Source organism: Mus musculus, chromosome 19 (genome assembly GCF_000001635.26).
Source record: "Mus musculus strain C57BL/6J chromosome 19, GRCm38.p6 C57BL/6J".
Lineage (NCBI taxonomy): Eukaryota > Metazoa > Chordata > Mammalia > Rodentia > Muridae > Mus > Mus musculus.
This window is the reverse complement of record NC_000085.6, coordinates 13,555,435-13,627,523: the sequence shown is the minus strand read 5'-3', so window position 1 is coordinate 13,627,523 and position 72,089 is coordinate 13,555,435. Positions and strand designations below refer to the sequence as shown.

Below are 72,089 nucleotides of genomic sequence, written 5' to 3'. Positions count from 1 at the left end.
GCAGCCTTATTTATAATAGCCAGAAGCTGGAAAGAACCCAGGTGCCCCTCAACAGAGGAATGGATGCAGAAAATGTGGTACCTTTACACAATGGAGTACTACTCAGCTATTAAAAAGAATCCATTTATGAAATTCCTAAGCAAATGGATGGACCTAGAGGGTATCATCCTGAGTGAGGTAACCCAATCACAAAAGAACACACATGATATGTATTCACTGATAAGTGGATTTTAGCTCAGAAAGTTAGAATACCCAAGATACAAGATACAATTTGCAAAACACGTGAAACTCATGAAGAATGAAGACCAAAGTTTGGGCACTTTGCCACTTCTTAGCATTGGGATCAAAACACCCATGAAAGGAGTTACAGAGACAAAGTTTGGAGCTGAGATGAAAGGATGCACCATCTAGAGACTGCCACAATTGGGGTCCATCCCATAATCAGCCTCCAAACCCTGACACCATTGCATATGCCAGCAAGATTTTGCTGAAAGGACCCTGATATAGTTTTCTCTTGTGAGGCTATGCCGGTGCCTGGCAAACAACAAGTGAATGCTCACAGTCAGCTATTGGATGGAACACTGGGTCCACAAAGAAGGAGCTAGAGAAAGTACCCAATGAGCTAATGGGGTCTGCAACGCTATAAGTGGAACAACAATTTGAACTAACCAGTACCCCCAGAGCTCGTGTCTCTAGCTGCATATGTAGCAGAAGATGGCCTAGTTGGACATCATTGGGAAGAGAGGCCCCTTGGTCTTGCAAACTGTATATGCCTCAGTACAGGGTCAAGAAATGGGAGTGGGTGGGTAGGGGAAGGGGGGGTATGGGGGACTTTTGGGATAGCATTTGAAATGTAAATGAAGAAAATACCTAATTAAAAAAAATAGAAATTACATCCAGCAGATAGTCCTGGCCCCTAGTTGAGGGATGGGATTGCCCACCCATTTCAAATCTTTACCAGAGAATTGTCAATGGAAATGTAGAGACAACAAATGGAGCATATACTGAAGTAAAGCCATCCAGAAACTGCCCTACCTGGAGACCCATCCCAGAAACCACACCCTGGCACTATTTCTGATTCCAGGAAATGCTTGCTCATAGGAGCTTGGTATAGAAGTCCTCTGAGAGACTGTACCAGCATCTTACTATTACAGATGCAGATACAGCGAGCCATAGGACTGAGCCCAGGTCCCCAATAGAGGAGTTAGGGGAAGGGCTAAAAGAGCTTAAGGGTATTTAGAACCACTTAGGAAGAACAATATTAGCTAACCACATCCTCCAGAGTTCCTAGGGATAAAATCACCAATCAGAGAGGATACATGGATGGGTCCATCCCTTCAGCTACATATGTAAAAAAGGACTGCCTTATCTACCATCAGTGTGAGGGAAGGCCTTTGGTCCTGTTTAGGCTTGATGCCCCTACATAGAGCCATGCTAAAAAGGTGAGGTGGGATTGGGTGGGTGGGTAGAGGATCACCCTCTTAGGGGCAGAGTGGGGGAGGAATGACATGGGGCATTTGTGGAAGGGAGACTGGGAAGGAGAACAACATTTGAAATGTAAATAAATAAAATAACCAATAAAAATATTTACTAAAATGACAAATATAGTCTAACAATAATATATGCTAATTTTATGGGAATATATATATGTATATATACTTATCATTTTAGCATAGCATTTATCTTTGACAGATGTCTACTGAAGTTACAGTAAAAATAATTAAACCTTTAAAAACAGATTCTCAGAGTGCAGAGGCCGTCTATCTGTAATCATCCCAAGGTTCCCAATCAGAGTGTTGAAATAAATGACAGTGAAAATGATAAATATTGGCATCTGACATTCTGAGGCACCTGTGAAGTTCACAAGAAAAACTCAATTGCCTCTGAAATATTCTCCATCAATGTAACTTAGAAATCATGAAACATTCCAAAGAGAAGATTAAGAAATGAGAAGATATGCTAGTTCAACACTACCATGAAATCTTAGCCATGAATATAGTCTCTTATTCATGTGTCAATGTTTTGTTTAATATGAAAGAACATCAACTGAATTCAAGGTGGGAGAATGGTTGGTAAGATATAGGTGAGCAGCAGAACTTCATTGCTAACCACAACTGGAAAAGCATGAGCTATTTATGACTTATTCCAGATTTCTAGTTCTATCATAAATATTATTAAAACAATCCACCTAGGACTGTTTCATCCTACTTAAAATAACTGATTGGCACTTTAAATTTTCATTGAATATATAATCATTAGAAGGTTCGGTGGAACATGCAGTCATATTTCCACATATATTACAGGCAAAACCTATCAGTGCATTTCATATATTAATAAAACCCTGTCAACATATTATTACATTTTCTTCCCTTTTTCTGCTATTATTTTTGCTGAGATCAAGCTTGGGGTGTTGGGTATGTTTTGTAAGTCCTGTGTCACTGACCTATAACACCAGCTTTCCTTTTTATTACTTTGTGTATATTGATAATGATTTGGTCTCTTTTTAGAATCTCATTTTGAGGGTTTCTAACTATACTCTTCCTTTTAAGCACTGGTCAGTTGAAATGTATGTACACTCTTTTGAGCATATTCTTATTGATAACTTAATGCCATTTAGAACCCCAAAGAACATACACAAAAAGGAAATTTCAAACAGTTGCAGTAAAGATTCAGCTGTTTACACTTCATGTCACAACCATCATATTTCATATAGTGTCCTATTCTATGGATGGGGATGTAAGAATAGGAGAAGGAGGAATAGACACCGTTGTAGTTACCTGAGATTTTGTAGTCTCAATTAGAATATATTTACAGTGTATACTTTTGCAATTCCCTCAGATGCCATACCCTCTGCCAGACTATATTTCAAAGTGTATATTCTTGAACTCTATATAGATAGAATGAGCTGTAACGAAATTCCTGTGGTTGAATTAGGAATAGGGCCTTTCAATCTGAGAGAGATTCTGGGTTTAGAATGTTGAACATCAAATCTTGAGGATTTTTCATTTCTCTGAACTAGGCTTCCTTCATATTCAATGTGAAAAATGATGTTCTATTTCTCTTAAATAAGAATAAGAAATAGAACAAAATCATCACCTACCTTATTAGGCTATATATAGGCTATATAAATCTTGAGGATTTTTCATTTCTCTGAACTAGGCTCCCTTCATATTCAATGTGAAAAATGATGTTCTATTTCTCTTAAATAAGAATAAGAAATAGAACAAAATCATCACCTACCTTATTAGGCTATTCCTGTTAACATGTGGCCAAAAATATAAATGCTTAAAGAATGTAGAAAAGGCTAATATTTCAAAATCAAACCATTAGTTCCATTTATGTCTATTTAATATTTTATCTCCTTATGGCTACCAACTAACATTTATTTTAAGGTTTTAGTGTAAACTATTCATAAATAAAGTGGCCTAACAGTTAACATGTCAATTGGATATCAATAGTGCTATGTCCTAGAATCTTCAGAATTACTAATTTTTTTTCAGAGCTAGGCTCCATTCACATTTAACGTGAAAGATGTTGGACCCCATAGTTAAACAATATTCAAGGTTAAAATTCAAAGAGGTGATAGTAATTCTAATTCCATAAAACATTCTCTCCAAACTTTGGTCGTGCTTCTTCTTGAGCATCGTATGGCCTGTGAGTTGTATTGTGGATATTCCAAGCTTTTTGCTTAATATCCACTTACCAGTGAGTACATAACATGTATGTTCTTTTGTGACTGGGCTATCTCACTCAGAATGATATTTTTCACCGCCATATGAAGAAGAGCAATATCAACCAACCAGACCCCAGAACTCTCAGGGACTAAACCACTGTCCAAATAGTACATGTGGAGTGACTCATGGATCCAGCTGCATATGTAGCACAGGATTGTCTTACCTGACATCAATGGGAGGGGAGGCCCTTGTTCCTGTGGAGGCTCTATGTCCTAGTGTAGGGAAATTCTAGGGCAGTGAGGTAGAATTCGGTAAGTGGGTGGGTGGGGTACTCCCTAATAGAAGCAGTGGGGAGGGGGGAGAAAATAGGGTGGCTACAGAGAGGAAACTAGGAAGGGTGATAACTTTTGAAATGTAAATAAAGAAAATAGCCAATAAAAAGAAAATAAAAGTAAAAATAAATAAATAAATAAATAAATAAATTTATAGAAAAAATTATACACTTTATAGGTAAATGAACAAACATGACTACAAGAAGAAAAAAAACAGGAAGAATCATGATACAACTAGAAGATTGTGATAAATGCTTCAAGGACCTTCTATATGAAATATAAAGAATCTGCAGTTTTTATTGCTCTAATTATTGTATATTTTATTACAGTAAGATAATGCTGAATTATTACTTACTAGTGAGCTAAAATTTTCAGTTACAATTGTTATATAAATTAAAAATTAGAAATGGAAATTGCAGGTGTGGGAAGAATAAATTTTCTCCTGGTTAAATCCAACTAGTAGATTGTCTAATCTCAAGAAATCATGCTTAAATATATGTAAATAGAGGAAAGACTAAATGAGCACAATACTTCATGCATATATATATATACATATATATATGCACATATCTACATATATGTATATATATCAGTGTATATGTATATGTGCAAGTGATATAATTAAAGTACTTATGCATAAAATTTTCAAACAAATAAATTAAAAATGAAATGTACTCATATTTGACAAAAATTATCATCCACTTGAAAAGAGCAAGAAACACAGCACAATCAGGTTGACTACACTGCTCTCTCTCTCTCCTCTCTTCTACTTCAGTATCTCTGGTATGGCAGCTGATTGCCATGGAGTGTCCCCTTTGTTCAGTCTGCTGGCACTCATTTGAAACTCACCTGATCTCAACACCAACTGCTTACAGTGATACTGTAGCCACATGTGTCCTTCTGTTCTCCCTCCTTTCTCCTTCCATACCACTAGCTTAAGCCATATTCATCCTCCAAGCCTTGGACAGAACCTATATCTGAAATGTAGACTGATCAGTCTCCTTTACCCCAGATTACCTGCAGTATATCCTAACACCTGCCTAGGCTTAGTTTTCCATCTGTATGCATACACAACTTGTATGTCTCTGAAAACTTACCTGCTCAGGCCATGCCAACCTTCAGATTGTGGCCAGGCAACACAACAAAGGCAACCTAGAATCTCAAATCAGACAGAGCTAAGAAGAAAACTCAACATGTTTAGAACTCATCATAGCCAATCTCTGTGTCTCTCTCTGTGTTTCTGTGTCTTCTGTCTGTCTCTGTCTCTGTGTGTCTCTCTCTGTCTCTCTCTGTGTGTCTCTCTCTCTCTGTCTCTGTCTCTGTCTCTGTCTCTCTCTCTCTCTCTCTCTCTCTCACACACACACACACACACACACACACATATGCACACACACATACATGCACAAATTTATACAATGTGTATGGCCAAAACTGTACATTTCCCCTAAAATGCAAGGTTCAAAAAATTGTCTAGAAATAACCTAGATGAACCCCAGTACACAGAACTTGAAATAATAATAATTAACTTTATCAAAAGATTAAAGATATTGCCTTAAAACATGAACAATTAGCTCAGTAAACTTAATGTGATTAGTAATAAATACCTTAGTGATGCCCAAGAAAAAAAATGTATGGCTGAGTAAACTGAAAAAAAGAGATTATAGAATTTGAAAATGGTTTCAATATAGAGATGCATCTATTGAAGTGAATGAAGTGAAAATGAAGGTGGGATTCAAAATCTTATTAACAAACTGGAAACTTCAGAAACCACTATCAATAAAGGTATTACCAGTCAATAGCTGCTGGGATAAGTGAAGCATTTTTTTTGTTTGGTTGGAATTTTGATTGTTGTTATTATTGATTTTTTAACAGTATAACCACTGTTAGGTTGACCATACTTCCATAGAAGATCATACATCAAAGATCATTTGAGAATCATAAATTTGATCTTAATCAGAGAAAACAAATATACTTAAAAGTAGATGGGTATAAATGGAGGGAATGTTAATTGAAAGGGGGTGAATATTGCAAAATATTGTTTGGAGCTTTCAAGAAACAAATAAAATGTAAAAAATTACACTATAACTCTGGTATCTGTTGATCTATTTATCTACCTAGTCATAGTTTGCTATAAAAGTCGCTGTTTTGTGAATAAGATGTACAGAAATGTCTAGTCAACCTAGAGAGCATGCCAACAACATAGAGATAAAACAATTTGATGCAAGTCTCTCTTGCTGAAACAATAAGTTTTGTCATGGTTATGACATGGTATGGGTAAGGAGCTACGTGTAAGAAAATGAGTATATCTGAGAGAGAGAGATGCATTGTTAGAAAGTCCATCCAGAATGGGTGGCTACTCAGGAAAAATATGAATTGCTATATCCCAATAAGCAATGTTCAGGAAGTGTGGTTTGAGAGACTCCTCTCTGGCATTAGTGTGCTATTATGGTTCTATGGACTAGCCTATGTGACTCTTATAAAGTTCTGAGCTCAGGAACCTAGTAAGTTTCATTGGCATCCTGAATCTTAAATTTTTGACACGTCTGAGCATTGTAATTTTATTTACATCTTTAGTCTTATAATCTCCTGAATCTCTCAAGCATACAATATCACAATTCAGAGGAAATATTTACTAAACAGCAGATAACACATGAAGTGCAGGGCAGTATTGGGTATTCTAATATCTAGGATTACAGTATATATTTTTAAAATAAAGTCCCCAATTTCTTTTTTGTTTGTTTGTTTGTTTGTTTGAGAAAACATCTTTAATATTAATGATTTAGCATCTGATTTTACACTGACCAGGCATTTGCTGAAATAAATCGAGTGCAAAATTGCAGGTTCTTTTAATTTATGAAATGCTAGTGTTAGCAGAATGTGTGGCACAGCTACTACACAATCTTAGAAGAACATCTTTAACATTAGATTTTTTTTCTATGTGATTAAAGACTATTGTGTATCAGTAACGTAAAACCACTCTCCTGTCCTATTTTGAATCCTTGATGTTAGGTTATGATGTTTGAAACCAGCCATGGAGATGCAGAGAACACAGTGGTTCTTAAATTCCCTCCTGAACAGTTATAGTGCAGTGGGAGGCTGGAGATGATGCTCCACTTCTTAATAAAGTGTCATCTCTAGATTCTATGCAGTAACAAAAATGTTTTATATGAATACTCCTTTCTGGGGACTAGCCTGGACACTGGTATTATAGGCAAACCTGAAATTTTCTTTTTTTTTTAAATACTTTTTATTAGGTATTTTCCTCATTTACATTTCCAATGCTATCCCCAATTTCTATGTCCCCAATTTCCATGATCCAACATTAGCTGTATATTGTCTGAATCCAAAAGGAATACACAGAAAATACATATAAAGAATATTCCCAGAACTACAATAGACTTTACAGTTAATTGACTAATCCCAGTGAAAGCACTGCTTTTCCAGCAACCTTCTTGAATGCATTCTTGACTTCTTTATTTCTCAGGCTATATACAAGAGGGTTCAGCATGGGAATGACCATGGTGTAGAAAACAGATGCCATCTTGTCAGTATCCATGGAGTGATTGGAGCTGGGCTGTAAGTACATGAAGATAATTGTGCCATAGAAGATGGAAACAGTGGTAAGGTGGGATGCACAGGTGGAAATGGCCTTCTTCCTGCTCTCAGCAGAGCGCATTCTCAGAATTGCAACAAAAATTAGTAAGTAAGAGGACAATATAACTAATAGAGTAAAAGCAACATTGAATGCTGCCAACATAAAGAGTATAATTTCATTTGTGTGAATACTGGAGCAAGAAAGGGCTAATAGTGGTGGGATATCACAGAAAAAGTGATTGACTACATTAGAATGGCAGAAGGAGAGTTGAAATGTGAAGGAAACATGAATGGAAGATTGTAAGAGTCCACTGACATAAGATCCAGCAAGAAGCAGGACACATATCGTAGTTGTCATAGTAGTGGAGTAATGCAAGGGTTTGCACACTGCTGCATGACGGTCATAGGCCATTGAGGCCAGCATGAAACTTTCAACAGTAGCAAAGGCTGCAAAGAAGAACATCTGGGCAGCACATGCATTGTAGGATATGATCTTATTTCCTGTGAGAAACCCTTCCATCACCTTGGGAGTGACAGCTGAGGCATAAACACAGTCCACCAGAGAGAGGTTACTGAGGAAAAAGTACATGGGAGTGTGGAGTCTGGAGTCCAGCAGAATCAGCAAAATCATCCCAAGATTCCCAAACAATGTTGTCAAATAAATGAGAGTAAAGATGATAAATAAAGGAATTTGCAGGAATGGTGCATCTGTTAACCCAACAAGAATAAATTCAGACAATTCTGAAATATTCTGAATCATTTTTATATGGAAATTATAACAGACTCCTAGGATAAAATAAAAAATATATAGTATTTGGACATCAGCAAGTGATTTTAAGTACGTTCACATTCTCGTATTCGTGTGTCAGCATCCTTTCTGGTGTGAAATGATCTAAACTTAATTCTGGGTGGAAATGACCTAAAGGGAGTTATTTACCTGGTAGTGAGTCAAATTGAAACTGTTACTTTATTGGTGCCAATATGTATCTCTATTATAGATATAGGTCTTATTTCAGTTTTTTTTTTTTTTTGGTAAATGAAAATAGTTCTTTTTAGTAACACACAAAGGACTGATTTGTTTCTATTTCAAAAATCTTACAAGTGTATTTTCTGAGATGAGCCTCAGCATCTTTGAAACAAGTGTAATATAGGTACATGCAATTATTCTTTGCCTTTTGTTCTTAACAAACCCTATCTATTGTGTTTCCCATCTCTAATACTTCCATTAGGTTTAACACACTAGTTGTGCCAATGCAGTAATTTTAGGTGCCACAGCATGAGTACTCAGTTTTATATCTAATTTGCTAAGATCTTTCATTAATTTTTTCTTTTTAACTTTGAACTAAATGATAACTTCCTGATGTATGAAACATGTTCATTATAAAGTTTAAATATATCACAGTTATCATTTGTTTGACAAACTAAGGTCATAATTTTTGAAATGTTAGATTATTTTTAAATGCTTTCATTACATCTAATAGGCTTTATTTTATTTTACATGTGCTCCTATTTTCTATTACTGCAACACAAGTTTGCTATATTTGTGTAAACACTAAAGTATAGCTATTTTTGCTCTTTCTACACAATGTGTAACCTCAAATATAGTATATTACAAGGTGCATCTTGTTGTGCCATTACTGTGGTGGATCATGTGACACCTGAAAATGCAACTATAATTTCATATGAGGCTCCTTAATAGAGAGCTACTTCCAATTTGAAAATCTTAGGCATACTTATTTCTCCACGTTAATAACCTCTTATATTCAAGGCATGAGATAATATAACCTTATTCATTTAAATAAACAATAGGCAAATCATCCTTTCTCTTCATGGGATATACCTGTAGTTATATTGCAATGAATGTGTAATCTTTTGCAAGTAAGTAGGGTGGTAACTGTGCAAAATCATGTAAGTCATAGCCATTACCTTTCCAATGTTTGCTTAGCTTTTCCTGGTGTCTTCTGAATGGCAGCTCATAATATTTCTGTCTAAAAGTTGATACTCTCAGGAAAAGGAACCTAGTAAATGATATAGTTAAATAGATATGGAAAGTTCTACAACTTTCTGAAATTAAAAGTGAGATGAGGTTCTCTGATCCTGTAGAATATTTTAAACATTAGAAAATTAGAACATGGTCTCCCTCTAGAATTAAACCATCACACCAGGATCAAAAGTCTTTAGAGTGGAATTCTGGCTGTTCTAATACATCATTGTTGTAAGAAGAGCTATGGGACACGAGTGAGAAGATTATAAATAATAATGGCTCTCTGGCCCTGATTCTTAACTTTTAGATATTAGCTTCACTCTTTTTTGTTTGCACCTATGAACCAAAACAAACATAACATCGTATGTTATATCCACTTACAGTTCTGCCTACCTATATTTATGTATTTTTAATACTTACTGTTGTCCTAGGAAAAGAAAAATAGGAGTAAAAAGGAAGGCTGTGAGATATTTCATATCGAGAGCACTGACCTAGCATACATAACTAGGAAAGCGTCTTGTTCTCCTCCTCCACAGCTAGAGCTCTCCTGAGAAATGGATTTTTGTCTTATAATATTGCCAATATAATAATATAACCAGGAGCTATACATGTATCTCAGGGGTCAAAATACACATGAGTAGGTGTCTCTAGAGCATAATGAACTCACATTGGCTTTTAGCCTAACCTTGATGGAGATTGCAGAAGATAGTGTTTGCATATTGTTTAACAGTACTTAAGAAGACTTTGGGGAATATATACTTATATGAAAAAGCCTCCAATTATCAAACACAGGTGTCCACATCCATGTTGAACAGAGAAACAACAAACAAACAAGAAAACAACTCAAAAGTCCATTAATTTTTTTCCTTAAACAACTTTAGCAACTTATATAAGCATTCTGATATCTATTTCCATCAAGAGTTCAGAGTTAGGATTTTTATTCTTTCATTTTAAGCATTATAAAGACAATACTCACATTATTCTTATCACATAAAACCTTATTTGGATATATGTGTTTCTCTATTTTTTTTAAATTTAATTTATTTTTCTTTTAATTATTCAGATTATATCATGCGCATTGACCCCTCTTTGACCCAACTTCTTACAATCCTTCCCCTACACCTCCTCCCATTCTCTTCTGAGCAGGTGGTGACCCTGGGGTATCCTCCACCCTGGCCTTTCAAATCTCAGTGAAGCTAGACTTTTCCTCTCCCACAGAGGAGAGTCAATAAAGCCCAGCTAGAAAAGCACATCCTACATACAGGCAAGATCTGTTGGGATAGTTCATGTTCCTGTTGATTAGACCCACATGGAGTCCAAGCTCTACATATGCTACATATGTGTAGAGAAGGCTAGGCCCATCCCAGCCCTGTTTGTTTGTTTGTTTGTTTGTTTGTTTTGGTTATTGTTTCATACTCTGAGAGCCCACAGGGTCCAGGTTAGTTGATTCTATTAATCTTCCTATGAAATTCCTATTGCCTTATGGACTGCAATCCTTCCTCCTATTCTTCCATAAGAGTCACCAAGCTCCTTGAGAATCCCTTCATTCTTCTCCAGGGTTGGCCTGGTGACTTTTCCTAACAGGCCTATTCACATATTCTCTAAAAACATCTACAACTTGCTTGAGTCCCACCCACCCAGTGTCCTAGGCAAGTGTGGCTATCCATCCTCCCAGAGGATTCTGCTACATCATATCTGAATTCCTCCGAGTTATATGGAACCCCATATTCTAGACATTGACAAGAAAGCAAATCATGAACACCATCTCAATCCCTTCTGTCCATGTGACTTTACTTCACCCAATCCATTTCCAATTTCCAGGCAAAACCTATTGGATTCTTTCTGCCATTCCCTCCACTATATTTCCTGGGCCTCAGAGAGAGTATATGAGTGTATTTTTTTTAGGATGCATGCTCTGAAGTACTGTTGTCCTTGAAAGTGACATAGAGGAGGAAACGCTGCAAATATGTGGTATGGACCTATACAACTTTCACATCAACAGCACCTATATCCAAGGAAACATTTTCTTATGGCGAGAATCTTCTTTCACATCTGTGGAACTCTGCTGTGGAACATAATCCAATCTTGTGCTTTACATTCTAAATTTAGAGGTGAAAAGATTTGCAAATATCTCATTGGGAGCAATGACATGGGAGTTGCTTTCTTTAGAGTTTCATGATCCTACACCAGCCATCCAAACTAACACTTCAGAAGCCTGTTCACATTTTGTCTGGGAGGGTTGATGTGTATGTTCAAGAAGAGAATTTCAGGGAATAGAGCCTGAAATTATCAAACCTGTTGTGCTACAGAAAACTTAAGCAGAAAAATAACATCAAACAATTAAAATATCATAATATATAACAGCATACTTTTTGCAATTATTATTATTATATATTTATTACATAAAATATAAACTTTAATTATATTTAATCATATTCTCCCTCTTTAAAGATATAGGTGTCACATAAGAGCTTTTGTATGACCTAAGCATAAAATTTTCTTTTATGTTTTTTCATGTAAATTTCTTTTATTAATTTATTTTTTATTAATATTTTTATTATATATTTCCTTTATTTACATTTCAAGAATTATCCCCTTTCCTAGATTCAACTCTGAAAATCACCTATCACCTGCCCCTTACCCCTGCTCCCCAACCCACGCAGTCCCTTTCCTGGTCCGGGTATTCTCCTATATTGGGGTATAGAGCTTTCATAGGAGTAAGGCCCTCTCCTCCCATTGATGACCAACAAGGCCATCCTCTGCTACAAATATAGCTAGAGCCACAAGTTACACCATGTGTTTTATTTGATTGTTGGTGTAGTTTCAAAGAGCTCTGAGGGTACTGGTTTGTTCATATATGTTCCTGCTAAGGGGCTTCAGTCCCCTTCAGCTCCCTGGGTTTTTCTCTGGCTCCTTCACTGGGAACCTTGTGCTCCATCCAATGGATGAATGTGAGCATCTACTTCAGTGTTCGCCAGCCACTGGCAGAGCCTCGCAGAATACAGCTATATGAGGATCCTGTCAGCAGGTTCTTCTTGGCATCTGCCTAGTGTATGGGATTGGTGGTTGTTTATTGGGTGGATCCCCAAGTGGGGCAGTCTATGGATCGTCATTCCTTCAGGCTCTGTGCCAAACTTTGTTTTTGTAACTCCTTCGGGTATTTGGTTCCCCATTCTAAGAAGGAACAAGTGTCCACACTTTAATCTTTCTTCTTCTTAAATTTCATGTGTTTTGCAAATTGTATCTTGGTTATTCTAAATTTTGGGGCTAATATCCACTTATCAGTGAGTGCCTATCATGTGTGTTCTTTTGTCATTGGGTTACTTCACTCAGAATGATAGCCACAAGATATGTCCATTTGAGTAAGAATTTCATAAATTCATTGTTTTTAATAGCTGAGTAGTACTCCATTGTGTAAATGTACCACATATTTTGAATCCATTCTTCTGTTGAGGGACATCTTGGTTCTTTCCAACTTCTGGCTATTATAAATTAGGCTGCTATGAACATGTTGGAGCATGTGTCCTTATTACAAGTTGGAACATCTTCTGGGTATATGCCCAGGAGAGATTTTGCTGAATCTTCAGGTAGTACTATGTCCAATTTTCTGAGGAATAGCCAGTCTGATTTCCAGAGTGGTTGTACCTGCTTGCAATCCCACCATCAATGGAAGAGTGTTACTCTTTCTCCATATCATCACCAGCATCTGCTGTCATGTGAATTTTGGATCCTAGCCATTCTGACTAGTGTGAGTTGGAATCTCAGGGTTGTTTTGATTTGCATTTTCCTGATGATTAAGGATGTTGAACATTTTTTCAGGTGCTTCTCATCCATTTGGTATTTCTCAGTTGAGAATTCTTTGTTAAGCTCTGTACCCCATTTTTTTAATGTGGATATTTGATTTTCTGGAGTCCAGCTTCTTGAGTTCTTTATATATATTAAATATTAGTCCCCTATCAGATTTAGGATTGGTAAGATACCTTCCCAATCTATTGGTTGCCTTTTTGTCATATTGCCATTGTCTTTTACCTTACAGAATCTTTGCAATTTTATGAGGTTCCATTTATCTATTATAAATCTTACAGCACATGCCATTGGTGTTCTGTTCAGGAATTTTTCCCCTGTGTCCATATCGTTGAGGCTTTTCACCCACTTCCTCTTCTATAAACTTCAGAGTCTCTGGTTTTATATGGAGTTTCTTGATCCACTTATACTTGAGCTTTGATTTTTTTTTTGTTAAAAAAATAAGATCAACTTTTGTTTTTACAACCACAACCAGTCTGCTTTAATTTTTTTCTTAGTGGCCAGCCTCATGACACCTTACAAGTGAACTCAGAGGAAGGTCCCACAGTCCCCAGAGACATCTCCACACAGCAGGCACCCTAGCACACCAATGATCTTGGGATCACTGGTAAGTGGACCACAACATCTGTTCCAAAACAACCCTGAGGAGCTTGTGTCAGCAGAAACAGGGACACTGGAAACCCGGCAGACCATCAGCTGGCATTTATTCTGGTCAGCATTCGCCTAGGCCACCTTGGGCACAAACTAGGAAGATGGTTCCAAGGTCCCCAGAGGACTCTCCACACTTCAGGTGCCCTAGAACACCCATGATTGTGGGATCACTGCTGAGTGGAATAAAACATCTGTTTCAAAAAAAAAAAAAAAAAAAAAAAACCAAGGGGTTTATGTCAGCAGGAACACTTACATGGGAAACCAAACCTACCAGCAGCTGGAGTTCATTCTGGTCAAAACCAGCCTTGGCCACTTGGGCACAAATTTAGCAGACAGGCTCACTGTCCTCACAGGACTCTCCACACCACAGCCACACTAGCACACTCAGGATCTTAAAATCCCTGAGGAGATTCAGCCTCCAGAGAGGGCTCTCACCCAGGGCCTCAGGTGAGAGTGCCATCTTGTATCACAGGTCTCTCAGAGACCAGTCTGCACAGAAGAGCACATGGGCCGCAGAAGCAACAGAGATTCTTGGATAGGGTCCCTTCGGGCCTTAAAACTCAGCCAGGAGGTAGATATGAGCACAAGACCTCTGTGTGCCTTCCCTGAAAGAGGAGAGCTTGCCTTCAGAGAGTTTTCTAAGCACTGGGACTCAGGAGAGATTTGGACTCACCGGAGTGCTGATAGAGGCTAACAGAATTATAGGAGGAACAAGCTCCAGCCAGAGATAGCTAGAACATCTAACACCAGAGTTTAACAGATGGCAAAAGGCAAACATAAGAATCTTTCTAACAGAAACCAAGACCACTTGGCATCATCAGAACACAGTATGCAAACCACACCAAATCCTGGATACCCCAACACACCTGAAAAGCAAGATTCAGATTTTAAAAATTATATCTCATGACGCTGGAAGAGAATTTTAAGAAGGGTATTAATAACTCACTTAAATAAGTACAGGAGAACACTGCTAAACAGGTAGAAGTCCTTAAAGAGGAAGTACAAATATCCCTCAAAGAAATACAGGAAAAACCGGCAAAACAGGAACAAGTCCTTAAAGAGGAAACACAAAAGTCCTTTAAAAAATTACAGGAAAACACAACCAAGCAGATGATGGAATTGAACAAAACCATCCAAGATATAAAAATTGAAGTAGAAACAATAAAGAAAACCCAAAGGGAGACAACTCTGGGTATAGAAATCCTATTAAAGAAATCAGGAACCATAGATGTGAGCATCATCAACAAAATACAAGAGGTGGAATCTTACACGCGTTCTCGCGACCGGCCAGGAAGAACGCAACAAACCGGAATCTTCTGCGGCAAAAGCTTTATTGCTTACATCTTCAGGAGCCAGAGAGCCAGAGAGCAAGAGAGAGAAAGAAAAAGAACAAGAAAGCAAGAGAGAGAAAAAGCAAGAACAAGAGAGAGAAAAAGAACAAGAAAGCAAGAGAGAGAAAACAAGAAAAAGAACAAGAACAAGAAAGCAAGAGAAAGAAAGCAAGAGAAAGAATGGCAAAACCCTGTCCCTTTTAAGGAGAATTATCCTCCGCCTAGGACGTATTACTCCCTGATTGGTTGCAGCCCATCGGCCCAGTTGTCATCACGGGAAAGGCAGAACACATGGCGGGAAAACTGCCCCTGCACGTGTGCAGATTATGTTTACCACTTAGAACACAGCTGTCAGCGCCATCTTATAATGGCAAATGTGAGGGCGGCTCCCAACATCTCCCCCTTTTCTTTTAATAAGAGCAATAGGCCACCCATATTAATGAGAGTGGAGATAGAGGTCAAATCCCCAGTGTGCAGGTAAAGGAGCCATGTACAGGATTAGCTCTTAGGCTCACAGGCTTTTACCCAGAGCAACCCTGACCTGCTCCCGTGTCGTTTTACCTGGGGAGAAGGACACTTGGACACTCAACCTTCTTGAAAGATGACATGTCTCCCTAGAATAGGCTCATATATGCCGCAGAGCCCTTCTACTGCAGTGCTTAGCCGTGCAACTCTCTTGGGCTGCTGAAGCACACTCACTCTATCCCGTGCAATGAGACTAGCCTCGTGGGGTGCAAGAGCTGAATGGCCAGCGACCTATTGCTTAAGCATAGATAACCATATATCAGGGGAAGCACCATGTTCTAGAGCTGCAAGTGCCTGGGCAATAACCACCTTGTCTCTCCTAGTTTGGGCCTTAAGCTTACAGACCAACCAAAGAAGCAACACTAATCCACAGCAAAGTGTATCTCCAAATAATCTCGATCCCACCCATACCCATTCTTTAAAGAAGGAAAATGCTGAGGAGATCCAATTGGGTAATCCTTTGGTCAGGGACAGGTCCAAGTGCGTGGAGTTGACCTGAATGATGGCAATTCTCAATTCCCGAAGTGTCTGTTCAAATTCAGCCGTCCAATTCTGTAACATATACTGAGAAAGACTTTTTGACAAATTAGCTGCCCTAGTAAATTTCTCATACTGAATGGAAGTAACGCATAATGAGGGGTCCCCCAAGCTCCCGACAAACCCTGAGCCAGTCTTGTAAACCTTTGTTCTTTCTTGGGGCTATGGCCGCTCTGCATTCCTGCGTGGCTTGCTCATAAATAAGCTATTCTACCAGAGGTGCGGCTTGCTCTGAATCTCCAAAAATACGCTCTGCTGCCTCTGTCATTCTGGCCACAAAATCTAAGAATGATTCCTGAGGTCTCTGGACGATCTTTGTTAGTTGTCCAGTGGCTTCACCTGCTCGGGAGAGCGCCTTCCAGGCCCTAATAGCCTTTTCATCTGATTCAGAACTATTAAGAACTGGCTCCTTGAGCTCATCTAGTGATGAGTATAGGCTCCTTCTCCTAGAAACCTCCACTAATTGATCTTTTTTCTTTTCTTTCCTTCTAATCTCTCCCCAGGTATTCTTACCTGACCTAAACTTTTCCTCAGGTTCAAGACCCGTGGAAAGGCCTGTATACTTATTTTGTGCGCCATATTTCCTCTTTGCTCCTACTCTCTCTCCCCGCTTTACTTCTGATAGATTGCCCTGAATTTCATCCAGAATTTTCAGCCCTGCCTTAACCACTTGATAACATGTGAAAAGGAACAAAAGGGCTTCTAACACTAGAGAAAGTTCAAGGCCAAACATACCTTGTAAAGCTATTTCCCACTTTACTTCTGATAGACTGTCTTGAATTTCGTTAGAAAGTTCAAGGCCAGACGTACCTTGTAAAGCTATTTCCCACTTTACTTCTGATAGACTGTCTTGAATTTCGTTAGAAAGTTCAAGGCCAGACCAACCTTGTAAAGCTATTTCCCACTTTACTTCTGATAGACTGTCTTGAATTTCGTTAGAAAGTTCAAGACCAGACTTACCTTGTAAAGCTATACTTACGGGTACCCTGTTCCCCAGCTGAAGAGTTCTGAATTCACGCAGTTGAATCCTTCTCAACAGTCTGTGTTGTGGGAACACTTTATTACCACCGTTCCCCAGCTGAAGAGTTCTGAATTCACGCAGTTGAATCCTTCTCAACAGTCTGTGTTGCGGGAACACTTCATTACCACCGTTCCCCAGCTGAAGAGTTCTGAATCCACGCTGGATCCTTCTCAACAGTCTGTTTTACGGGAACACTTCATTACCATGACCCGCAGTTCTGGTTCCGGAATGAGGGATCTTCCTTGCGCCGGTGATGGTAACCGTCCCAGGTTTTCTTGTCCCAGGTTTTCTCGTCCCAGGTCTTCTCGTCCCGTCCCGGGTTTTCTCGTCCCAGGATTTCTCGTCCCGGGTTTCTCGTCCCAGGTCTTCTCGTCCCGTCTTCTCGTCCCAGGTCTTCTCGAGGGCAGTTAATCTCAAGGGCAGAAGATTCTTTAGAAAACATGCACACAACAATCAAAGAAATTGCAAAATGCAAAAAGATCCTAACTCACAACATCCAGGAAATTCAGGACACAAAGAGAAAACCAAACCTAAGGATAATAGATATAGATGAGAATGATGAGTTTCAACTTAAAGTGCCAGTAAATACCTTCAACAATATTATAGAAGAAAACTTCCCTAACCTAAAGAAAGATGCCCATGAACATACAAAAAAAAATCCACAGATTCCAAATAGACTGGAACAGAAAAGAAATTCCAGAAACACATAATAATCAAAACAACAAATGCACTAAATAAAAATAGATTATTAAAAGCAGAAGGGAAAATATGTCAAGTAACTTATAAAGGCAGACGTATTAGAATTACACCAGACTTCTCACCAGAGTCTATGAAAGCCAGAAGATCCTGGACAGTTGTAATACAGACCTAAGAGAGCACAAATGCCAGTCCAGGATACCCAGCAAAACTCTCAATCACCAAAGATGGAGAAACCAAGGTATTCCATGACAAAACCAAATTCACACAATATCTTTCTATGAATCCAGCACTTCAAAGGATAATAAAGGGAAGGATCCTATGCTCTAAAAAGCAAGAAAGTAATCCTTCAACAAACCTAAAAGAAGAGAGCTGCAATAACAGAATCCCAACTTTAACAACAAAAATTATAGGAAGCTACAATTACTTTCCCTTAGTATCTCTTAATATCGATGGACTCAATGCCCCAACAAAAAAACCATAGACTAACAGACTGGCTACATAAACAAGACCCAACATTTTGCTGTATACAGTAAACTCACCTTAGGGAAAAAGACAGGAACTACCTCAGAGTAAAAGGCTGGAAAACAATTTTCCAAGCAAACGGTCTAAAGAAACAAGCTAGAGTAGTCATTCTAATAATGGGATAAAATCAACTTCCAACCCAAAGTTATCAAAAAAGACAAGGAGAGGCACTTCATACTCATGAAAGATAAAATCTGCCAAAATAAACTCTCAATTCTGAATATACATGCTCTACATGAAGGGTATTCACATTCAGTAAGGTAACTTTAGTGTAAAGCTCAAAGCACACTTTGCATAGCATACAATAATAGTGGGAGAGTTCAACACCCCACTCTCATCAATGGACAGATCCTGGAAACAGTAATTAAACAGAGACACATTGAAACTAACAGAAGGTATGACCAAATGGATTTAACAGATATTTACAGAACATTTTATCCTAAAACAAAAGGATATACCTTCTTCTCAGCACCTCTTGGTAGGTCCTCCAAAATTGACCATATAATCAGTAATAAAACAGGTCTCAACAGATAAAAAATATTGAAATTATCCCAGGCATCCTATCATATCACCACAGACTAAGGGTGATCTTCAATAACAACATAAATAAAAAAAGCCAACATTCACATGGAAGCTGAACAAAACTCTACTCAATAATAACTTGGTCAATGAAAAAATAAAGAAAGAGATTAAAGACTTTTTAGCACTTAATGAAAATGATGCCACAACATACCCAAAATTGTGGGACACAATGAAAGTATTCATAAGAAGTAAAATCATAGCTCTGAGTACCGCCAAAAAGAAACTAGAGAGAGTATACACTAGCAGCTTGACAGCAGACCTAAAAGCTCTAGAAGAAAAGGAAGCAAATTCAAACAAGAGGAGTAGATGGAAGGAATTATTCAAACTTAGGGCTGAAAACAACCAATGGTAAATGAAAAGAACTAGACAAAGAATCAACCAAATGAGGAGCTGGTTCTTTGAGAAAACAAAAAAGATAGGTAAACCACTAGCCACACTATCTAGAGGGCACAGGGACAGTATGCTAATTAACAAAATCTGAAATGAAAAAGGAGACTAACAACAAAACATGAGGAAATCCAAAACATCCTAAGATCCTACGACAAAAGGCTATACTCAGCAAAACTGGAAAACCTGGATGAAATGGACAATTTCCTAGACAGATACCAGGTACCAAAGTTAAATCAGAGTCAGATTAACAATCTAAAAAGTCCCACTTCCCCTAAAGAAATAGAAGCAGTCATTGTCTCCCAACCAAAAAAATCTCAGGACCAGATGGGTTTAGTGCAGAGTTCTATCAGACCTTCAAAGAAGACCTAATTCCAGTTCTTTTCAAAGTATTCCACAAAATAGAAACAGAAGGTACTCTACCCAATTCATTCTATGAAGTCACAATTACTCTGATACCTATACCACATTAAAACCCAACAAAGAAAGAACACTTCACACCAATTTTCTTTATGAATAATACTCAATAAAATTCTTGCAAAACTAATACAAGAACACATCAAAACGATCATCCATCATGATCAAGTTGGCTTCATCCCAGGGATGCAGGGATAATTTAATATACAGAAATCCATCAACTTAATATACTATATAAACAAATCATAATTTAGCCAGTTAGAGAAATAGAAACATTCCTTCATTTTTTTTTAGGATGGCAAGCTTGTACAACACTCTGGAAATCAGTCTGGCGGTTCCTCAGAAAACTGGCTATAGTACTACTGGAGGATCCCACAATACCTCCCCTGGGCATATATCCAGAAGATGTTCCAACCAGCAAAAAGGACACATGCTTCACTAAGTTCATAGCAGCCTTATTTATAACAGCCAGAAGCTGGAAAGAACCCAGATGTCTCTCAGCAGAAGAATGGATACAGAAAATGTGGTACATTTACACAATGGAGTACTACTCAGGTATTAAAAAGAATGAATTTATGAAATTCCTAGGCAAGTGGACGGACCTGGAGGGCATCATCCTGAGTGAAGTAACCCAATCACAAAAGAACTCACACAATATGTACTCACTGATAAGTGGATATTAGTCCAGAAACATAGAATACCCAAGATATAAGATACAATTTGCAAAATACAGGAAACGCAAGAAGAATGAAGACAAAAGTGTGGACACTTTGCCCCTTCATAGAATTGGGAACAAAACACCCATGGAAAGAGTTACAGAGACAAAGTTTGGAGCTGAGACGAAAGGATGGACCATCTAGACACTGCCATATCCGGGGATCTATCCCATAATCAGCTTTCAAATGCTGACACCTTTGCATACACTAGCAAGATTTTACTGAAAGGACTCAGATATAGCTGTCTCTTGTGAGACTATGCTGGGGCATAGCAAACACAGAAGTGAATGCTCACAGTCAGCTATTCGATGGATCACAGGGCCCACAATGGAGGAGCTAGAGTAAGTAACCAAGGAGCTAAGGGGATCTGTAACTCTATAGGTGGAACAACAATATGAACTAACCAGTATCCCCTGGAGCTCGTGTCTCTAGCTGCATATGTATCAGAAGATGGCCTAGTCAGCCATCAGTGGAAAGAGAGGCCCATTGGTCGTGCAAATTTTATATGCCTCAGTACAGGGGAATGCCAGGGCCAAGAAGTGGGAGTGGGTGGGTAGGTGAGTGGGTGCGGGAGTGTGTGGGGGACTTTTGGGATAGCATTTAAAATGTAAATGAAATAAATACCTAATTAGAAAAATCAAATCATAAGACAAAAAACACATGATCATCTCATTAGATGCTTGAAAGCATTTGACAAAATACAACACCCATTCATGATAATACTCTTGGAAAAATAAGGAATCCAAGACCCATAATAAAAGCAATATACAGCAAGCCAGTAACCAACATCAAACTCAATGGAGAGAAACTTGAAAGAGTCCCACTAAAATCAGAGAGTAGACAAGGCTGTCCATTCTTTCCCTACCTATTCAATATAGTATTTAAAGTCGTAGCCAAAGCAATTACACAACAAAAGGAGATCAAGGGGATACAATTTGGAAAGGAAGAAGTCAAAATATCCCTATTTGCAGATGATATGATAATATATATGACTGACCCTAAAAATTTAAGCAGAGAGCTCCGAAAGCTGATTAACAGCTTCAGTGCAGTAGCTGGATATAAAGTTAACTCAAAACAAACCAATGGCCTTTCTCTACACAAAGGAAAAACAGGCTGAGAAAGAAATTAGGGAAACAATAGTCATAAATAGTCACAATAGTCATAAATAATAAAAAAAATAGTTTGGTGTGACTCTAACTAAGGAAGTGAAAGATCTGTATGAAAAGAATTTCAAGTTTCTGAAGAAAGAAGTCGAAGAATATGTCAGAAGACAGAAAGGTCTCCCATGCTCATGGATTGGCAGGATTAATATAGTAAAAATGGCTATCTTTCTGAAAGCAATCTACATATTCAGTGCAATCTCCATCAAAATTCCAACTCAATTCTTCACTGAGTTAGAAAGGGCAATTTGCAAATTGATCTGGAATAACAAATAATATCCCGTCCCACAGGATTCAGTTATTCTTGGGTGCAAGGGGGACCACAAACCTGGAAGGAAATGGGAGGAAGAGAAAGAGAAACAGGAGACCAAGAAGATTGCACCTATCAAGGTCTCCATTATTAGGCTGAGGTGCCTTGATTTTAAAGCATACATCGCGGGGAATAGGAGAGGTGTCGAGGGGGAATTTTACAAAGAGCAAAGAAGTGGGCATCTGCTGACATGGGGGCCGAAGTCAGGCGCCAGGCAGGGGCACTCTGCATCTTATCTCCGGAACATAGATCCTCCTTCACAGCCTTGGGTGTCAGGCTTGGCTCAGGCATAACTCATGTCTTTGGATGGCATGGGAGTTCAGGAAGAGATAAGGAAGAGGGGACTATAATTCAGCTTTTACAGCCTCAGGTGCCAGGAAGGGAATAGGGAGGAAGAGGGTAATAACCAGCTCCTAGCACGAGGCCATTTTGCCTGTTAGTGAGATTGTGAAGGGCTCACTTTCTCACAGGATGGTCTCTGACATCTCCCCATTCTGAATTATATTTAATAAGGCCACACTTAACTGAGGTGATCAAATAATCTTCTCATCCTTGGATGAGTGGGCATTACCATGGCTGGGGGGACATTGACCCGATTCCTCCCATGGTTGCTGTCACAGACCCACACTTGTGGCTCTTGGTATCTTTTGGGGAGGGGAGGCAGAGCCTTAGAAAAATTTTTCACTTGCAACTGAAACTAGATACCAACCTCCATCTAAACTGGGTTTGTCTCTCAGGGAACTCAGAAATGGTCTACATGGACCTTCCCCTGCAATACTTAGTTTGCACCCATGCTGGGCCCATACCTGATTCGTATTATCATGGGGCAGCATGCACAGTTCTGAGTTTTGTGCAGCTCCTAAAGGATAATTGTCAACCTCAGACTCAGTAAGGCCTCTACAAGAATTATGCCAACTGTAACACCACAATTTGTGGCTCTTGAGCTATAGTAGGAGCTGGAGGTCACCCGTTCTTGTCCCTATTGTCTCCAAAGCCTGAGGAACCACGGGGACCCTGCATTAGCAGCAAGGGTGGAAAACTGGAGATGAGTCACTGTTTATGCCTCGGTGGGAGGAGGATCTTCTTCGTCTGAGTCCTGGATATCCAGCTGATGGTAGTATACTGCAACTGGCTTATTTAAAGCAGCTTCAATCTGTGACTTAACAAAATTGGTTAATATTCTAAAGGTCCAGGGGCCAAAAGACAAAAGCAGCAAAATATCCATGAAAGGTCCCAAAAGACTGGGAAGTAAGGTGGTGACCCAAGGAGAAGTAGAAAACCAATTTTTTTTTTACCAATATTCTTGTTTCTCTCTGTTGCATTTTCTCTCTTCTAAACTAGCTCTAACTTTGTCTGTGCTATCTTGAACTAAGCCAGTCTTGTCAGAATAAAAACAACATTCTTTTAATATCTGAAATTTCTATTTTTGTAGCCTTAATATTTGTTATATCCTGCTTATTGTTGAGACCACTACTTCTAAGACATTAACCTTTGCCTCCGATTTTTTATCTACAATAAGTTGCTAATATTCTTATGTATATCATTAACAAAATGACCAGTATGCAGCTGTTGATCTAAAGCTGTGTTAGATATTGAAGTTAAAATTACAATTAAAGCAGTAAATCTTAAAATTGCTCATTTGATCTTTTCTATGTTTGCATTATCGAATTTTTTAAACCAAGGATCATTTCTTAACTCTAACAGGAAGCAAAACATAAGCAGGTCTCTATAACAAAATCATAACAGTAGATTCCTTATCTAAATTAGGAACTACACAATTAGTTAATTGACAACAATTACAATGAATATGAAAAGGCTTGTCAAGATTGGTGATCTTAACTCTTAAAATTATCTAACAATAGAGCATATAGGTAAGGTACAAAAGATTTCACAGCTATAGGGGAGTTGGTCTGAATGGCCCAAAGCAGTGTCTCTGATGAAATCTTGTGAAATACACTGCTGCAGTCTCTTCACCTCATGGGTCATCATTTATAGTTGTCCTCAAATTGACACTAGGGGGGCTCTCCTTGCTGTAGCCCATGGCGAAGATAGGAAGTCTCTTCATCTTATTTGCAACTGTCTGCTCTCCCTGATTCCTCTTCCTCTGTGCACTCAACACAGCTTTCTTGTCATCACTGCCAGGGCACTCATGAACTCACAGGTCAGTCTTTCACACGAATCATTTTGGAAGTTAGCATGCTTTTGTAGCATTCTGTGGAAAAAAACAAAAACACTGCCCCCCCTTTTTCCCCATAATAACTTTCTGTTCAGGATCATGCCATGTGTCAATGAGTGGATCATTTTCATCTCACCTAGACATGATTATGTCTAGTTTTAAGATACTATAAGGCATTTATTGAGCTCTTTGACATCTAAATTTCAAGATTCTTAAAAATAAAAGTATGATTTAAATAATGTGCATGGGGGTATAATTTCTCCCCTTTTTTATTTTTAAGAAGATAGAGTTATGAGCCGGGCATGGTGGCACATGTCTTTAATCCCAGCACTTGGGAGGAAGAGGCAGGTGAATTTCTGAGTTTGAGGCCTGCCTGGTCTACAGAGTGAGTTCCAGGACAGCCAAGGCTATACAGAGAAACCCTGTCTTGAGAAACAACAACAAAAGAAGAAGAAGAAGAAGAAGAAGAAGAAGAAGAAGAAGAAGAAGAAGAAGAAGAAGAAGAAGAAGAAGAAGAAGAAGAAGAAGAAGAAAAAGAAGGAGAAGAAGAAGAAGGAGAAGAAGAAGAAGAAGAAGAAGAAGAAGAAGAAGAAGAAGAAGAAGAAGAAGAAGAAGAAGAAGAAGAAGAAGAAAGAAGAAGAAGAAGAAGAAGAAGAAGAAGAAGGAGATAGAGTTTTAAAGTTCTATAATGCCTTGTCTTTGAGAATTATAAAATTGTTGACAAAACCACTTAAATACTGGACTGTTATAGTCAGCTTTAATATAATATGGACAGTGACTAATTACACTTTCAATTGTTTCTCTTGAAGAGCAGTTGCAACTAGAATGCTTGAAAAGTTATTATAGTCACATGTGTATAATTTATTTATTTATTAATCAGAAATAAGAGAAAGTCCTTAAATTGTCTCTGTGGAATTCCCCAATTCTCTAGGGAAAAACAGCTTGATTAGTAAGTCTAAAACCCAAATAATTATAAGAATCCTTAGTTTGTATGTTTTCAGGAGCTATCTGTAACCTTTATCAGCTAAAGCTTTATGTAAACCTCTATAACACAAAAGCAAATCTTGGGGGTCTTTTCCAGGCAACTCAGGACAATTTCTTAACTGTCCAAAAACAGTCTTCTTAAAGGAACAGTATTTTTTCTTATAAGTTGCAAAAGCAATTGCAAGCTTGAGAATTAATAGCATCTAAGGGATGAACAATTTTTAAGCAATGTAAGCTCTGAGATATAATATTGACTACTAATATACAACTTAAAGTTTGATTGTTCAACATTTTTAAACACCATCTAGAGCACACAATTGAATTATCTGTGCTGAAGAAGGAGAAAAACTCAAAAGAATTAGTGTGTGATTCAATTTACATATACTTTTCTCCCATAGAAGGGCTGTTTTTAAAACACAGTAAATGGGATGCATGAATGCATGTATTTATAGAAGATATAGGAGCATGCATAAAAACAATTTTTTAACTTATCGAAAGATAATGACTATCAATTTTATTTAAAATGATGGTATGCAATAGATCAAACATCAGTATTCTGTAATAACCAAATTAATGGCTGTTTGGAATAAGGAACAGACACACACACACACACACACACACACACACACACACACACACACACACATATATATATATATATAAGCAAACTCTGTACACTATTATTTTTATAAAGTAGACAAGTCAAATCGTAAAGTCTTGATAAATTTCCCAGCCTGATTGACCTTTTATAAACTTTGAATTTAAACTTTATTTAGAACAACATCTGGCTAGGTCTGTAACAAGGCTCTTTCAGCTAAAGAAAAGGGAGGGAGAGCTGGAGTCCCATGGAATTCTCTAGTCATGGTTTGCGAAACAAAAGAAATGCCACACAAGCCTCGCTGAGGCTGCTCCTCTCTGAGCTTAGTCAACCCAAACGCAAACTTTTACTCAATCTGAACACTCTGCCAGAGTCCTGGCCCAAAGATTATCTCTATTTTGATGTATCTTTAAAGACCTGTTTTCCTGGGTTCATGTTGTCTAGAATGACTCCAACCCCGATCTCCCAATTTTAAACTAACTTTCTGTTACAAGCAAAAGGCTGCCTGCCCCTTTAAGAGCTCTGTTTGCAATCAGCTCTGAGCAGGGCTTTTCCAGCTGTACTTGACTCCCAGCCACAGTGCAGCATAACTTATCAGTATCTGCTGTGCAAATTGAAACTGCTTTTTAAACAAGTTAAACTAAATCAAAGGATGGACAGCCAGCAGATAAAGTTTTAACCATTTTTTCCACATGAAACACAGAACAACAATCATCCAAACAACAAAACAAAGGCAAACATAAATAGACAGATATATGGACAATTTGGTGCACCAAAAACAGACAACAGACAGAGAGGGAATAGAACTTGATGTCTCAAAGGGACCCAGATATCCTAACCAGAACTAAGAATATCTCCATAGGAGCCAGAAAGGAAGCAGGACATCTCCCATTTTCCTTCTGTCCCTAGGAGAACTCTGAAATAGCTTATTTTTATTTTCCCTCTTTTTTGCTAAAAGATCCCAAACAGGGGATACTGCTTTTCTGAAACTTATTTTCTCTCTCTCATGTTCAGACTCTAATTCTTTATCTCCTTCCTCTGGGAATTCTGCCAGAGAAGGAAGAGGCAGCACAGTGGCTGCTTGTGATAGTTACACCTCAATAAGGACAGATGGTGGCAGGGACCGCATTGGGACAGAAAAGACAGTTGCAGGGACCGCATCGGGACCCTCATTAGCTAGTTTATCATTTAAATCTCTACCTAACTTTCACCATTTTTTAAACAATGTATCTCTGCTTCATCTATAATAAACCATGGACATACCTAGTCTATGAAAATGAAAAGTCTATCAACTCTTTCTTTTTAACTCGTACTCGTCTTTCCCTGAGAACCATCTTTCAGCCTTTGATGAAGGCTGCCTCTTTAGATAGCTTATTTCCCATAACCTGAAGTGGAAATGACTCAACTCACCACGGACTTCTCACTCTTCCATGACTGGCAGAAGGGGTCCTTCACTACTTCTAAATTCTTGGGTTCTCAACGAACTTCTTGGGAACCACCACCGGTAGGAATTATGATCGGGACCTCGCCCCACGTCGGGCGCCACTTATCCCGTCCCGCAGGATTCAGTTATTTTTGGGTGCGAGGGGGACCACAAACCTGGAAGGAAATGGGAGGAAGAGAAAGAGAAACAGGAGACCAAGAAGATTGCACCTATCAAGGTTTCCTTTATTAGGCTGAGGTGCCTTGATTTTAAAGCATACATCGCGGGGACTAGGAGAAGGGTCGAGGGGGAATTTTACAAAGAACAAAGAAGTGGGCATCTGCTGACATGGGGGCCGAAGTCAGGCGCCAGGCAGGGGCATTCTGCATCTTATCTCCGGAACATAGATCCTCCTTCACAGCCTTGGGTGTCAGGCTTGGCTCAGGCATAACTCATGTCCTTGGATGGCATGGGAGTTCAGAAAGAGATAAGGAAGAGGGGACTATAATTCAGCTTTTACAGCCTCAGGTGCCAGAAAGGGAATAGGGAGAAAGGGGGTGATAACCAGCTCCTAGCACGAGGCCATTTTGCCTGTTAGTGAGATTGTGAAGGGCTCACTTTCTCACAGGATGGTCTCTGACAAAAAAACAAACAACAACAAAACAAAAAACAACAACAACAACAAAAAAACTAGTATAGCAAAAACTATTTTCAACAATAAAAGAACCCCTGGGGGAATCAACATGCCTGTCCTCAACATGTTCTACAGAATAATTATGATTAAAAAAAGAAAGGCACAGTACTGGTACTGTGACAGACAGGTAGACCAATGGAAAAGAATTGAAGACCCAGAAATGAAACAACACAAAGTATCTAAAGCTATCCAGTGGTACAAAGAAAGCATTTTCAACAAATGGTGTTGTCTCAACTGGTGGTTACCATGTAAACGAATGAGAATTGATCCATTCTTATCTCCTTGTACAAAACTCAAGTCTAAGTGAATCAAGGAACTCCACATAAAACCAGAGACACTAAAACTTATAGAGGAGAAAGTGGGAAAAGCCTCAAAGATATAGACACAGGGGAGAAACTCCTGACCACAACAGCAATGACATCTGCTGTAAGATCAAAAATCAACAAATGGAACCTCATAAAATTGCAAGGCCTCTGTGCTGCAAAAAACATTGTCAATAAGACAAAAGGACCACCAACCAATTGGGAAAGGATTTTTACCAAACCTAAATCTGATTGGAAACTAATATCCAATATATACAAAGAACTCAAGAAGCTGGACTCCAGAAAATCAAATAACCCGTTAAAAATGGGGTACAGAGCTAAAAAAAGAATTCTCAATTGAAGAGTACTGAATCGATAAGAAGCACCTGAAAAAAATGTACAATATCCTTAATCATCAGGGAATTACAAATCAAAACAACCATGAGATCCCACCTCACACAAGTCAGAATGGCTAAGATCAAAAATTCAGGCCGGGTAGTGTTGGTACATGCCTTTAATCCCAACACTCAGGAGGCAGAGATAGGCGATTTTTGAGTTTGAGGCCATCCTGGTCTACAGAGTGAGTTCCAGGACAGCCATGAATACACAGAGAAACCCTGTCTCAAACAAACAAACAAACAAACAAACAAACAAAAACCAACAAACAAACAAAAACAAACAAAAAACAAAGAAACAAAAAAAAAATTCAGGTGACAACAGATGCAGGCAATGACTCCTCCATTCTTGATGGGTTTGCAAGCTGGTACAACCACTTCTGAAAATCAGTCTTGTTGTTTCTCAGAAAATTGGACATAGTACTACCAGAAGATCTAGCAATACCTCTCCTGAGCATATTCCCAGAAGATGTTCCAACTGGTAATAAGGACACATGATCCCGTATATTCATAGCAGCCTTATTTATAATAGCCAGAAGGTGAAAGAACCCAGATATTCCTCAACAGAAGGATGGATACAGAAAATGTGGTACATACACACAATGGCGTACTACTCAGCTATTAAAAGCAATGAACTTATGAAACTATCAAGCAAATGGATGGATCTGGAGGATAACATTCTGAGTGAGGTAACGCAATCACAAATGAACACACATGCTATACACTCACTGATAAGTGGATATTAGCCCTGAATCTTATAATACCCAAGATATTTTTTTGCAAAACACATGAAACTCAAGAAGGAAGACCAAAGTGTAAATACTTCATTCCTTCTTAGAATGGGGAACAAAATACCCATGGAAGGAGTTACAGAGACTGCCCCACCCAGGGATCCATTACATAATCAGCCACCAAACCCAGACACTATTCCATATGCCAGCATGATTTTGATGACAGGATCCTGATATAGCTGTTTCTTTTGAGGCTATGCCAGTGACTGGAAATACAGAAGTAGATGCTCACAGTCATCTATTAGATGGAACAAAGGGCCCCCAATGGAGGAGCTAGTGAAAATACCCAAGGAGCTTAAGGGGTCTGCAACCCTATAAGAGGAACAACAATATGAACTAATCAGTACCACAGACCTTGTGTCTCTAGCTGCATATGTAGCAGAAGAGCACCTAGTTGGCTGTCATAGGGAAGAGAAGCCCTTGATTTTCATAAGATTTTATGCCACAGTACAGGGGACTTCTAGATCTTGAAGCAGGATTGGTTGGTTTGGGGAGCAAGGTGGGTATAGGGGACTTTTGGGATAACGTTTGAAATGTAAATGGAGAAAATATCTACTAAAATTGCTTTTGAAAATTTTTCTTATTAATATTAATGTTAAAAAAATCAATATTTTATGGATAGAGGTAGAGTTTCTAATTTGATGATATAATCTAGATACATATAATGAATGATAATTTTTAGGTATAGTTTGTATATTTATTGCCTTATATAACTATCATTTTGGGCTTTGAGAACATTAAATTTTTAACTTTCCATTTTTAAAATAATACAGTAACATATTATGTAGCTAAACTACAAAGAACATTTATTCTTTTGAAAAATTACAATAACTAATTATTTATAAGATCTTAAGTCTCACGGTGAAACTTTCAGTAGCCTTAGAATCAGAGCTCCTTAACACACTGAAATCTGCCTGGGAGTTTATTTTCAGAGATGCATACCTAAGCAAAACTTATATCTGTAACATTAATGGGAAATTAGTTTCAAAAAGAGGAAATTATTTAAACTCAAATTTCTTAAAGAGAGAAAGGAAAGTACTCTAAGAACCCTGAGTTAAGAAGCCTGATATGACAAATAAAAGGTATTCAAAGAAGAGTCACAACACATTTTGTGTGTGTGTGTGTGTGTGCGTGTGTGTGTGCGTGTGTGTTTGTGTGCATCTGTGTGTGTTCTTCCAAGACCTGCCTCTCTCTCTGCATGTGAGTCTCTCTCTCTCTCTCTCTCTCTCTCTCTCTCTCTCTCTCTCTCTCTCTCTCTCTCTCTCTCTCTCCCCAAAATATGTCTTATAGCAAAGGCAAATGTTAAAGAATTTTGTTTCAGTAAACAGTTATAAGTTGGATTTGAAGGCAATATTATTCAGAAGATTAGGGTATGAAGAACTTTAAGATGCAGCATATTAATGCTATGTAGGCACATTATAGTTACTGTCTTTGAGAGTTTAATTGAAGTGTCTCTGTAAATGTACCCTTTGATATAAGTAGAATTCACTTACCCTCTTTGACAAGATACCTTTCAAAAGCACATTTTGTACCTGAAACTCATTGGTCTTCATCAGCAAAGTTCCCTGCCTTTTTTCCACAACAAAAGCAGATTAGATCTTGGGCATAGCCTCCTACATCATTCAAACATTTCCCCCATTCCCGTAAATTCTTATCTTTCTTTTACCAAATGAGTGTTATTAGTCACTTTTATGTTGCTTTGGTTATCGTTCTAAGGTATTAGATTCCACAATGGTGAAGAAAACACGGTTTATGCACATAAACATGCACAAACAGAGAGAGGTAAAGAGGGAGAGAGAGAGAGAGAGAGAGAGAGAGAGAGAGAGAGAGAGACAGAGACTCACACATGCATACCAATGTGACAAGGAGGGACACTCAGTGTGCCGGGTCTGTAATTGACTCCAAGAGTGATATGAGATCATGGAGAACCTGGGTGAAGGCACTTTTGGTAAGGAGATGGAGTACTTGGACGATGCCAGAGGGAAGTCATAGTTTGCCATGAAGATCATCCAAAGTACTCGAAGGCTGCACTGTAGAAATTTATGTTCTCAAGAAAATCAAGGAGAAAGACAAGGAAAATAGATTCCTTTGTCTGATTCTGATGTCTGATTGGTTCAACTTCCACATTCATAAGTGCATCGCCTTTGAGGTCCTGGGCAAGATCACATTTGAATTCCTGAAGGAAAATAACTTGTAGTCTTATCTCCTACCACATGGACTACCAGCTCTGTCATGAACTTAGACTTCTACATGAGAACCAGCTGGCCCACACAGACTTGAAGCCAGAGAACATCTTGTTTGTGAATTCTGAGTTTGAAACCCTCTACAATGAGCGCAAGAGCTGTGAGGAGAGGTCACCGAAGAACACCAGCATCTGAGTAACAGACTTTGGCAGTGTCACATTTGAATACAAACATTACACCACCATTGTGACCACCTGTCACTACCGCCCAACTGAAGTGATATTTGATTTGGGCTGGGCGTAACCCTGTGATGTCTGGAGCATTGGGTGCATTCTTTTCCAGTACTGCCATGGCTTTACAGTTTTCCAGACCCATGAAAATAGAGAACACAGGGTTATGATGGAGAATATCCTAATACCTATCACAGCACACATAATCCACCATACCAGGAAGCAAAAATATTTCTACAAAGTGGTCCTGGTATGGGATGAAAACAGCTCTGATAGGCAGTATGGGAAGGAGAACTGCAAACCTTTACAGAATTAAATGCTCAAGGATTCTGTGGAGCATGTGCAGCTGTTTGTCCTGATGAGAAAGATATTAGAGTTTGACTCTGTTTAGCGCCTCACACTGGCAGAAGTTTTGCTGCACCCATTCTTGGCTAGCCTGACCCTTGAAGAGCAGTCCTTCCCCATCAGCCATAACCCCAACAGATGACAGGTGCAGGTCAGCAAACTAAGAGTTGGAGAGCTGGACTGGGCTGCTGAACCCTATTCTTCAGCCTACCCCACTGGCCTCAGAGCCAGAGCTACCAAATGAATAGTGCAATGTTAAGGAAGCCAGGAGCCTGCAAGGAATTGGTGCATGTGGTGCTCAGCTGCCCAAAAGCAGATTGAACCCAAGCTACTTATATTGTATTGTAAAGTTATTATCAAGTGTTTCTTACTGTTTGAAAAAAAAAAAAGCTAGTTACTTATAACTAAAGAAATGTGTTAAACCAGGTGGTGGTGGGGCACACCTTTAATCCCAGCACTTGAGAGGCACTGGCAGGCTAATTTCTGAGTTTGAGGCCAGCCAGGTCTACAAAGTGAGTGCCAGGACAGTCAAAGCTACACAGAGAAATCCTGTCCTGTAAAAAAGAAAGAAAGAAAGAAAGAAAGAAAGAAAGAAAGAAAGAAAGAAAGAAAGAAAGAAAGAAAGGAAGGAAGGAAGGAAGGAAGGAAGGAAGGAAGGAAGAAAGAAATCAAGAAGGAAAAAAGTTATAGATACTATGTGTAAACGAGTACAAGAAGAAATATACAAGAAATAATTTAGGAAAACTTTTTCTGAGACTACTAAGAAGAACAAAAATTAATGAAAAAACTAACAACTATTTAATTGAAGTTTCCATTGTTTAGAAACAATCTGTAAGTATTTGACCTAAATTTAGACTTTGATTTTCCCACCGATTTATTGAATGCACTCTCGACACCATGTACATCAGGCTGTAGACAAGAGAATTTAGGATGACCATGGTATAGTTTTGTCTGTGTCCATGGAATGTCTTGAATTGGCCTTTAAGTGAATGGAGGTGATTGTTCAAGAACAGATAGACACAGTGTTAAGGCAGGATGCATAGGTGAAGTAAGCCTTCTACTTTCCATCAGCTGAGTGCCCACTTAAGATAGTTATGAACATAAGATATAAGTAGTTCAAGGTAATGAACATAGAGACAACAAAATCCAATAAAATCAATATAAAAACTATAGTCTTAATTTTTGTGGATAGTAGAATGAGAAGGGAGGTGATATTGTAGACAACAAGGGAAGGGCCAGTGTTTAAAAAGGAATGCCTCATAAGTGTTACCACCACAAAACTAGAAGAATCGACAGTTAACCAGATGGCTAAGACAGGCACAAGAACATATGTAACAGAAGCCAATAAAAGTTAGCACCGTCAGAATCCGGTTTTTCTACCATAGAAAGCCCTGGGTGTTCTAACACACCGGAAGAACAAGATTCTGACCTAAACTTCCATCTCATGAAGATGATGAAAGCCTTTAAGTAGGACACAAATAATTCCCTTAAAGAAATACAGGAAAAATCAATGGAAGCTCTTAGGGAAGAAAGAAATAAATTCCTTAAAGTAACTCAAAAAAATACAATCAAACATGGAAAGAAATTGAAGACAATCATCCAAGACCTAAAAGTAGAAACAGAAACAATAAAGAAATCATAAGTGGAGGCAACTTGAGATATTGAAAACCTATGCAAGAGAGCAGGAACTACAGATGGAAGCTTGACCAACACAGTGTAAGAAATGGAAGAGAGAATCTCACACTTAGAGGATACCATATAATATAATATATTGACCCAACAGTCAAAGAATATGCAAAGTGTAAAACGTTCTTAACCCCAAACCCAGGTTATTTGGGGCAAAATAAAAGAGACCAAACCTAAGAACAATAGGAATTAAAAGGTTGAGGATTCCAAATTCAAAGAGCCAGAAAACATCTTCAACAATATCATAGAAGAAAACCAAAGGAATCAAAAGAGATGTGGAAGGACACTTCACACTCATCCCAGGTAATATCCACCAAGGTGAAGTCTCAATTCTGAATGTGTATGCCAAAAATGCAAGGGCAACCACATTCACAAAAGAAACTTAACTGAAGCTCAAAACGATAATGAAGAATTTGCACAATAATGTAGACTTCAATACACTAGTCTCACCAATGGACAGATCATTTAAACAAAAACTATACAGAGACACAGTGAAAATAACAGAAGTTAGGAACCAAATGGATTTAACAGACATATACAGAACATTTCACACTAAAATAAAAGAATATACCTTCTACTCAGCACCGTATCATATGTTCTCCAGAACTGACCATATATTTGGACACAAAACAAGCCTCAACAGATAAAAGAAGTTTGAAATAATCCCATATATTCTATCAGATCATGATAGAATATGTTTTATTTTCAGGAACAACAACGACAACAAAAACAAAACAAATCAGAAAGCCAACGTACTCATGGTAACTGAACAATACTATACTAAGTGATTTCATAAAGAAATTGGAGTATAGCTTGAGGTCAGGGATGGTGATTTCCCCCAGAAGTCATTTTATGGTTAAGAATTTTTTCAGTATCCTGGGTTTTCTTTTCCTTTTTTTTCCATCGTAAATTGAGAATTGTTCTTTCCATGCCTTTGAAGAATTGTGTTGGAATTTTGATGGATATTGCATTGAATCTTCAAATTGTTTTTGGTAGGAAGGTCATTATTTACTATGTTAGTCCTACAAATCTATTATCATGGGAGAACTCTTCATTTTCTGAGATCCACTTTGATTTCTTTCTTGAGATAATCAAAGTTCCTGTAATACAGGTGTTTCACTTGTTTGGTTAGAATTAACACAAGGCATTTTATATTAATTGTGACAATTGTAAAGGATGTACTTTCCCTATTTTCTTATTCAGCCAGTGTGTCGTTTCTATATAGGAAGGCTAGTGATTTATTTGAGTTAATTTTATATCTGACCATCTTTCTGAAGTTGATCAGCTATGGAAGAGCTCTGGTAGAATTTTGGTGGTGTTTATGTGTACTCTCCTATCATCTGCAAATAGTGATTGACATCATCTTTGCTAATTTGAATTCCATCAGTCTCCTTTAGTTGTCTTAATGCTCCAGTGAGAACTTCAATTACTATATTGAGTAGATAAGCAGAGAGTGTGAAGCATTGTTATGCCCTAGTTTCAGGAGGATTGCTTCAATTATCTCTCCATTTAATTTGATATTAGCTGTTGGATTGCTACATGTTTCTTTTTTATTATGTTTAGGTATGGCCCTTGAATTCTTGACCTTCCCAATACTTTTAACATGAAGGTGTGTTGTATTTTGTGAAATACGTTTTCAGCATCCAATTATATGATCTTTGTTTGTATAGTGGGATATGTTAATGCATTTTCATATATTGAGCCAGCATTGAATCTGTGAGATCAAACCTACTTTTCATGTTGAGTGGTGGTTTTAATGTGTTTATAAATTTTTATTGTGAGAATATTACTAAGTAGTTTTGCATTAATAATCATAAAAGAAGTTGGTCTAAAGTTTTGTTTCATTTTTATGTCTTTGAGTTGTTTAGGTATCAGAGTAATTGTGGCATCATAGAATGAATTAGGTGGTGTTTTTTCTGTTTCTATTTTATGGAATAGTTTGAGGAATGTTGGAATTAGCTCTATTTTGAAGGTCAGGTTGAATTCTGCACTAAAGCCATTTGGCCATGGGCTTTTTATTGTTGTTGGAAGATTTTTAGTGATCTTTCCTACTTCCTTAGGGGATATGAGCCTATTGCTTCTACTCCCATATTTAGGTCTTAGACTGCTGTGTTCAATTCCTTCAATTGATTGTATTTTCCTGTTTTTTTCTTTAAGGGATTCATTTGTTTCCTCTTTAAGTGTTTCTAGCTGTTTACCAGTGTTTCCCTGTGTTTCTTTCAGTGAGTTATTTATATCCTGCTTAAAGATATCTATCATCTTTATGAGATAGAATTTTAGGTCAGTATTCTGGTTTTCAGTTGTGTTGGTATATACAGGGCTTCAATAGTTGGAAAACTAGTTTCTGATGATGTCAATGTATATTGGCTTCTGCTGCTTCTTATGGTCTTGGGCTTCCATGTCACCATCTGGTTATCTCTTGGTTAACTGGCTTGGGTGTCTCTGACTGAAACCTGCCTCCTTTGTCCCTGAGTTGCTCCAGTCTCCTGGAAGGCCTGTGTCCCTAACTGTAGCAGACCTCATAGGAGATATTCAAACTGTGATATCTTCAGAGGGGCATGCATGATGGTGAACTGTTGGCCTGGATACAGCAGCTTTCCTGGGAGGCTTCAGAATGTGGTATATTCAGACAAGTTGCTGGTTTGTTGTCCTGCATGCAGCAGATCTGTTGGGTGGCCTTCAGACCGTGGGGTCTTTAGAGTAGCATAGAAGGTGAGAATCTGCCCTGGAGGAAGGCCCAGGCTTGAAAGGGGTGGAGTTTGAGGAGGAGAGGGTGTGGGGATGGGTCTGAAGTCCATTTGGCTCCTTGGGCTTCCCAGCTGCTGAAGTTATTTTGAAGTGTCCCTTACCTGTTGCCAGGCCTGCAGAAGATGTCCTGGAAGGCCTTCAGACGGTGGGGTCCTCCGAGGAGCAGACAAGCTGATGATCTCCTCTGGCAGAAAGAGAAGGCTGGGCATATACATACTTTATAATTAAATACCTATTGCCTATTTATGTAGAAAATGTGTCTAGTCATGTTGGAAAAATTTGTCAACCAACACAGAAACCCAAAATTTTTCTTCTGAGTCTGTCTGTTGAGACAAAAATGCATGTCTTTAACAAGATGATTCTTTCTAAGAAACATCTCTTTATTGTTTTAAATAATTTGAGCAATTTCATCGTCATTGAAATAAAGTCAAATGAGTCATTATCCATGATCTTACTGAAAAAAATAATATTCAAGACAAAATTTGAGAAGAAAATAGATTGAAACTTCAAATAAAAGAATAATTGGACAGAAGCTAAATAAACTATTAGTAGGATGGTAGAGTACAGGAGAATTGCTTGAATGCTAACACCTATACTCACTGAACAGTGAAATACAGGTCAATCTAAGTTTGAATGTCAACATTATTTTAATCAGACTGTAGACCAACCTAAATCCAGGAAAAGACAAATTTAAATGATCAAAGGACCATATTTACTTAGATGATAATAGCCTCCATCTGCAGCCTTCTAGGTCAGAATCAAGTTACTATTTCTCTGTGCATATATTATTTCTCAGAGGGAAAAATTAAAGGAGAGCCTAACCGTTTGCTCTTTCTTTCAGAGCAACACAAAACAAACTCCATTTCTCTTTAAATGATGTTTTATTGTTTGTTGATTTTTTTCCTTTAGCCTTTGTTTATTTTCTTGATTGTGGCTTCTTTTCTGTGTAAGAGAGTGAAAGGATACAAAGTTGGGTTGATGAAGAGGTGGGTAGAATCTAGGACTATTTAGGAAGGAAAAGTATGAATAAAATATATTTTGTAAATAATATAATGAAAATTAAGTATAATACTTTTGGAAACAAGAATTTTTAAAGTTTAAGGAAATGATAGCTACAAGCTTAAGTCAGTGTTATATTGTGATAAAATAACACCATGACTAGAGCAAGTCTTACAAATGAAGATAATTAATTGAGACTATTATCCTTATGTAAGGAAGCATAATGACACTCAAACAGAGATAGTAACTTAGTGTTACAACTCTTGATCCAAAAGCAGCAGGAAGAAACATCCAGTGGACCTGAATTAAACTTTAGAAAACTCAAAAGCCTACTGGAAGTGACATACTTCATTCAACAAGACCATACCTCTTAATCTGTGTCAAGGAGTACCATTCCTTAATGAACAGGCATTCAAATATTTGGACCAATGGGGCTATTTATAATCAAATGCCTACAGAACTCTAATTTGGTTTATACATATTGAATATGTAAATAGTAAATTACCATGCAATACTAAATTAGTGTTACAATTAATATAAAATTAATAAATTATTTGGGATTATATGATGTATAAATAATTATACTTCTTCACAACATATTGTATACATTATTTAATTATTCAAATATTTTGTTTCATTGGATATGATAAAGCTATTATTGTTTTTGAAGAAACTGCTTGTGTGCTAAAAACATTGAAAAATAAAAATTGGGAGATCCTTGTTCATTGTAATGATACATAAAATGTGACTAATAAACCTCTATGTTTTCATTTTAACCTAAATATTTACTTTTTGGAAGCTGTCACATATATAAGCCCTTCTGAGACAAATAACTTAACAAACACTGAACTATTTATTTATAAAGTGGAAGTCCTATTTATACCTGGGTAAAATTTCACTAAGTAGATATTTTAAAACAATCTAATTTTTCTAAACTGTGGATGTATAGAATAACTTTTCAACTAAAGAAATTGATGATATGAAGACTGAATTTATTTTATGTCCAACAATTAATATTTAACATTGTATTATAGCATAGAGTAGTAATATGTCTTTTGGTGGATTTTATGTCATCAGATGAATAATCCTGAAGAAAGTTTGCCTCATCAACAACTTTGTGAATGTGCTCCGCAGACTAGGGACCACAGATTTCATTAAGAGGATAATTACATTGTAGACCAAAGACGCAATATTATCTGCATCCACAGAGTGAGTAGAGATAGGGTACAATCACATGATAATGACAGTCCCATCAAAGAGGAAGACTGCAGTGAGATGAGAAGTAGAGGAGGATATTGTCCTCTGGTACCCATCACCAGAACAGATGTTCAAAATGCTGCTAAATTATAAACAGATAATAGAGAGATAAAAATGAGGAAATGTGCAAATATAACACTAAAACTTGAAATAAGATTAAAAGAATCTCAGTGGACCTAGCATTGAGCCAAACAAAGATCCTGTCCCCTGCCCCAACAGAAATAACAATAGAAATGATCCCAATAATAATTGCTTAGAATGATACTGTAGCCTCATGTGTCCTTCTGTTCTCCCTCCTTTCTCCTTCAACTCCATTAGCTTAAGCCATATTCATCCTCTAAACCTTGGACAGAACCTATATCTGAAATGTAGACTGATCAGTCTCCTTTACCCCAGATTACCTGCAGTATAACCTAACACCTGCCTAGGCTTAGTTTTCCATCTGTATGCCTACACAACTTGTATGTCTCTGAAAACTTACCTGCTCAGGCCATGCCAACCTTCAGATTGTGGCCAGGCAACACAACAAAGGCAACCTACAATCTCAAATCAGACAGAGCTAAGAAGAAAACTCAACATGTTTAGAACTCATCATAGCCAGTCTCTGTGTCTCTCTCTGTGTTTCTGTGTCTGTCTGTCTCTGTCTCTGTCTCTGTCTCTGTCTGTCTGTCTGTCTGTCTCTCTCTCTCTCTCTCTCTCTCTCTCTCTCTCACACACACACACACACACATGCACACACACATACATGCACAAATTTATACAATATGTATGGCCAAAACTGTACATTTCCCCTAAAATGCAAGGTTCTAAAATTTGTCTAGAAATAACCTAGATGAACCCCAGTACACAGAACTTGAAATAATAATAATTAACTTTATCAAAAGATTAAATATATTTCCTTAAAACATGAACAATTAGCTCAGTAAACTTAATGTGAATAGCAATAAATACCCGAGGGATGCCCAAGAAAACAAAAATGTATGGCTGAGTAAAATGAAAAAAAAATGAGATCATAGAATTGAAAAATTGTTTCAATATCAAGATGATCTTAATGAAAGGAATTAAGTGAAAATGAAGGTGGGATTCAAAAAATTGTTAACCCAACTTGAATCTTCAGAAAAGAGATGGGCATAGACTCTTGCCACTATCAGTAAAGGTATTACTAATTAATAGCTGCCTGGTGTAAGAAAAGTTTGTTTGTTTGTTTGTTTAACTGTTTGGACTTTTGTTTGCTGTTATTATTCTTTTAACAGCATAGCCACTGCTAGGTTGACCATATTTCATAAAAGCTCACACAACAATGATCATTTGAGAATCATAAATTTGATCTTAATCAGAGAAAACTAATGTGCTTAAAAATAGATGGGTATAAAAGGAGGGAATGTTAATTGAAAGGGAGTGAATATTGCAAAACATTGTTTGGATCTTTCAAGAAACTAATAAAACATGTAAAAAATTACACTATAACTCTGGTATCTGTTGATGTATTTATCTACCTAGTCATGGTTTGCTATAAAAGTAGCTGTTTTCTGAATAAGATGTACAGAAATGTCTAGTCAACCTAGAGAGCATTCCAACAACATAGAGATAAAACAATTTGTTGCAAGTCTCTCTTGCTGAAACAATGAGTTTTGTCATGGTTATGACTTTACATGGGTATGGGTAAGAAGCTAACTGCAAGAAAATGAGTATATCTGAGAGAGATGCATTATTAGAAAGTCCATCCAGAATGGGTGGCCACTCAGTAAAAATATGAATTGCTATAACCCAATAAGCAATTTTCAGGAAGTGTGGTTTGAGAGACTCGTCTCTATCATTAGTGTGGTATTATGGTTCTATGGACTAACCTATGTGACTCTTATAAAGTTCTGAGCTCAGGAACCTAGTAAGTTTCTTTGGCATCCTGAATCTTAAAGTTTTGACACATCTGTGCATTGTAATTTATTTACTTCTTGAGTCTTATATTCTCCTGAATCTCTCAAGCAAACAATATCTCAATTCAGAGGAAATAATTACAAAACATCAGTTAACACATGAAGTGTGGTGCAGTGTTGGGTATTCAACTATCTGGGATTACAGTCTAGATTTTTAAATTAAATCACCCGATTTCTATGATAACACATCCAAAATTAGCTGTATATTGTTAGAATCCAAAAGGAACACACAGAAAATACATACAAAGAATATGCCCGGAACTACAATACACTTTACAGTTAATTGACTAATCCCAGTGAAAACAATGCTTTTCCAGCAACCTTCCTGACTGCATTCTTGACTTCTTTATTTCTCAGGCTATATACAAGAGGGTTCAGCATGGGAATGACCATGGTGTAGAAAACAGATGCCATCTTGTCAGTGTCCATGGAGTGATTGGAGCTAGGCTGTAAGTACATGAAGATAATTGTGCCATAGAAGATGGAAACAGTGGTAAGGTGGGATGCACAGGTGGAAATGGCCTTCTTCCTGCTCTCAGCAGAGCGCATTCTCACAATTGCAACAGAAATTAGTAAGTAAGAGGTCAATATAACCAATAGGGAAAAAACAACATTGAATCCTGCCAACATGAAGAGTATAATTTCATTTATGTGAATACTGGAGCAAGAAAGAGCTAATAGTGGGGGGATATCACAGAAAAAGTGATTGACTACATTAGAACGACAGAAGGAAAGATGGAATGTGAAGGAAACATGGATGGAAGATTGTAAGAGTCCACTCAAGTAAGATCCAGCAAGAAGCAGGACACATATCGTAGTTGTCATAGTAGTGGAGTAATGCAAGGGTTTGCACACTGCTGCATGACGGTCATAGGCCATTGAGGCCAGAATAAAACACTCAGTAATAGCAAAGGCTACAAAGAAAAACATCTGGGCAGCACATGCATTGTAGGATATGATCTTATTTTCTGTGAGAAACCCTTCTATCACTTTGGGGGTGACAGCTGAGGCATAAACACAGTCCACCAGAGAGAGGTTACTGAGGAAAAAGTACATGGGAGTGTGGAGTCTGGAGTCCAGCAGAATCAGCAAAATCATTCCAAGATTCCCAAACAATGTTGTCAAGTAAATGAGAGTAAAGATGATAAATAAAGGAGTTTGCAGGAATGGTGCATCTGTTAACCCAAGAAGAATAAATTCTGACAGTTCTGAAATATTCTGCATCATTTTTATATGGAAATTATAACAGACTCCTAGTATGAAATAAAAAAAATATATATAGTATTTTGACATCAGCAAGCGATTTTAAATATGTTCACATTCTCTTATTCATGTGTCAGCATCCTGTACAGTGTGAAATGATCTCATCTGAATTCTGGGTGGGAATGACCTAAAGAGAGTTACTTACCTGGTAATTGGTCAAATGGAAACTTACTTTATTGCTTCCAATATGCATCGCTATTGTAAATATAGGTCTTATTTCAGTTTTTTTTTTTGAAATTGGAAATAGTTTTTTCATTAACACACAAAGAACTATTTTGTTTCCAAAAATCTTACAAATGTATTTTCAGAGATGTGCATCAGAATCTTTGAAACAAGTGCAATATAGGTACGTGCAATTATTCTTTGCTTTTTGTTAGTAACAAACCCTATCTGTTGTGTTTGCATCTCTAACACTTCCATCAAGTTTACCACACTAGCTGTGGCTATGCAGTAATTTTAGGTGCTGCTTCTTGAGTACTCAGTTTTATATCTAAGTTGCTCAGCTCTTTCATTCCATTTTTTCCTTTTAAATTTGAACTAAATAATAACTTCCTGATGTATGAAACTTGTTCATTGTAAAGTTTAAATACATCACAGTTTTCCTTTATTTAACAATCTAAGGTCATAGTTTTTCAAAATTAGAATTATTTTAAATGCTTTCATTACTTCTAATGGACTTTATTTTATTTTACACATTTTGCTATTTTCTATTACTGCGACACAAGTTTGTTATATTTGTGTTTGAGGGAGAATAAGGTAAACACTAAAGGATAGCTATCTTTGCTCTTTCTACATAATGTGTAACCTCAAATATAGTATATTACAAGGTGCATCTTGTTGTACCATTACTGTGATTGATCATGTAACACCTGAAAATGAAATTATGATTTCATATGAGGTTCCTGAATGGAGACCTATGTCCAACTTGAAAATCTTAGGCACACTTATTTTTCTTCATTAACAATCTCTTATATTCAAGGCATCAGATAATAAAACCTTATTAATTTAAATAACCAATAGGCAAATCATCCTTTCTCTTCATGGGATTTACCCGTACTTATATTAAAATTATTCTGTAATTTTTTGCAAGTATGTAGGAAGATAACTATTCAAAATCATGTAAGTCATAGCCACTACATTTCCAACGCTTGCTTATCTTTACCTGGTATCTTCTGAATAGCAGCTCATAATATTTATGTCTGAAAGTTGATTCTCTCAGGATTAGGAACCTAGTAAATGATATATTAAATGGATGTTGATAGTTCTACAACCTTCTGAAATTAAAGTGAGCTGGGTTTTCTGATCCTGTAAAATATTTCAAAGATTAGAAAATTAAAACATGGTCTCCCTCTAGAATAAATCCATCACTCCAAGATCAAAAGACTGTAGAGTAGAATTCTGGCTTTTCTAATGCATCATGTTTGTAAGAAGAGCAATGTGTCAAGAGTGATATTATAAATGAATAATCATAGCTCCCTGGACCTGCTGCTTTACCTTTTTAGATATTAACTTTACTCTTTTTTGTTTGCACCTATCAATCAAAACAAAAACCTTGGTATTTTATGTCCATTTACAGTTGTGCCTACATATTTTTACATATTTTTAATACTTACTGTTGTCCTAGGAACAGAAAAATAGGATTAAAAAAGAATGCTGTGTGATATTTCCTATCCAGAACACTGACCTAACATACATAACTTGGAAAGCATATTGTTCTACTCCCTCCACAGCTAGAGCTCTGATGTGAAATGGAATTTTGTCTTATAATATTGCCAATATAATAATATAACCAGGAGCTATACATGTATCTCACAGGGGCAAAATACACATGAGTATGTGTCTCTAGAGCATAATGAACTCACATTGGCTTTTAGATCAACCTTGATGAAGATTGCAGAAGATAGTGTTTGCGTATTGTTTAACAGTACTTATGAAGTCATTGGGGAATATATAGTTATATGAAAAAGCCTCCAGTTATCAAACACAGGTGTCCACATTCAGGTTGAAAGGAGAAACAACAAACAAAAAAACAACTTAAAAGCCCATTAATGTTTTTCCTTAAGCAACCTTAGAAACTCATAAAAGCATTCTGATATCAATTTTCCTCAAAAGTTCAGAGTTAGGACTTTCATTATTTCATTTTAAGTATTATAAAGAAGATACTCGTTATTCTTATCACATGAAACATTATTTGGATATATGTGTTTTTATAACATTTTTACTTTTAATTATTCAGTTTATATCATCCATACTGACCCCCTCTTTGTCACAACCTCTTACAATCCTTCCCCCATTCCTCCTCCCCTTCTCTTCTGAGCAGGTGGTGACCCCTAGGTATCCCCCACCCTGGCATTTCAAGTCTCCGTGAGGCTAGGCATTTCCTCTCCCTCAGAGGCCAGACAATAAAGTCCAGCTAGAAGAACATATCCTACATACAAGCAACAGCTGTTGGGATAGTTCATGTTGCTGCTCTTCAATACCCACATGAAGTCCAAGCTCTACATATGCTACATATGTGCAGACAAGCCTAGCTCCAGCCCTGTATATTCTTTGGTTATTGGTTCATACTCTGAGAGCCCCAAGTGTCCACGTTCATTGATTCTATTAATCTTCCTACAAAATTCCTATCCCTTATGAACTGCAATCCTTCCTTCTATTCTTCCATAAGGGTCTCCAAGCACCTTGAGACTTCCTACATTCTTCTCCAGGGCTGGCCAGGTGACTTTCCCTAACAACCTATTCACATATTCTCCACAAATCTCCAGACCTAGATTGAGTCCCACACACAGTGTCCTAGCCATGTGTGGCTATGCTTCGTCCCACAGGATTCTCCTACATCATATCTGAATTCCTCCAAGTTATATGGAACCCCATATTCCAGCCATGGAAAAGTAAGCAAATCATGAACACCATGTCAATCCCTTCTGTCCATGTGACTTTACTTCATGCAATTATTTTCCAGTTTCTAGGCTTAAGCTGTTCGATTCTTTCTGCCATTCCTTCCACTGTATTTCCTGGGCCTCAGAGAGAGCATATGAGAGTACTTTTTAGGATGCATGCTTCTGAAGTACTGTTGTCCTTGAAAGTGACATAGTGGAGGAAAAGCTGCAAATATGTGGTATGGACCTGTAAAACTTTCACATCAACAGCACCTATATCCAAGGAAACATTTTCTGATTTAGAGAATCTTCTTTCACATCTGTGGAACTCTGCTGTGGAACATAATCTAGTCTTGTGCTTTACATTCTAAATTTAGAGGTGACAAGATTTGCAAATATCTTATTGGGAGCAATGACATGGGAGTTGTTGTCTCTAGAGTTTCATGATCCTACACCGACCATCCAAACTAACACTTCTGGAGCCTGTTAACATTTTGTCTGGGTTTATGAGTATGTTAGGGAAGAGAATTTCAGGGAATAGAGCCTGAAATTATCAAACCAGCTTGACTACAGACAAGTTAGGCAGAAAAATAACATCAAAGTTAATTGAAATCTCATAATATATGACAGCATACTTTTTTCTATTGTTATTATTATTATATGTTTGTTGCTTAAAATTTTAAATTTTATTATATTTGATCATATTCTCCCTGTCTTTCAAGATATATCTTTCACATAAGAGCCTTTGTATTTCCTAAGCATACATTTTTAAAAATTATTTTGTTAAAAAAATCCACTTTTGTTTTTAAAACCACAATCTGCGTTGTTTTTTCTTAAAATATTAATTTTAAAAATATATTTTTATAGATAGAGGTACAGTGTATAATTTGCCAATATAATGTAGATACATATGATGAATAATAATTTTTAGGTATAGTTTGTATATTTATTACATTATATATCTATCATTTTGGACTTTGAGTACATTAAACAGTTTAATTTCCATTATTAAAATAATACAATAATATATTATGTAGCTAAACTACACAGATCATTTATTTCCTTGAAAAATTAAGAAAACTGATTGTTTATCAGATCTTATGTCCCACAGTGAAACTTTCAGTAGCCTTAGAATCACAGCTCCTTAACACACTGAAATCTGCCTGGGAAGTTTATTTTCAGAGGTATATACCTAAGCAAAACTTGAATATGTAACATTAATGGGGAAATTAGTTTCAAGAAGAGAAAAGGTTTTAAAGTCAGATTTCATAAAGTGAGAAAAAAAGTACTCTAAAAACACTGAGTTAAGAAGCCTGATATGAGAAGTAAAAGCTTCTCAAAGAACAGTAGCATTACAGTATGTACGTGTGTGTACCTGTGTGTGTTTTTCCAAGGCCTTCCTCTCTCTCTCTCTCTCTCTCTCTCTCTCTCTCTCTCTCTCTCTCTCTCTCCTACCCCAAAATATGTCTTATAGCAAGGACAAAAAGAATTTTTGTTTCAAAACACAGTTACAAGTTGGATTTGAAGGGAATATTATGCAGAAGAGTAGGGTATGAAGAACATTAAGATGTATCATATCAATGCTATGTAGTGTATGAAGAACATTAAGATTTATCATATCAATGCTATGTAGGCACATTATAGTTACTGTCTTTGATAGTTTAATTGAAGTGTCTCTGTAAATGTACACTTTGATATAAGTAAGTAGAATTTGCTTAACCTCTTTGACAAGATACCTTTGAAAAACACATTTTATTTCTGAAACTCACTGATCTTTACCAGCCCTGTATGTTCTTTGGTTATTGGTTCATACTCTGAGAGCCCAAAGTGTCCAGGTTCGTTTATTCTATTAATCTTCCTATGAAATTCCTATCCCTTATGAACTGCAATCCTTCCTTCTATTCTTCCATAAGGGTCTCCAAGCACCTTGAGACTTCCTACAGTCTTCTCCAGGGCTGGCCAGGTGACTTTCCCTAACAACCTATTCACATATGCTCCACAAATCTCCAGGCCTAGATTGAGTCCCACACACAGTGTCCTAGCCATGTGTGGCTATCCCTCCTCCCACAGGATTCTCCTACATCATATCTGAATTCCTTCAAGTTTTATGGAACCCCATATTCCAGCCATGGACAATAAAGCAAATCATGAACACCATGTCAATCCCTTCTGTCCATGTGACTTTACTTCACACAATCATTTTCCAGTTTCTAGGCTCAAGCTGTTAGATTCTTTCTGCCATTCCCTCCACTATATTTGCTGGGCCTCAGAGAGAGCATATGAGTGTACTTTTTAGCATGCATGCTTCTGAAGTACTGTTGTCCTTGAAAGTGACATAGTGGAGGAAAAGCTGCAAATATGTGGTATGGACCTATAAAACTTTCACATCAACAGCACCTATATCCAAGGAAACATTTTATGATTTAGAGAATCTTCTCTCACATCTGTGGAACTCTGCTGTGGAATATAATCTAGTATTGTGCTTTACATTTTAAATTTAGAAGTGACAAGATTTGCAAATATCTCATTGGGAGCAATGATATGGGTGTGGCTGTCTCTAGAGTTTCATGATCCTACACCAGCCATCCAAACTAACACTTCAGAAAGAAAGAAAGAAAGAAAGAAAGAAAGAAAGAAAGAAAGAAAGAAAGAAAGAAAGGAAGGAAGGAAGGAAGGAAGGAAGGAAGGAAGATTTTCACATTTTGTTTGGGAGGGTTTATGAGTATGTTGGGAAAGAGAATTTCAGGGAATAGAGCCTGAAATTATCGAGACAGCTGGGCTACAGAGAAGTTAGGCAGAAAAATTACATCAAACTTAATTGAAATCTCATAATATATGGCAGCACACTTTTTTCTATTATTATTATTATTATTATTATTATTATTATTATTATTATATGGTTATTGCTTAAATTTTTAAATTTAAATATATTTGTTCATATTCTCCCCGTCTTTCAAGATATCTTTCACACAGGGCCTTTCAACTGTTTTTTTGTTAAAAAAATCTCCACTTTTTGTTTTTAAAACCACAATCTGCTTTGGTTTTTTCACTATTAATATTAATGTTAAAATATAATTTTTATAGATAGAGGTACAGTGCATAATTTGCCAATATAATGTAGATACATACGATGATTAATCATTTTTTGGTATAGTTTGTATATTTATTACCTTATATATCTATCATTTTGAGTTTTGAGAACATTAAACAGTTTAATTTCCATTATTAAAATAATACAATAATATATTACATAGCTAAACTACACAGATCATTTATTTCCTTGAAAAATTAAGAGAACTGATTGTTTATCAGATCTTATGTCCCACAGTGAAACTTTCAGTAGCCTTAGAATCACAGCACATTAACACACTGAAATCTGCCTGGAAGTTTATTTTCAGAGATGCATACCTAAGTAAAACTTGGATATGTAACATTAATAGGGAAATTAGTTTTAAGACGAGAAAATGATTTAAAGTCAGATTTCTTAAAGAGAGAAAAAAAGTACTCTAAGAACACTGAGTTAAGAAGATTGATATGGGAAGCAAAAGCAAAGAACAGTAGCATTACAGTGTGTGTGTGTGTGTGTGTGTGTGTGTGTGTGTATGCTACCCCAAAATATGTCTTATAGCAAGGGCAAAAGGAATATTTTTTTAGTAAACACAGTTACAGGGTGGATTTGAAAGGAACATTATTCAGAAGAGTAAGGTATGAAGAACATTAAGATGTATCATATCAATGCTATGTAGGCACATTATAGTTACTGTCTTTGAGAGTTTAATTGAAGTGTCTCTGTAAATGTACCCTTTGATATAAGTAAGTAGAATTTACTTAACCTCTTTGACAAGATACCTTTGAAAATCGCGTTTTGTATCTGAGACTCGTTGATCTTACTAGCAAAGTTCCCTGCCTTTTTTCCACAGCAAAAGAAGATTACATCTTAGGCATAGCCTCCTACCTCATTCATACCTTTCCTCCCATTACCATAAGTCCTTATCTTTCTTTTACCAAATGAGTGTTACTAGTCACTTTTCTGTTGCTTTGATAAAACATCATGACTTAAACAACTTATAGAGAAAAGAGTTTGTTAAGGTTTATAGTTCCAGGGTGTTAGGTTCTACAGTGGTTGGAGAAAACACTGCTTATGCACATAAACATACACACACACACACACACACACACACACACACACACACACACACACAAAGAGACAGAGAGAGACAGAGAGAGAGAGATAGACTCACACATGCATGCCAAATAAATAAAGCATGGTTTGAAAAATGAAAATGTATTATATTAAGTATTTGTATTGAAAACATCATTGACATGTGGGATTAGCTTTAAATAAGTCATATCAGGATTCTTTCAGGTATGGGACAGCTGTGTGCCATCTTGCACAGGAACCCTCCAGAAGATCCAAAGTCCCCAAAGGACTCCACTCCACAGGGCACCTAGCACAGCCAGGGCCTCGGGATCACTGGTGAGTTGAAAGCAAAATCAGTTCCAAAGAATCCTGGAGGGTCTTGTGCCAGCAGGAACCGGGACAAAAGAACCCTACCCGACCACAGGCTGGGATTCGTTCTGGTCAGGGCCAGCCCCACCATCTTCCCTGTGAACCCAGTAGAGGAGGCCAAGGTCCCCAGAGGACTCTCCATGCCTCAGACACCCTAGCACACACAGGACCTTGGGATCCCTTGAGATCACATGGGCAGCTGAAGCAACAGAGCTTCTTAGACAGGGTCCCTTTGTGCCTTTATCCTCAGACAGGAGGCAGAACTGAGACCCAGACCCCAAGGTACTTTCAATGCCAGAGGATAGTCAGCCTCCAGGAAGGGCTCTGACTCCAGTACTCAGGAAGTGGATCAGAGCTCCAAAGTTCTGGACACCTTTCCTGCAAGAGGATAGTTTGCCTGCAGAGAGTGCTCTGACCACTGTTACTCGGGTGAGAGTTGGACTCCCAGGAGTGCTGACAGAGGCTAAGAGAATCACAGGAGGAACAAGGTCCAGCCAGAGACAGCTAGATCATCTAACAACAGAGATTAACAGATGGTGAAAGACAAGCATAAAAATATTACTAACAGAAACCAAGACCACTGGCTATGATCAGATCCCAGTACTCCCACCACAGCGAGACCTGAATACCCCAACACAACCAAAAAGCAAGACTCGGATTTAAAATAATATCTCATGATGGTGGTAGAGTATTTTAAGAAGGGCATTAATAACTCACTTAAAGAAATAGAAGAGAACACTGCGAAATAAGTGGAAGCTCTTAAAGAATTACAGGAAAGCACTACTAAACAAGTAGAAGTCCTTAAGAGGGAACACAAAAAACTCTTAAAGAATTACAGGAAAACCCAACCAAACAGGTAATGGAATTGAACAAAACCATCCCAGATCTAAAAATGGATTAGAAACACTAAAGAAAACCCAAAGGGAGACAAGTCTGGAGATAGAAATCCTAGGAAAGAAATCAGGAACCATTGATGTGAGCATCAGCAACAGAATACAAGAAATGGAAGAGAGAACCTCAGGTGTAGAAGATTCAATAGAACATGCACACAACAATCAAAGAAAATGCAAAAAGATCCTAATTCAAAACACCCAGGAAAAACAGGACACAATGAGAAGACCAAACCTAAGGATAATATGTATAGGTGAGAATGAAGATTTTCAACTTAGAGGCACATTAATACCTTCAACAATATTATAGAAAAAATACTTCCCTAACCTAAAGAAAGAAATGCTCATGAAATACAAGAGATCTACAGAATTCCATATAGACTGGACCAGAGAAGAAATTCCTCCCAAGACATTATAATCAGAACAAAAAAGGCACTAAATAAAGACAGAATATTGAAAGCAGTAAAGGAAAACAGGTCAAGTAACATATGAAGGCAAACCTATTAGAATTACCCCAGATTTCTCACCAGAAACTATGAAAGCCAGATGATCCTGGACAGATGTTATCCAGACCCTAAGAGAACACAAATGCCAGCCCAGGCTATTCTACCCAGCAAAACTCTCAATCACCAAAGATGGAGAAATCAAGGTATTCCATGACAAAACCAAATTCACACATTATCTTTCCACGAATCCAGCCCTTCAAAGGATAATAAAAGGAAAATTCCAACACAAGGATGGAAATTGCGCCCTAGAAAAAGCAATAAAACAATCCTTCAACGAACTTAAAACAAGACAGTTGAAAGAACAGAACCCCAACTTTAACAACAAAAATAACAGGAAGCAATAATTAATTTTCCTTTATACTTCTTACTATCAATGGATTCAATTCCCCAATTTTTTAAAAAAAAACATAGACTAAAAGACTAGCTATGTAAACAGGATCCAATATTTTGCTGCATACAGGAAACTCACTTCAGGGACAAAGACAGACACTACCTCAGAGTAAAAGGCTGAGAAACAATTTTCCAAGCAAATGGTCCAAAGAAACAAGCTTGAGTAGCCATTCTAATATTGAATAAAATTGACTTCCAACCCAAAGTTATCAAAAAAGACAAGGAGGGGCACTATATAAATTCATCAAAAGTAAAATCTGCCAAGATGAACTCTCAATTCTGAATATCTATGCTCCAAATGTAAGGACAGCCACATTCATTAAGGAAACTTTAGTAAACTCAAAGCACACATTGCACCTCACACAATAATAGTGGGAGACTTCAACACCCCACTCTCACCTGTGGACACATCCCGGAAACAGAAACTAAACAGAGACACATTGAAACTAACAGAAGGTATGCCCCAAATGGGTTTAACAGATATCTACAGAGCATTTTATCCTAAAACAAAAGGATATACCTTCTTCTCAGCACCTGATGGTAACTCCTCCCAAATTGACCATATAATTGGTGAAAAACAGGCCTCAACACATACAAAAGTATTGAAATTATCCCATGCAACCTATCAGGTCATCATTGACTAAGGCTGATCTTCAATAACAACATTAATAATAGAAAACCAGCATTCACGTCGAAGCTGACTAACACTCTACTCAATGATACCTTGGTCAAGGAAAAAATAAAGAGATTAAAGACTTTTTAGAGTTTAATGAAAATGAAGACACAACATACCCAAACTTATGGGACACAACGAAAGCACTTCTAAGAGGAAAACTCATAGCTCTGAGTGCCTCCAAAAAGAAACTAGAGAGAGCACACTTTAGCAGCTTGATAACACACCTATAACTCTAGAACTAAAGGAAGCAAATTCACCCAAGAGGAGTAGATGGCAGGAAATAATCAAACTCAGGGGTGAAATCAACCAAGTGGAAACAAGGAGAACTATTCAAAGAATCAACCAAATGAGGAGCTGGTTCCTTGAGAAAATCGACAATATAGATAAACCCTTAGCCAGACACACTAGAGGGCACAGGGACAGCATCCTAATTAACAAAATCAGAAATGAAAAAGAAGACATAACAACAGATCCTGAAGAAATCTAAAACACCATCAGATCCTTCTACAAAAGGCCATACTCCACAAAACTGGAGAATGTGGATGAAACGGACAAATATCTAGACAGATACCAGGTACCCAAGTTAAATGAGGATCAGATTAATGATCTAAACAGTCCCATATCTCCTAAGAAATAGAATAAGTCATTAATAGTCCCCCAACCAAAAAAAGCCCAGGACTAGATGGGTTTAGTGAAGAGTTCTAATAGACCTTTAAAGAAGACCTAATCCCAATTCTCCTCAAACTATTCAACAAAATAAAAACAAAAAAGACTCTACCCAATTCATTTTCTGAAGCCACAATTACTGTTATATCTAATCCACACAAATATCCAACAAAGAAAGAGAACTTCAGACCAATTTCCCTTATGAACATCAATGCAAAAATACTCAATAAAATCCTCGCAAACTGAATCCAAGAACACATCAAAATGATCATTTCATCATTACCAAGTAGGCTTCATCCCAGGGATGCAAGGATGATTTAATATCTGGAAATGCATCAACATAATCCACTATATAAACAAACTCAAGGACAAAAACCACATGATCATCTCATATGATTCTGAGAAAGCATTTGACAAAATCTAACACCGATTCATGATAAAAGTCTTGGAAAGATCAGGATTTCAAGGTACATACCTAAACTTAATAAGATCAATATACAGCAAACCAGTAGCCAACATCAAACTAAACAGAGAGAAAGTCGAAGCAATCCCACTAAAACCAGGGTCTAGACAAGTCTGCACACTTTCTCCCAACCTATGCAATATAGTACTTGAAGTCCTCCTAGCCAGAGCAATTAGACAACAAAAGGTGTTCAAGGTGATACAAATTGGAAAGGAAGAAGTCAAAATATCACTATTTGCACATGATATGATATTACATATAAGTGACCCTAAAAAAATCTACCAGAGATCTTCTAAACCTGATAAACAGCTTCAGTACAGTGCCTGGATAGAAAATTAACTCAAACAAATCAGTGGCCTTTCTCTACACAAAGGATAAACAGTCTGAGAAAGAAATTAGGGAAACAACACCCTTCACAATAGTCACAAATAATATAAAATACCTTGGTGTGACTCTAACTAAGGAAGAGAAAGATCTGTATGATAAGAAATTCAAGTTTCTGAAGAAAGAAATTGAAGAAGATCTCACAAGATGGAAAGGTCTCCCATGCTCATGGAGTTGCAGGATCAATACAGTAAAAATGGCTATCTTGCTGAAAGCAATCTAGAGATTCAACGCAATCCCCATCAAAATTACAACTCAATTTTTCAATGAATTAGAAAGGGCAATTTGACTTCTTCCTTTCCAATTTGTATCCCCTTGATCTTTTGTTATCGAATTTCTCTGGCTAGGAATTTAAGTACAATGTTGAATAGGTAGGGAGAAAATGTGCATCCTTGTCTAGTCCCTTATTTTAGTAGGATTGCTTCCAGCTTCTCACCATTTACTTAATTGTTGGCTACTGGTTTGCTGTAGATTGCTTTTTATCAAGTTTAGGTATTGGCCTTGAATTCCTGATCTTTCCAAGATTTTTATCATGAATGGGTGTTGGATTTTGTCAAATGCTTTCTCTGCATCTAATGAGATGATCATATGGTTTTTATCTTTGAATTTTTATTGGAAAGGAAGAAGTCAAAATATCACTTTTTGCAGATGATATGATAGTATATATAAGTGACCCTAAAAATTCTACCAGAGAACTTCTAAACCTGAGAAACAGCTTCAATGAAGTAGCTGGATATAAAATTAACTCAAACAAGTCAATGGCCTTTCTCTACACAAAGGATAAACAAGCTGAGAAAGAAATTAAGGAAACAATACCCTTCTCAATAGTCACATATAATATAGTATACCTTGGTGTGACTCTAAGTAAGTGAAAGATCTGTATGATAAGAACTTCAAGTCTCTGAAGAAAGAAATTAAAGAAAATCTCAGAAGATGGAACGATCTCACATGCTCATGGGTTGGCAGGATAAATATAGTAAAAATGGCTATTTTGCCAAAAGCAATCTACAGATTCAATGCAATTCCCATCAAAATTCCAATGCAATTCTTCAATAAATTAGAAAGGGCAATCTGCAAATTCATCTGGAATAACAAAAAATCTAGGATACCAAAACCTCTTCTCAAGGATAAAAGAACCTCTGGTGGAATCACCATTCCTGAACTAAATCTGTACTACAGAGCAATTGTGATTAAAAACTACATGGTACCAGTACAGCGACAGAGAAGTAGACCAATGGAGTGAAATTGAAGACCAAGAAATGAACACACACACCTATGGTCACTTGATCTTTGACAGGGAAGCTAAAACCATCCAGTGGAAAAAAAGACAACATTTTCAACAAATGGTGCTGGCACAACTGGTAGTTTTCATGAAGAAGAATGTGAATTGATCCATTCCTATCTCCTTGTACGAAGGTCAAATATATGTGGGTCAAGGAACTCCACATAAAACCAGAGACAGTGAAACTTATAGAGGAGAAAGTGGGGAAAAGCCTTGAAGATATGGACACAGGGGAAAAATCCCTGAATAGAATAGCAATGGCTTGTGCTATAAGATTGAGAATGGACAAGTGGGACCTCATAAGATTGCAAAGCTTCTGTAAGGCAAAAGACACCGTCAATAAGACAAAAAGGCCACCAACAGAGTGGGAAAGGATCTTTACCTATTCTAAACCAGATAGGGGACTAATATCCAATATATATAAATAATTCAAGAAGGTAGACTCCAGAAAATCAAATAACCCCTTTAAAAAATGGGGCTCAGAGCTAAACAAAGAATTCTCCCCTGAGGAATACCGAATGGCAGAGAAGCACCTGAAAAAATCAGCATCCTTAATCATCAGGGAAATGCAATAGAAAACAACCCTGAGATTCCACCTCACACCAGTCAGAATGGCTAAGATCAAAAAATTCAGGTGACAACAGATGCTGGTGAGGATGTGGAGAAAGAGGAACACTCCTCCATTGCTGGTTGGATTGCAAGCTCATACAACCACTCTGGAAATTAGTCTGGTGCTTCCTCAGAAATTTGGACATAGTACTACCAAAAGATCAAGCAATTCCTCACCTGGGCATATACCCAGAAGATCTTCCAACTGTTAACAAGGACACATGCCCTGCTAAGTTCATAGCAGCCTTATTTATAATAGCCCCAGTACAGGGGAACGCCAGAGACAAGAAGTTTGAGTGGGTGGGTAGGGGATCAGGGTGGGGGTAGAGTATAGGGGGATTTTCAGAATAGCATTTCAAATGTAAATGTAGAAATATCTAATAAAAATTGAAAAAAATGAAATCTATTATCTTCATGAGATAGAATTTTAGGTAAGTATCCTGGTTTTCATTTGTGTTGGTGTATACATGGCTTGCTTGGGTTTAAGGACTAGTTTCTAATGATGCCAAAGTATATTTGCTTCTGTTGCTTCTTATGTTTTGGGCTCCCATCTCACCATCTGGTTATCTCTTGGTTAACTGGCTTGGGTGTCTCTGACTGAAACCTGCCTTCTGTGTCCCTAATTTGCTGCAGGTCTCCTGTGAGACCTGTGTTGCTGGCTGTAGCAGACCATGTTGTAGGTCTTCAGACTGTGATGTCTTCAGAGGGGCATAGTATTGGCTAGTTTTGTGTCAACTTGACACAGCTGGAGTTATCACAGAGAAAGGAGATTCAGTTGAGGAAATGACTCCATGAGATCCAACTGTAAGGCATTTCCTCAATTAGTGATCAAGGGGAAAAGGCCCCTTGTGGGTGGGACCATCTCTGGTCTCATAGTCTTGTGTTCTATAAGAGAGCAGGCTGATCAAGCCAGTGTGAGCAAGCCAGTAAAGAACATCACTCCATGGCCTCTGCATCAGCTCCTGCTCCCTGACCTGCTTGAGTTCCAGTCCTGACTTCCTTTGGTGATGAACAGCAATGTGGAAATGTAAGCTGAATAAACCCTTTCTTCCCCAGCTGCTTCTTGTTCATGATGTTTGTGCAGGAATAGAAACCCTGACTAAGACAAATTGGTACCAGCAGATTGGGATATTTCTGTGACAACCTGACCATGTTTTGGGGAGGACTGTGGAAGGACTTTGGAACTTTGGGCTAGAAGCCCCATTCAGTGTTAAGAGCTCTGTCAGATATTGTGTAGGAGCTTGGAAGATAATGTTGAAAACAGTGTAGAAAATGGAGGCCAGGCTTGTGAAATTTCAGAGGGAAAATTAAAGACATTTTCAGAGCCATTGTTTCTTTGGTTGTGAGGATTCTGTTGTTCTGGTTAGTTGGGGCTGAAGAATCAGGTGTGATTAACAAGATACCAGAACTAGTAAAGTGAAACCTTTGTGTTGCTGGGACTATTGATGCTGGTTAGCTGGAGCTAAGAAATAGTGGTGATTAAGAAGAGACCAGCATCATTGAGGTAACATCTTCTCGGAAGTGTTTTTTGAGAGCACAGAGGCTGTGTTCCAGAGATAACCAAGGTTGTATCTCATGCTACAGTTGGACTTAGTAATGTGTAAGAGTCACCCAGGGGGTACTGGTTTTGAAGGCATGAAGGGGTCATGCAGAGCAGCTGAGGCTCGCTCGGCACTGTGAGAGGCCATGGAATGGCATTGGTGAGCCTCAGTTGCACTTGATGGCCCAGAACTGAAGGGATCATGCAGTGTTTTGGAGATGTCAGTACCATAAGATGACCACAAAGAACAGCAGCAGTGGAGTACAGGTATCTGGAGCCTAGTGGATGACACGTGTGCTACAAAGGGCATGGCTGGAGAAGTGACCCAAGCCCTTGGAGGAGCCCAGAAGATCATGAATTGGATCCCAGACATTGGACGGTTGGAGATTGATTTTTGTTTTTGATTGTGACTGTGCCCTGAAATTTTTCCCTCTTGAAGAAAGAAACTATTTTAGTGGAGCTCACAGTTAAGAGACTTTTAATTGTAAAAAGACTTTGGGTTTTAAAAGAGATAGATATTTTAATATGCAAAGACTGTGGGACTTTTAAAGTTATTTAGAGCTTGGGGATGAATAAGAATGTAAGGGTTGAGGCTTACTAGTGATGTGTTTGTGTGTCAAGTTGACAAGGGGTCAATTGTACTGGCTAGTTTTGTCTCAACTTGACACAGCTGGAGTTATCACAGAGAAAGGAGCTTCAGTAGAGGAAATGCCTCCATGAGATCCAACCATAAGGCATTTTGTCAATTAGTGATCAAGGAGGAGAGGCCCCTTGTGGGTGGGAACATCTCTGGACTGGTAGTCTTGGGTTCTATAAAAGCAGGCTGAGCAAGCCAGGGGAAGCAAGCCAGTAGAGAACATTCCTCCATGGCTTCTGCATCAGCTCCTGCTTTCTTACCTGCTTGAGTTCCAATCTTGACTTCCTTTGGTGATGAACAGCAGCATGGAAGTGTAAGCCCAATAAACCCTTTCCTTCCCAACTTGCTTCTTGGTCATGATGTTTGTACAGGAATAGAACCCCTGACTAAGACAGGCATGCGTGATCGTGATCTGTTGCCCTGGCTCTGTCAGCTTTCCTGGAAGTCTTCAGCATGTGGTGACTTCAGAGGGGCATGCCTGATGGTGATCTGTTGCCCTGGCTACAGCAGACTTCTTGGGTGTTCTTCAGTCTGTGGGGTCTTCAGGGTGTTATAGAAAGTGAGGATCTGCCCTGGAGGAAAGCCCAGGCTAGAAAGGGGTGGAGTTGGAGTAGGGGTAAGGTGTAGGTGTGGGTCTGAAGTCCACTTGGCTCCTTGGGCTTTCCAGCTGCTGCAGTTATTTTGGAGGGCCCCTTACCTGTTGCCCTGCCTGAAGAAGATCTCCTGTGATGCCTTCAGATTGTGAGGTCTTCAGAGGAACAGACAAGCTGATAATCTCCCCTGGTAGAAGGTGCAGACTGGGCATATACATACTTCATAATTCAATACCTATTGCCTATTTGTGTAGGAAATGTGGTTATTCGTGTTGAAAAAGTTTGACAATCAAGACAGAAACCCAAAATTTTTCTTCTGAGTCTGTCTGTTGAAACAAAAATACATGTCTTTAACAAGATAATTCGTCCTAACAAGCATCTCTTTATTGTTTTATATAATATGAACAATTTCTTCATCATTGAAATAAAATCAACTGAGTCATTATTCATGATCTTTCTGAAAAAAATAATATTCAAATCAAAGTTTGGGAAGAAAATAGATTGAAACCTTGTACACAAGAATAATAGGACAGAAATTAAATAACGTGTCAGTAGGATTGTAGAGTACAGGAGAATGGCTTGAATGCTAACACCTATACTTGTCAAACAATGATACATATGGATCAATCTAGGTTTGAGTGTCAACTTCAATTTAATCATATTGTAGACCAGCCTAAATCGAGAAAAGACAAATTTAAATGAGCAAAGGAACACATTTACTTAGATGATTCTGGTTACCATCTACAGCCTTCTAGCTCAGAATCAAATTACTATTTCTCTGTGCATATATTATTTCTCATATGGAAAAAAATAAAGATGAGCCTAACCATTTGCTCTTTCTTTCAGAGTAATACAAAACAAACTTCTTTTATCTGTATGTAACGTTTTATGGTTTGTTGATTTGTTTTCCTTTAGCCTTTGTTTATTTTCTTGATTGTGGTTTCTTTTTCTGTGAAAGGACACAAAGAGGTCAGGAGTATCTAGGACTATTTGGGAAAGGAAAAATATGAATAAAATATATTGTATGAAAAATAATATAATGAAAATTAAGTATAATACATTTGAAAACAAGACTTTTTTAAGGTTTAAGGAAATGATAGCTACAAACTTTAGTCAGTGTTCTATTATGATGAAATAACATCATGACTACAAGTCTTATAAATGAAGATATTTAATTGAGGCCCTAAGTATACAGTTTCCAAGGTCAGTCTATTAGCCTCATGTAAGGGAGCATGATGACACTCAAATAGAGATAGTAACTTAGTGTTCCAAGTATGGATCCAAAAGCAGCAGGAAGAAACACCCACTGGACTTGCATTGAACTTTAGAAAACTCAATAGTCTACCAGAAGTGACATATTTCATCCAAGGAGATCATACCTCCTAATCTGAGTCAAAAAGCACCACTCCTTAATGACCAGGAATTCAATTATTTGGGCCTGTGGGGCCATTTCTAGTCAAATGACTACAGTACTCTAATTTGGTTTATACATGTTTAATATGTAAATAGCAAATTAACATGCAATACTAAATCAGTGTTACAATTAAAATAAAATTAATAAATTATTTGGGATCATATGGTGTATAAATAAATATACTGCTTCATAACATATTTTAAACATTATTTAATTAAATAATTTGTACCATTGAATATGTTAATGCTATTATTGTTTTAAAGAAACTACTTATGTGTTAAATAAAAATTAATTAGGATATCCTTGGTTATCTTAATGATTCATAAAAAGAGACTAATAAACCTCTATGTTTTCATTTTAACCTAAATATTTATTTTTGGAAACTGTCACATATATAAGCCCTTCTGAGACAAATAACTTAAACACTGAACTATTTATTTATGAAGTGGAAGTGCTATTCATACCTCGATAAAATTTCACTAAGTAGATATGTTTTAAACATTGTAATATTTTCTAAACTGTAGATATGTAGAATAACTTTTCAACTAAAGAATTTGATGATATGAAGAGTGAATTTATTTTATGTCCAACAAACAATATTTAACATTGTGTTATAGCATAGAATAATTATATGTCTTTTGGTGGATTTTATGTCATCTGATGAATAATCCTGAAAAAAGGTTGTCTCACCAACAAACTTTATGAATGTGATCCTTAGACTAGAGACCACAGATTTCATTACGAAGGTAATTACATTGTAGACCAAAGATGCAATATTATCTGCATCCATTGAGTGACTAGAGAGAGGTTACAAGTACATGATAATGACAGTCCCATCAAAGAGGAAGACTGCAGTTAGATGAGAAGCAGAGGAGGATATTGTCCTCTGGTACCCCTCTCCAAAACAGATTTTCAAAAGGCTGATGAATTATAAACAGATAAGAGATGAGGAAAAGTGCAAATATAACAGTAAAGCTTGAAATAAGACTAAGAAAAATCTCACTGGAACTAGGATGGAGCAAAATAATGCCCCTCCCCCCTGCCTCTACAGAAATAAGAAAAGAAAGAATTCCTGATAATATTCTAGGATACTTGTAGACAGGAGCCTGGCATAATCACAAAGAGGATGTACTCAGCAATTGATGCAAATAGATGCAGAGACACACAGCCACAAATTAGGGGAAAATCAGTGAATCATGGAAAAGGCTGAGGAGGGACTCCCAAAGCCAAAATTGTCAAGGGCACCACAAGAAAGCTCACAGAACCAAGAAACCTGGAGTCATAGCAACTCACTGTGACAGAAACCACATTCAGGAGGCCTGCATGTGTTTAATCTAGGTCCTCTACATATATGTTATATTTGTGTAGCTTGAAGTCTTTGTAGGACTCATTAAAGAGTTAACAGGTGTTGTTTCTATTGCTCTTACCTAGGATTTTGGACCATTGTCCTTCTACTGGGTTTGACATATACAGCCTTACTAGAAGGGAAGTAACCTATACTTTTTGCAAATTGATAGGAACAGTGGAGCTGAGGGGATGGGACTTAAAGGAGAGAAGGGAGAGAAAACAGTGTTACGTGTGTAATATATGAGAATAAATTAATAAAAACATACATTTTCCAAAAAGTAGAGAAATTAATTCTTCTGTGCTTACTGTGAATGTCCTAAGTTGGTTGAATTATCATGACATGGAGGCAAGATCATTATCAGAGAACTAGGAATCCTGTGTTCAGGTTTTATACATATCATAATTATTTTTGTGCATTTTAAAATTATTTACTTCTGAGCTCAGTTTCTTCATCTGTGGGAAAAAATGGTAAAACTATCTCTACTAATATTTCTAAAACTAGGAAAGTGAATAGCATTTGAAATGTAAGTCAAGAAAATATCTAATAAAAATTAACATTTAAAAATAATATTTCTGAGAACTGGATATGTTTTGCCTGCTTAAGTTTCATACTCATCATCACACATACACACAAAACTCTGGGAATTGTCATTGTGTGCTCTAAATGTACTAGAATTCACCTGAAAAAATGAAAAGCAATGGCAGTCTGCTCAGAGTCTTGTTTCTTTAATATAATTCCACACAAGACTATGAAAATATGTCAGTGGCCAGTTTGGGGAGCTAGGTGAAAATTGTACAAACATAGAATTCTCTCAGGGAACAGACTTCCTCTGAAAGTAGTGATTGATTCTCACTCCAATTTCTCAGAACAAAAGCAATTAAAATTCTATGACTTAAATGCTTGTGAAATAAGTTTAATATATTTATACTTGCTGGACTATATATTTTTAATTTGAAAATTTTCATAATGTAAAATTGAGATATAATATATAATGATCTATCATCCATGTTCCCCCTCCAACTCTTCCCATGACTACTGTAACATACTCCCAAAAAAACTACATGCTTTTGTTGTTGCTGTTGTTGTTAGTCTTGGTGGTGTTTTTTTTTTTCAATAAATCATTAATGCAGTGAGTTTTATTTATGGCCATGGAGCTATGCACTGGAGAATGGGAAATGTGTAGTTGTCACATCCTCAAAAACTGTTTCTTCTGCAGAAAATATTATTTTCCAATAGCTCCCAACTAAGCAGTGAGGCCTGGAGAATATCTAACAAATATATTTGGGTTATTGTACTCACTTAGTTATGTATAGTTCTTATGCATATAACTATAGTTGCTGAATTCAGGATTATATTACCCATGTCATATCCAGAAATTATCATTTAATAGATTTCCTTCTCTTCCTCTGGCAATAATATATTTTCATTTCCACTTCCTGTGTGTTCCCAGAGCCTAGGTAGTGCTGATAGGGTTAATATGCATGTTCTATTTTTATGTGAACACTCAATCTCTTACTCTCAGCAATTTGACCAGGCATGAATATCTGTGTTGAATGTTCCTGCCCATTAAAAGAAGTTTTTCTGACAGAAGTTTATCTCTATATACCATCTTTCATTTCTTTTCTCTACTTTCACTTTTGAATTCCAGTAACTATATATGTAACAAAAATTTTAGATAATGAATAAGTACTATTTATTTGATCTTTTTCAAATACAATGCAAGAAGAAGAGCAATGAGAACAAACATCACATTAGCGCTGAGACTGATAATTAGACTAAACCCTAAGTGTTCCCATAAACAGCTCGCTTCTCAGTGATAGTCTGAATTTCTATTCTTCTCTTTTCTTAATTCCTTTCTCACTCCTTTATCCATTCTGTTACCCACTTCCAAATAAATATATGAACTCAAATCACAGGCTTGAGGTTAGTATCTAGGGACCTTACATAATTCTTTAGACAAAATCTAATGCTCTTTAATAGGCAAATTTTGCATCTGATCAAATTTACAGTGGAAAGAATTATTCCAGGTCAATAAGAGACATTTTTTTAAAGGAAATGAATGGAGTTTTGAGGTTGATAGAAAAAATTGTCTTTATACTTCCAAACACAATCACATGTGAAACAACACTCACCTTCACACAGAATATGTACCTGCACGAATAGTAGTGGACTGATTGATGAGTAAGGAAATCCTGGAATCTGATAGTTTTGGAGGAAAGAAGAATCTTTCCTCTTTTGGATATTAACACTGGGTACATTGCACATGCTCTGGCTCATGGCTCCACACCTATATACGTATTATAGGAACTAAATAAATTTATTATAATTAATGGAAGATGTCATAAAATTTGGTCATTCTGGCAGAGATCTGGGGAGACATACAGAATGGAAGAATGGGGTGGATATGATAAATTATTGTGTATGGTTTTGAAATTTCTTACCCTATCCACAATTTGTCCTCCCTAACATATTCTCCTTGCAAGTTTTTATTCTTTCTCTTTCTCTGGTATTCTTTTACAAATGTATCATTATTGAGGGGCATCTATGTACCACTTTCTTTTCACAAATATTACACTGAAGCTTGGAGACATTGAATTGGCCAACCCAGACAATATGTAATCAGGAAAAAGGAATAAGATTTGGAATTAAATGACAAGACCTCAGCACAGATTTGTAACTATTCTTGACATCATTGACAAAGGAAATAGAAGTTTACTGTGTAAATTAAAACCAGAGTTAACTATGTAAAAAAGAAATGGTCTTGTATCATTTAATTTTTTATTTTTGAAATTATATTATCATTACACAATATCCCTCTTTCCTTTAGTCCCATTTAAAACTCCCATATACTCTTACTTGTTTTCTTCCCAACTTGAGTGTGTGTATATATATATATATATATATATATATATATATATATATATATATCTCAAGATCTAATTGATTTTACATGTATATATGATTTCAGGGCTCCTGATTTGATATTGGATGACTAATTGGTGTGCTTTTCTGTATACTGGACTATTCCCCCTAAACTTAGCATTCCACAGTTGCCTGTAGTTGGTATGGCATTAAGCCCTTCTGATATTTGGTATGTCTTTCGCATTTGTCCTTGTTTAGATAATATTGAGATAGTTGTGTTAAGACATTTTTTAGTGTAGCTCATGATTTTAAAGAGAAGAAAATAGTTGCTCCTACTACTTAGCTATATACATAGTACAAAAGAAGGTCATTTTAGCTGAGAGGACAGTAGTTTCTGTTTTAAATAACTCCTGCACTATACTACCATTATGACAAGAATTACCTGTATTCTCATTGTCACTTGCTGCTACATGTGTGGGATCTTACAATCTTCTGTCCATGTTGCTCTTGCATTTCACCTATTCTTCTGTTTCCCGATTTCAATTTTGGAATTCCAGTAGCTAAATATGAGCTACTAGATGTTTGGGATAATGAATAATTACAATTTATCTGTTTTTTTCAAATAAAATACAAGAAGTAGAGCAATCAGAAGACACATCATATTAGTCACTACTATTTCATGACATAGAGTCATACCTTTTATGACCTTATAGTAGCTATGGGATTCCTAAAAAACTAAGCCCTAGGTGTGCCCATAAACAATCCACTCTTTACTGATAGTCTGAATTTTTATTCTTTTCCTTAATTACTTTCTCACTTCTTTAACAGTTCTGTTAGTAATTCCAAATAAGTGTATGAATTCAAATCATTGGCTTAGAGTTAGCATCTATGGGCAATACTTAATTTATATGACAATATCTTAGTCTCTTTAATTGTCAGGTACATTGACCATCTTGTTAAATATACCATGGATAGAAAAATTCTTCCAGGTCAATAAGAGACATTTTATTAAAGGAAGTAGATAGAGTTTTTGAGGTTGATAGGATTGTCTTTTTACTTCCAAACACATATAGAGCATCTTTTATACCCTCCCATGTATACTTACTTGCTTTCTTCCAAACTTATTGTTGTGATAGATAGATAGATTGATTGATAGATGATAGGTAGGTAGATAGATAGATAGATAGATAGATAGATAGATAGATAGATAGATAGATAGATAGATAGATTTCGTCTCTCTAAATTCATGTGAGTTTTGCTCATGTTCATTTATAGGGTCTTATTCTCCTGTGGTCCTCCATTATCTCTGACTCTTGCGTTCTTCTTGCTTTCTCTTCCTTGGGTTTCCCTAGATCTGGAAAGAGGAATTTGAGTGAGAAACCCAATTTTGGGCTCCATATCATTAATCTCTTACTCTGTGTAAAATTTCACTTTGGTCTCTCTATTTCTTCCCTTATGATGCAGGAGGAAGATGTTCTTTGTTTTTAGCTTTTTAAAATGTTTTATTTATTTTTATTGGATATTTTATATATTTATATTTCAAATGTTAATCCCTTTCCAACTTTCTTCTTCAGAACCACCTATTGCACCCTCCCTCCCCTTGCTTCGATGATGTTGCTTCCACACCAACCCACCCACTCCCACCTCCCTGCATTCCACTATGCTGGAGCATCGACCCTACACAGGACCACAGGCCTCTCCTCCCATTGATGTACAATAAGGCCATCCTCTGCTACATATGCAACTTGAGCCATGGGTCCCTCCATGTGTACTCTTTAGTTGATGGTCAAGTACCTGGAGGCTCTTAGGAATCTGATCTGGTTGGTTGATACTGTTGTTCTTCCTATCAATTGCAAACCCCTTTAGCTCCTTCAGTCCTTTCTCTAACTCCTCCATTGAGAAACCCATGCTCAGTCCAATGGTTGGACGCAAGCATTTGCCTCTGTATTTGCCAAGCTCTGGCAGAGCCTCTCAGGAGACAGCTATATCAAGCTGCTGTCAGCAAGAACTTCTGGGCATCCACAGTAGGTACTGTGTTTACTGTGTATATGGGATTGATACCCAGGTGAGGCAATCTCTGGATGGCCTTTCCTTCAGATTCTGCCTCACACTTTGTCTTCATATTTCCTCCCTTGAGTATTTTGCCCGCCCCCCCCCCAAGAAATACTGAAGCATCCACTTTGGTATTCCTACTTTTTGAGCTTCATTGTATCTTTGGTATTGCAAGCTTCTGGGCTAATAGCTACTAGTCGGTGAGTGCATACCATGTGTGCTCTTTTTGTGATTGTGTTACCTCACTTAGGAAGATATTTTCTAATGCCATTCATTTGATAAGAATTTCATGAAGTCATTGTTTTTTTAATTTAATTTTCATTAGGTATTTTCTTCATTTACATTTCCAATGCTATCCCAAAAGTCCCCCATACCCTCCCTCCCCACTTTCCTACACACCCACTCCCAATTCTTGGACCTGGCGTTCCCCTGTCCTGAGGCATATAAAGTTTGCACGAACAATGGACCTCTCTTTCCACTGATGGCCAACTAGGCCATCTTCTGATACATGTGCAGCTAGAGACACAAGCTGGGGCCGGGGGGGGGGGGCTACTGGTTAGTTCATATTGTTGTTCCAGCTATAGGGTGGCAGACACCTTTAGCTCCTTGGGTACATTCTCTAGCTCCTCCATTGGGGGCCCTGTGATCCATCTGATATCGGACTGTGAGCATCCACTTCTGTGTTTGCTAGGCTCCGGCATAACCTCACAAGAGACAGCTATATCAATGTTCTTTCAGCAAAATATTGCTAGTGTATGCAACGGTGACAGCTTTTGGAGAATGATTATGGGTTTGATCCCTGGGTATGGCAGTCTCTAGATGGTCCATCCTTTCGTTTCAGCTCCAAATTTTGTCTCTGTAACTCCTTCCATGGGTGTTTTGTTCCCAATTCTAAGAAGGAGCAAAGTGTCCACACTTTGGTCTTCCTTCTTCTTGATTTCCATGTGTTTTGAAAATTGTATCTTATATCTTGGGTATTCTAAGTTTCTGGGCTAATATCTACTTATCAGTGAGTACATATCATGTGAGTTCTTTTGTGATTGGGTTACTTCACTCAGGATGATGCCCTTCAGGTCCATTCATTTGCCTAGGAATTTCATAAATTGATTCTTTTTAACAGCTGAGTAGTACTCCATTGTTTAAATGTACCACATTTTCTGTATCCATTCCTCTGTTGAGGGGAATTCCACCTCACACTAGTCGGAATGGCTAAGATCAAAAATTCATGTGACAGCAGATGCTGGCAAGGATGTGGAGAAAGAGGAACAGTCATCCATTGTTGGTGGAATTGTAAGCTTGTACAACCATTCTGGAAATCAGTCTGGTGGTTCCTCAGAAAATTGGACATAGCATTACTGGGGAATCCCGCAATACCTCTCCTGTGCATATATCCAGAAGATGTTCCAACCGGTAAGAAGGACACATGCTCCACTATGTTCATAGCAACCTTATTTATAATAGCCAGAACTGGATAGAACTCAGACGCCCCTCAACAGAATTCATTGTTTTAAACAGCTGAGTACTACCCCAATTTGTAGATGTATCATATTTTCTATATCCATTTCTCTTTTGAAGGACATTTGGGCTATTTCCAGTTTCTGGCTATTATATATAAGTCTGCTAGGAACATAGTGGAGCATGTATCCTGGCTATGTCTTGGAGCATCTTTTGGTTATATGGCCAGGAATGGTATACCTGGGTGATCAGGTAACACTATTTCCATTTTCTAAGGGAACTGACAGACTGATTTCAAGAGTGGTTGTACAAGCTTGCAATCCCACCAACAATGGAGGAGTGGTCCTCTTTCTCCACCTCATTGCCAGCATCAGCTGTCACCTGAGGTTTGGATCTTAGCCATTCTGACTGGAGTGAGGTAGAATCTCAGGGTTGTTTTGATTTGCATTTCCCTGATGACTAAATATGTTGAACATTTCTTTAGGTGCTTTTCAGCCATCCAGAATTCCTCAGTTGAGAATTCTTTGTTTAGCTCTGTACCCCATTTTCAATAGGGTTATTTGGTTCTCTGGAGTCTACCTTCTTGAGGTTTTGTATACATTGGATATTAGCCTACTTTGGGATATCTTTTGTATACATTAGATATTAGCCTTCTTTGGGATATCTTTTGTATACATTAGATATTAGCCTTCTTGAGGTTTTTTATACATTAAATATTAGCCTTCTTGAGGTTTTGTATACATTAGATATTAGCCTTCTTTGGGATATGGGATTGGATAAGAACTTTTCCCAATCTCTTAGTTGCTGTTTTGTCTTATTGAAAGTGTGTTTTGCCTTACAGAAGCTTTGCAATTTTATGATGTCCCATTTGTTGATTCTTGATCTTAGAGCATAAGTCATTGGTTCAGAAGTTCAGGAAATTTTCCCCTGTGCCTGTGTGTTCGAGGTTCTTCCCCACATTCTCTTCTATCAGTTTAAGTGTATCTGGCTTTCTATGGAGATCCCTGATCCACTTGGACTTGAGATTTGTACAAGGTGATAAAAATGGATCAATTTGCATTCTTCTTCATGCTGACCTCTAGTTGAACCAGTAGCATTTATTAAAAATGCTATTTTCCCCCACTGGATGGTTTTTAGCTCCTTTGTCAAAGGTCATGTGACCACGGGTGTTTAGTTTCATTTCTGGGTATTCATATTCTGGGTTCCATTGTTCTACCTGTTGCTTCAAGATCTGTCAAAAATTATGTTCGAATTTTGGGGGGATGTCATTAAATCTGTAGATTGTTTTTGCTAGGATGACCAATCCTATTGATTTGTGGCTATGAAAGATATTTCTAACTTTTTTTTTCTTCTTCAATTTTGTTCTTCAAAGACTAGAAGTTTCTATTATATGTATCTTTCTCTTGCTTGGCTAGTGTTATCCTAAGACATTTTATACTTTTGAGGCAATTGTAGAAGGTGTTGTTTGATTGATTTCATTCACAAACCATTTACTATTTTATATAAAAAACGTTACTTATATTTGTGAGTTAAGTTTTGCCCAGTTACTTTAATGAATGTGTTTATCGGCTCTAGGAATTTCTTCATACAATTTGAGGTACATATGTATACTATCATAGTACCTAAATAAAAAGATACTTTGATACCTTCCTTTCCAAATTGTATCTTATTTTAATCTCTTTTACCTCTCTTATTGCTCTACTGAAAATTTCAAGTTCTATACTGAATACTTATGCAAAGAGTAGAGTATTGTGTCTTATTCTTGATTTTAGTAGAATTGTTTTTAGTTGCTTTTAATTTAAGTTAATGTTCTCTATGGGCTTCATATAAACTGCATCACATGAATGGGTATTGTATTTTGTCAAAAGCTTTTTCAGTATCTAATAAGATGATCATGTGGTTTTATTCTTTGAGTTTGTTTATATAGTGGATTACATTGATGGGTTTCCATACATTTTACCATCTCTGCATTCCTGGGAAAGAGACTACTTAATCATGGCAGATGATCATTTTCCTGTGTTCTTGAATTTGGTTTCTGAGAATCTTATTGAGTATTTTTTGCATCAATATTCATAAGGAAAATTTGTCTGTAGTCCTCTTTCTTTGGGGGGTCATTTTGTGGTTTAGGTATCAGGGTAATTGTTTTCATAGAAAAAAAATGGGTAGTTTTCCTTTTGTTTCTATTTTATGGAATAGTTTGAGAAGTATTTGTATTATATCTTCTTTGAAGGTCTGATAGAATTCTGCACTAAAACCATCTGGTCCTGGGTTTATTTTGTTTGGGATACTTCAATGACTACGTCTGTTTCCTTGGAGTTTATGAGGCTGTTTAGATTATTTATTTGATCATGCTTTGATTTGCTACTTGGTATTTGTCTAGAAAAGCATAAACTTCTTCCATGTTTTACAGGTTTGTTGAGTATAGGCTTTTGTAGTATTATATAATAATAATAATAATAATTTTTTAATTTCCTAAGTGTCTGTTGTTATGTCTCCATTTTCCTTCCTGGTTTTGTTAATTTGGATCCTGTCTCAGTGCCCTCTATTTAGCCTGCCTCAGGATTTATCTATTTTGTTGATTTTCTCAAAGAACCACTTTCTATTTTGTTGACTGTTTGTAAAGTTCTCCTTGTTTCTACTTGCTTTATTTCAGCTCCTTCTTCTCCTCTTGGCTGTGTTTGCTTCTTTATGTTCTAGAGCTTTAGGATGAGCTGTTAATCTGCTAGTGTGTGATCTCTCCAATGTATTTATGGAGGAACTCAGTGCTATGAGTTTTCCCCTTTGCACTGATTTCATTGTGTCCCTTAAGTTTGGACATGTTGTGCCTTCATTTTCATTGAATTCTAAAGAGTCTATAATTTCTTTTTTTAATATTTCTTGTATATTTTATTAGATATTTTCTTTTTTTAATTTATTTTTTATTAGGTATTTTCCTATTTGGGCTTTCTGTTGTTTTTGTTCCTATTGAAGACCAGACTTATAGCGTGGTGGTCTGATAGAATACATGGGATTAATTCAATGACCTTGTATCTCCTCAGGTTTGTGTGTGTGTATTTGTGTGTGTGTGTGTGTGTGTGTGTGTGTGTCTGTGTCTCTGTCTGTGCTTGTGTGTGTGTCTGTGTCTAATTATATGGCCGATTTTTGAGAAGGTACAAAGAGGTGCTCAGAAGAAGAGATATTCTTTTCTTTTGAAGTAAAAAATATTCTGTAGATATCTGTTAAATCCATTTGGTTCATAACTTCTAGTTTCACTGTGTCTCTGTTTTAATGATCTGTCCATTGGTGGGAATTGGGTGTTGAAATCTCGTACTATTATTGTGTGAGGCTCAATGCATGATCTGAGCTTCCATAATGTTTCTTTTACAAATGTGGATTCTCTTGTATTTGAGGCATTGATGATCAGAATTGAGAGTTCATCTTAGTGGATTTTTCCTTTGATGAGTATGTAGTGTCCTTGCCAATATCTGTAATTTTTTGGTTGAAAGCTGCCTAATTCAGCTTGTGTCTTGGGAGCATTTGATTGGAAAAAAATTTTCCAGCCTTTTACTTTGAGTTAATGGCTGTCTTTGTCACTGAAGTGTGTTTCCTGTATGCTGCAAAATGCTGGATACTGTTTAAGTATCCAGGCTGTTAGCCTCTGGCTTCTCATTGTGAAAGTGGGTCTGTTGATGTTGAGGGATATTGGGCACCAATGGTTGTTGGTTCCTGTTATTTTTGTTGTTAGAGGGGGCATTATATTTGTGTTTCTCTTCTTTTGGGTTTTTTGTGAAAATACTAATTTCTTGCTATGTCTTGGGTGTAGTTTCCCTCCTTGTGTTGGATTTTTCCTTTTATTATCCTTTGCTGGGCTGGATTAGTGGGAAAATATTGTTTAAATTTGTTTTATTTTTCTTGGAATTCCTTCATTACTTTTCTCTTAAGTTCTGTATGACATACTGCTAGGTTCTTATGGTTTTCAAAGTCTCTGGCAAGAAGTCTGGTGTAATTCTAATAGGTCTGTCTTTATACATTACTTGACTTTTTCCCCTTACTGCTTTTAATGGTCTATTTTTATTTCTATTTTTATTTAGTGCCTTTGTTGTTCTGATTATTATGTGTCTGGAGAAATTTTTTTCCTGGTCCAGTCTATTTGGAGTTCTGTAGGCTTCTTGTATGTTTATGGGCATTTCTTTCTTTCGGTTAGGGAAGATTTCTCCTATAATGTTGTTGAAGATGTTTGCTGGACCTTTGAGTGGTGAATCTTCACTCTCTTCTCTACCTATTATTTTCAGGTTCAGTCAGTTCATTTTACTTGATTTCTTGAATGTTTTGAGATTGGAGTTTTTGCTTTATGTATTTTCCTTAACTGCTGTGTTGATGTCATCTATGGCATCTTTTACTGCTGAAATTCTCTCTTCTATCCCTTAGAAGAGAGATTCAGTTTGTGATGCATGCATCTGTCATTCCTGTTCTTTCCTAGCTTTTCCATCTCCAGAGCTGTCTCCCATTGTGTTTTCTTTAATATTTCTATTTCCATTTTTAGGTCCTGGACAGTTTTGTTCAATTCCTTCTCCTGTTTGATTTTGCTCTCCTGTATTTCTTTGAGGAGTTTATAAATTTCCTTTTTGAGCTTCTACTTGTTTACTTGCATTCCCATGTATTTCTTTAAGGGAGTTATTTATGTCCTTCTTAAAGGCCTC

General features: G+C 37.2%; 2 protein-coding genes and 6 pseudogenes across 2 annotated transcripts; 2 read left to right on the top strand and 6 right to left on the bottom strand.

Moving 5' to 3' along the window:
- Positions 1,580-1,899, bottom strand: Olfr1488-ps1 (olfactory receptor 1488, pseudogene 1; annotated as a pseudogene).
- Olfr1487 (olfactory receptor 1487) lies at positions 7,413-8,360 on the bottom strand. The gene has a single exon (NM_146636.2). It carries the CDS (start codon positions 8,358-8,360, stop codon positions 7,413-7,415), a length of 948 nt encoding a protein of 315 aa, NP_666847.1.
- Positions 31,461-32,506, top strand: Gm9538 (predicted gene 9538; annotated as a pseudogene).
- Positions 33,293-33,664, bottom strand: Olfr1486-ps1 (olfactory receptor 1486, pseudogene 1; annotated as a pseudogene).
- Positions 38,866-39,226, bottom strand: Olfr1485-ps1 (olfactory receptor 1485, pseudogene 1; annotated as a pseudogene).
- Olfr1484 (olfactory receptor 1484) lies at positions 41,271-42,218 on the bottom strand. Its single transcript, NM_146291.1, has one exon. It carries the CDS (start codon positions 42,216-42,218, stop codon positions 41,271-41,273), a length of 948 nt encoding a protein of 315 aa, NP_666403.1.
- On the bottom strand, positions 60,346-60,766 carry Olfr1483-ps1 (olfactory receptor 1483, pseudogene 1; annotated as a pseudogene).
- Positions 64,311-64,463, top strand: Olfr1482-ps1 (olfactory receptor 1482, pseudogene 1; annotated as a pseudogene).

Bases quoted from the DNA above. Each gene is read 5' to 3' on its own strand.
- Olfr1487 (NM_146636.2), bottom strand. From the start codon at position 8,360: ATGATTCAGAATATTTCAGAATTGTCTGAATTTATTCTTGTTGGGTTA.
- Olfr1484 (NM_146291.1), bottom strand. From the start codon at position 42,218: ATGATGCAGAATATTTCAGAACTGTCAGAATTTATTCTTCTTGGGTTA.